This window comes from Juglans microcarpa x Juglans regia, chromosome 2D (assembly GCF_004785595.1).
Source record: "Juglans microcarpa x Juglans regia isolate MS1-56 chromosome 2D, Jm3101_v1.0, whole genome shotgun sequence".
NCBI classification, from domain to species: domain Eukaryota; kingdom Viridiplantae; phylum Streptophyta; class Magnoliopsida; order Fagales; family Juglandaceae; genus Juglans; species Juglans microcarpa x Juglans regia.
In genome coordinates, this window is record NC_054596.1 from 34,295,294 (window position 1) to 34,366,820 (window position 71,527).

Sequence of the window (71,527 nt, forward strand, 5' to 3'; positions counted from 1 at the left end):
ATTGTAGCCATGTGCACACTGCCTTGGAAGGATTCCACCTCCTGCTTTCTAACTCCACATGCTACAATCATTTTGATGCAAGCTTTTTTCATAGTCTTCATTTCTTACAAAATATAATAAAACTTGTGCATTATTTTGCATAATGCCTTTCGTCTCATTGTGTCGGTTGGCTTTTGTTTTTCTTGTTCTTTTTGTGAGTTTCTTAACTCTGTTTTAATGTACAGGGCCAACATGATGAATTAGAGGCGAAATTTTTCGAGGAGAGAGCAGCTCTTGAAGCCAAATATCAAAAGTTATATCAACCACTGTATACCAAGGTATCATACTGGTCTATATTCTCCAATAAGGATGAGAGTTAGTAGAGCTCTCTCTCTCTCTCTCTCTCTCTCTCAAACACTCTGTATGCTTCTTGATCTCCACGTCTTTTTAGTTTAATGTATTATGAAAACTGAAGAAGGTCTTCCTAGGCTATTTTAGTGTTGCACTACATAGTCACGATTTGTTGCTTTCCTGTTAATTACAGAGCCCACCAACTATTAACCGTGATACTTCACCGAAGAACTATACCTAGGGGTCTAAGATAAGCCTCCGTTGAATTAACTCCAGCCATTCCTGGTGCCTTTTGCTTGTTTTTCATAATGCTTCATGTGTTGGATACTGACTCCTTTTAAACTAACGTGACATACATTAGTTATTGTGTATCCCTTTACCCTGTTTCATAATTTCACTGAATGCTTGCAGCGATATGAAATTGTAAATGGTGTTGTTGAAGCTGAAGGAGTTACTGATGAGGCAGCTACGGAAGGAGAAGATAAAGCTGCTGAAGGTAACTGCTTAATATCGATCCAATACCTGGAACTTTTATTTTTCCTTGGGTGGGCTTCATTTGTCGCTTGATGTTGAATTATGTGTTTATGCAGAGAAAGGGGTGCCTGAATTCTGGCTTACTGCAATGAAAAATAATGAAGTGCTAGCTGAGGAGGTCAGCCTTGTCAATAATAATTTCCCGTGCTTGGTGCTTCTATATGATTTTATGTAAAATTGTGGTTTCCTGGTGTATGCAATTAGATATCCGAACGTGATGAAGGAGCACTGAAATATCTCAGAGATATTAAATGGTGTAGAATAGATAATCCAAAGGGGTTCAAGCTTGAGTTCTTCTTTGATACAAATCCTTATTTCAAGAACTCTGTCTTGACAAAGACATATCACATGATCGATGAAGATGAACCTATTTTAGAGAAAGCAATCGGGTACCTACATATCGTACCTTGCTATGGCACTGAAATCTTTTATTTTATAATTGATTATTTGATAAGCTTGTGCACAGCTCATTTTTTATCGATACTTTTGGTGCCTTTAGGACGGAAATTGAGTGGTATTCAGGAAAATGCTTGACGCAGAAGCTCCTTAAGAAGAAGCCTAAGAAGGGATCGAAGAGTGCGAAGCCAATTACCAAAACTGAAAATTGTGAAAGTTTCTTCAACTTTTTCAGTCCACCTCAAGTCCCCGAGGATGATGAGGATATTGACGAGGATGCTGTATGAACAATATCACGACATTAAAAAATGATTGATGAATATTGACTCTTTATTTTGTACTTGATTTTATTTTTATTCTATTTGAGCAGGCTGAGGAGCTCCAAAATCAAATGGAACAAGATTATGACATTGGGTGAGAATATAAATAATCTTTTATCCATAATCAGGTTTATTAGGTGGAAATTTTGTTCAAGGGTTGTGGCTGTAGTGTTGAACTGAAATCTTTTGGCAACACAGCATGAATTTCATTATAGTTTAATTATAATGCTTTATGTAGGTCAACTATTCGAGATAAGATCATTCCCCATGCTGTATCATGGTTTACTGGGGAGGCTATTCAGGAAGATGAGTTTGGAGACATAGAAGATGATGATGAAGATGAAGACATTGAAGAGGATGATGATGAGGAAGAGGAGGACGATGAAGACGAAGAAGACGATGATGAAGATGAAGAGGAAAGTAAGACCAAAAAGAAGGTGAGTTTTTTAACGATTTATATTTGCTGAGTTTTAGATTTATTATTGGTTAAGCTTAAGCACGGAAAAAGTTGTTGGAATTTGCATGATTAACTTTTTTGTCCTTGTGTTTCTAATTTGATCATCTCGTTCTGTGGACTCGCAAGTTTCTTCTATTAGAATATTTTATCAAATTCCCGTTAAATAATCAATTAGAAATTTTTTGTGGCACTTGTGACATGAACGGCTAAAAATAATAAATAAGAAGGTTTTAAAAAGTAAATAATCATCTTAAAAATCATGTAGAAAAATCTAAAAAATTTAAAATGCACAACGACAATAAACATACCAAAAATACTTTGAAAGTCAAATTTTTTTTAAAAGATGTAACAAAAAGTACTAAAATTGAGAAAAGAGAAGTAGAAATGAATGATAAATTTAATGAGAAGAGGGGAGAATGATAAATTTAAGTAGAAATGAACGATGGCAAAGGGGAGGCCTCTGCCACTCTCCCCACCAAGTCTGGTTGGCCACTCAAGTGTTGCTTGAGTTGGCGGACATGAATTGGCTTGCTAGGACACTCCTAGGCTGGCCTTCCAAGTCCCCCCAGGTTGGCCAACCCGGGTCACACCTTGGTGGCCGACCTAGGTTTGGCTTAGGTTTATCAACCTAGGTTATCTATGGCGGGCTTTTTAATGGTTTTTGCGAAGGATAATGATAGGCTTACTACTTTCTACCAATCCATTTACTATTATTTTTAGTTTTTTTTGTTTGTTTTTTACTTAATGGTTAAAGAAGTGACTATTAGTTACTTATCAGAAAAAAGGAAGTGACTATCAGTGAAGTTGTATATTTTTTTAATTTTTTCTTAATGATTAAGGATGTTAAAAAAAATACTTAAAAGAAAATAATAAAAAAATAAAAATTTCAAATACACTATAGAGTAGTAAAATGGTAGTAAGGCTATCACAAAAATCTCAATTTTCGTATTTAAGTTTTTGTAGGTTTTTATATAGTGTTTTTTCTGTTTGTGTTGGTTTTTTTATAATAACTTTTAGCTTTTTATTATTGACATCGTTTTTAATTTTTAGATTTTTTAAAAGAAAAATTATATTCATCATTCGTACACACCACACATCATACTTTTTTTTTTTTTTTTCAACTCTTATCAAATGTGTGGTATTTGGATGATGAGTAGAAGAATTCAATAAGTTTAAGAAGAATAAAACCAAAAATAAAAAAAAAATGTAGTATGTGATGTATGAGGATGATGAGTAGCAAAACTCTTTTTAAAATGATTTATCATCTTCAATCTCATTTTTTAGTTTAATTTTTTTGTTTATATTTACTATTTTTAGGCATACTTCGACACCTGGCATGTCACATCAGTTTTTGTACTTAAAACCCCTTTATATTTCATTTTTGTTTTAAAAGATGGTACTAATCATTATTTGTCAAATTGATTTGGAATGTTTTTGCAGTCATCGGCTGGACGCAAGGTGCAGTACTTGTATTCCTATTTCCCCTTTTCCGTTATCATCAATCTAAACACCTCGCCCCCCAAAAAAGATATATATAAGGCCCATTCTAATTGCTTTCTCTTCTTTTTCCGTTATTGTTATAAATTTAATTAGAATTTCCTAATCAATTGTGTTGTAATCTGTAGAAGAGTGGAAGAACACAAGCTGTGGATGGACAGCAGGGTGAGCGGCCTCCAGAATGCAAGCAACAGTAGGGTAGTAGAGTTTGCTGTAGCAGCAGATGTGATATGCGTGAGAGTTGCAAAATGTTAATCAAAATGGGGTGCCGATTTTGAATTTTTTTTTTATCACTTCATATTTTTTCTTCCTAATGTTATATGAGGAATGATTTTGGGTCTTTTTTTTCTCCCTTTCCTTATCTTGATGTTGGTTTAAAAAGACTGGTTATATAGAGAGATATGTCCTGTGATTTATTCATGCATGTAGTGGTTACCTTGAATGTTTCCAGAATTGCTCCTAGTAAATCAACGTTTTGGAGTCCATGTGTTCTGATTGCTCATTTTCTCTTGAATGCAGATAGTGAGTTAAAATAAAAGTTGAAAGTTGAATAAAATATTTTTAGAATATTATTTTTTAATATTATTGTTTTGAGATATTAAAAAGTTGAATTGTTTAGTATATTTTGTGTGAGAATTTAAAAAAGTTGTTAAGTCTGTCACTCAATCTTGGCATTATTTTGATCATTTTCTGATTGATTTTGTTCCTTATGGGCGTTTGGTGTGAATGCTATTATGGTGTCTTTTAGCAGTATTTTGTGCATGCCAAGCATGGTGTAGCCTTGGTCTTGCTATTTTTGTTGGCTTTGATTTTTCTGATAGTGTCCTGGCACTTCATCCATTTTGCCTCTGTTTTCGTGAACCAATCCTACTCATCAGTGAGACTCTGATTCCGCAGATAACTCTTCTTGTAACAAGGACTCTGCATCCCATTTCCGTGAAGGGAAATGAAATAGAATGGAATGGAATGAAAATAGGAATTTAATCTCTATAAAAATAAAGTAAAAGACTAAGAATTTTTTTATGAAATGCGTCATTTTCTTTCATGGACGTTCAACTGTAAGAAAGAGTAATGTTATTCATTATTTTAATTCTTATTATCATTTCATCATGGATCATCATTTCATGATGTGATATCACCTGATTGTAAACTATTTATTATATTTCACTTGTGAATTTATCAACTAATTTCATATCATGGAATGATGAGAAGATGATGAGAAAATAGATGATGAATAGATTTTTTCTTCCTTAAAACACTATAACAAATTCCATAAAGAAATAGTCTACATAGAAATTTTACATACTGATATAATTTAATGTGTTTCTTTAGATTGTAAAACACTTTTTATTATAAATAAATCTAAAGTATAACTTCTTTGTATCATGTTAGTGTGTAAACTTCTTTGTATAAAATTTGTGTAGAAGTATAACTTCTCAATTCCTTATATATCTCATATCTTGTTAAGACAGAATACCATCCTCTCTTCAGCCATAAAATCAAACACATCTTGAGCATCTCTCCACTTTCATCTCGCTCCCAAGTTGGAAGTTTGTTTCAATGAAGTATAATAGTAACACATCTCCTTCCTGTAGATTAGAGATGTCACGTATTTTCATAAATAATATCAAGAAAGAGATCTCATATTTTAAATAAAGTAAATATTTAATTCATAAAAATAATTATTAAATAACACATGTTTTGAGAAATATGATTAAAGTACGAAAAAATATCTATCAGAAATTAACTAAAAAGCCTGGAATCAAACTGCTCCATCTAATCTAGCTCGCCTGCTCGTACTCATCTTTCTCACTTGGGTGGTTAAAAACATAAAAAAATTTCAACTCAGTAAGAAACTCATCATAATTTAAATATACTTAACATGATTTTTTTTATAAAATATTTAATGCTGAGAATTAAAATTATGATTATTTATAAATATACTGATGACATGCATGACTTGAAAATATTTTTGGTATAATGATTGATTTGACTGATCTGAATTATTTGACTTATCTGGATTAACTAACTTGTCTAATTGGTCAACATACTTAACCCTATGTGTAAAATTGTGCACCAGTCCCATATATTGCCACAAGGGGAATCGTTAATCTAATAAAATACTATGGTGGACCATGCTTGAGTCCGTGGCTTACACATCCACCCTATCTGCAATAGTACAATACATTTGAATGGCCATTTGATTCATCTGGTTTTTATCTTATACTTAGTCTTATGAAAGCTTATGTGTCTTGTGCAATGTAAGATGCATAATACATATATAACTATAATATGGAGAATGAAACATGATCATAAATTATGATGAATGACATACTTGCAGATATCATAACATACATGGTACATAAACATTGGCTTTCAATGAACTGACTTTAATAATAATAATAATAATAATAATAATAATAATAATAATAATAATAATATAACAGCTAACATGTGCTAATCCTAATTTTATGATCAAGCTACTTACCTCGCAGCGCTAATTTTCAAAATCTTTCCTCGTAGTTCATCACCTATACAAAATATGAGAGAAAAGAGACATTGCAACTTGCTGGTGGTTGGTCTGAGATCAATGGCAACTAAGGGTGTAAAAAAAATTGGTGAACTGGTAAACTGGACCGAACCGATGGGTTTGGTCTGGTACCGAGTTTGGATAGGTCCAGTACCAGTTTTATTTTTCTTAAAACCGGTCAAAATCAATCTGGTTCCGGTTTTCTTTTTTCTAAAAATCAAATCGGACCGATTCATATATATATTATAATTTTTTTATATTGTATATAATTTTTATATATAATATATAATTATATATAAAATAATTTTTTATTATAAGATAAATTACTAATTAATATAATATTAAATTTTAAAATTTTATATCATTATAATCTATTGTATTAATAGTTATACTAATACTATATTGTGTGTATTAATAGTTATATTAATACCATATCATTATATATTATAATATACTACAATATATTATCACTATAGTATTATATACTATTATGTATATATTATATAATATATTAAAACTGAAAAACTGGACCGGAATTGGTAAAACCGAAAGTACCGGTTTAGAGGATAACCGGTGTGAAATCAGTTCTTGAAAATGCAAAACCAGTTCAATCTCAAATTTTTTTTAAAACCGGATGAAACTAGACCAGTTACACCCCTAACGACAACAACAACAAGATGATGGAAGACAACAGATCTCGGCTGGCCTGAGCTGCGGTAGGGACCAATCAGTAGTTTGGGTGTGACGGAAATTTTAGTTTGTACTGGGTGTGTGTTTGGTAGCTTGTTTACGTTGTGGCTAAGAATAAATATTTTGTGGAGAATTTGCAGATAACTGAGGGTATATAAAGACAGAAGAGAGTGTTGAATGTGTTTCACTTGAAATCAATCACTGACTGTGATTCGGGATTGTTGCGTACTTGGCATTTGCCGCAATGTAGGAATTTGAAGATGGGGAAGTGTTTGGCATATTCGATTTGGTGTGGGAGTTTGATGCTTAATCTGTATAAGGAAGGGACCGGTTTGACGTGGTTGTGATTTACGAGGACTGTGTGTGAATCGGTTGGCTGAGTTTTTTTTATAATACGGTTTGTCGTTGAAAATTTGGGAATGAAATAGACATGTAAAATTTATCGGATCAATGACTCAGATTTTAAGAAGCAGGAGAGTTTTAGATAAAAGCCGATGGCAGATTTCAAGATAAGCTCCATCATGGATATGGATTCAAACTTGATAAAATCTAAACTGGTAATTTAGAATGAAGAAAATTCTAACTAAAGATTTGACTGCGTTTATCCATAAATAATATGATTATTATTCAGAAAAATATGTCTAATAATAATTAAACTAAAGTTAAATTATTTTCATCCTAATTTTATTTATTTATTTCTTTCTTATTAATATTATTATTATCTTCTATGTTACAATAATATAATAATAGTACTTTAATAATAGTACTTTAATAATATTCATTTTCATTCTTAATTTATTTAAAAAAATCTGCAATTAGTTACCTTCATTAATTTAGACTATGATCAAGGGCATGGAGGTAGGTGGCTCCGGCTCGACCCACTCATCAAGTAGAATGATCTTGATAGTCAGCTACAACTAATTTGCCTATGGATGGTGGCTCACTAGATTGACGAGTTTTACTTACCCATGTGATGATATCCTAGTGGCGGGCTTCATGCCCACTATGTTGGGTCATGGAGCAGGTGAGTAGGTTTCTCCCCTGCGGCTCGTTCGGAAGCGAGCTATTCCTAATTAGCAAGCTCACTGTGAACAAGAGCTTGCACTTGGGGAAGTTTGCTAGAATGCCATGGGGCAGTGTGTAAAGAGGGAACACCATGATCCGAGCTGGCAAGCTTGCAGTAGTGGCAAGAGTGGTTGTGGTGGTAGCTATGACCTCCGGTCTGCTGGCTTCCTTTCTAGCGTTGATGTATGAAGTGGACAATCAAACTTGTTGACGTGCTTCATTCCTGCCATACGAGGCGTAGTAGTGGCGGGCTTAGTGTCTGCCATGTGGAGCATGATAAGCTTAATTTACCCCATTTGTTCATAAATGGCGAGCTTGGTGCTTGCTAGGTAAGTCATGGTTACTTGCCCACCGATTTCGTCCATGGCTGCAGGTTTGGTGCTTGCCATTATAAGGGCTACAGGAAAGCTTAAAGCTAACCCGTAGCCATGTAAGAACTGCCAGCTAGACTTGTGCTTGTCATGAGGTTGGCGATCTTTCATGGTGTAGAAGTCCACGACACTGTCGGGTTCTTGGCACGCCAATCAAGGACGTTTGTGCGTGCAAGATGATGAAGCTTGCTCGAATTGCTTGTCGGTGTAGGCTCATCGACAACCATGCAAAGCTGGCTGGGCAACCTCGCTTGTTGCTTCTATTGAAGAGGGCTTAGCCCCTGCAGTGAATGGCTACATGGGTGACCTTAAAGTCGCCTGCAAGCATTTATGTAGTTGCGTGGGATAATTGCTTGGCAGCCATTGCGTTAACCAGTGTGCTTTATTAGGCTCGTCAACAAAATTCGTGATGATAACTGAACTAGTATGCTTGCCATGGGCAGATTGCAAGCAACAACCGTGGTAAGCATGTGCATGGGGACATGCACAACAATGTGCGGAGTGTACGTGTTATCGCCCAAAATTTCGTACTTAGGACTCGTTTGGAAAGTGCGATGAGATAAGAATTATGTAAATAATACTGAAATTATTTATGAATAGTAATGAAATTATTTGAGTTATGATATTTTATTGGATTTTGAGAAATGAAAGGAAAAAAATTAAATAAAAATATTACAAAGTTGAAATATTGTTAGAATATAATTTTTCAATATAACTTTTGTTTTAAAATTTGAAAAAATAGAAGTATTTTTTGTATTTTGTTTGAAACTTTGAAAAAGTTGTAATGATGAGGTAATAATTAAATGAAAAAGTATTTATGTTTGAATGATATTTGAAAAGGAAATTATGAAAAGTTTTTCGATGAGATGTGGTCGTTGCACTACCCAAAGAAGCCTTTAAGGCAATTAAAGGCTAAAATTACACACACACACATATATTCTATATATATATATATATAAGCAGCTATCGAGCCGATGAACAATAGATTTTGTCCATCCGTGTAATTTTTTTCCGTGTGTTGTGCTGTGTCTTTTTTATCCTTGTATCATGTTCTTTTGTATCCGTGTCAATGAGGGCTTTTAGTCTTTTGGTGCAAGTATTCAGAGGGTCGGCAACTTTAGTCTTTTTTTTCCTCTCTCTTTCAGTCTTTTCTCTTTTTCTTAATCTTTTTTGCCTGCATCGTCTCTTTCCTTTTCTCTCTGAAAGTAAACTTTTTCTCTCTTCTTTTGGTCTTCGTATCTTCATTCTTTCTGTTCAGATTTATTTTTCTAGTGTTGAGTTTTTTTTTTTCCTTTCATTTCGTTGTTATCGTGTTTCCGTTTGTTAAGACCCTAAAGTTCTTTTCTTTATTTCTTCTTTCTCTTATTTTCTCTTCTTTTATCTTCTTCCTCCTTTCTCTTCCATTTGTTATCATGTTTTCGAGTCCTCTCTCGTTCTTTGCAACCGATGTTGCCGCACTCGATGTCGTCAAACGAAGGCCATCACCTCCCAATCTCCTCCACCGCGCCTTAGATGCTGCAGATTTGGACCTGCTGTAGCTCAACGCTCAGATCTGCCACCCACTGCAGCTTACACTCAGGTCCGCCATGGATCTCAACCAGCCCTTTAGATTCGCTGTCGCAGGACGTTCTCTCTCTTTCGGTAGTTTTTCGCCCACCATTTTTTTGGAATATGTTGATTTATTTATTTTACTTCATTTTTTGCTTGTTGGATTTTTTATCTTGGTTTTTTTTTTGTTGGATGTGAATCTGCTTGTTGGATTTTCGTTCATTGGTATGGACCATTTTTTATTGGGTTTGACATTTGCTTGGATGTGAAATTTGTTACTTTTTCCCATAATTTTTTTGGTGGAGTTTTTTTTTTTTTTTTTTCTCGTACATCCTTTTTTGTTTTTCTAAGTTACATTTAGGTTCTACGGCTGGAGGGAGTGCGTAGAAGGGAGGGGAATATCGTTTCATCTTCCACTTTAAGACTAGAGGGGCACTTATTTACAGAAGATACTGAATCATTGAATGATGTTTCCTTGCGTGGTGGATTGTCATGGGGAGCTCTGTTGAGTGTGGTGAAATATGAATTTCACAAGAAAACTGGATTGATTAAGGTAATGGAGTGTGCTGTCTTGTGCTATGAATACTTCGATGATGTAGCTTGAAACTAAAATGCTAGAAGAAACTTTATTAGCTTTATATCAAAGTAGCTGTGTTTTAAAATATTCCTACATGCATTTTTGCTTGCAGCTATGGTTCCACCAATTGATACCACAAACAAAACTTCCGATGCTCATCGTGCTCACATCCACCTTTTAACGAGAAGATACTTTTATCCATGACCAAGAGATATGTTGTTGCACACCCTTGGCATGATCTCGAGATAGGTATGCAATGTTGTAGTAAACCATGTGAAGTTAATGCTTGATTGTAATTTTCTATTCAATCATTATGGTAAACCTATTTGTAACCTTCTTTCCATTTCAAACAGGACCTGGAGCTCTAAATGTGTTCAACTGTGTAAGGATACTCCACCTTTCTTGTCATCTATTCCATCTTTCTGTGTTGAATGATTGTACAATTTCTTATAGTTTGCACTCGCTTGACAACTAATTCCTACAGAGTGTGCGTGTAAATGTTAAATTGTATATTTTGTTCAAGATGCTTCCATCTAAAAGTGTGTTTCCCAGCTTTAAATCTCTATAGCATAATTAGTGCAAAATCAAGATTAAAAGAAAAAGTATCTTCAGACTCATGTACTTTTAATGGTTGAGAAATATAAAGGTGAAAGTAAGTGAAAAAAGACAGCTTTTAAGAGTGAAAATGTAGCATTTTTAGTAATGGCTTTATTTTTATATCACATCCAGGAAATCATGCTTCATTAGATGGGTGAGTTTGGTAGACTCTATTAGGAGTTTATATTCTTTTTCTTTCAAAACCCAAAGTTCTTTTATCATGAACTACATGAAAAAGTTGGTGTTCTCTAATATGTTTATGTTCTTATTTTTGAAATTAACAGATAGTTATTACTTTTTGCAGGAGATTTGGACTGCTTGGTTTGGAGTTAATGCTGCTTTGAGGTTGTATGTCGCAATAGATCTTCTTCTAGGTATGAAGAAAAAAAGATGCTTTTTATTTTTTATTTTTGTTGGATTAAAAGAAGTTGCTATGTTATTTTTCTTTGATATATTTTGTTGGAATTGTATATTTAGTTAAAGATGCTTCCATCTAAAAGTGTGTTTTCCAGCTACAAATCTCTATAACATATTTGCTGCAAAATAAAGGTAAAAAAAGGTATATTCAAACTATATTTTTAATGGTAGAGAAATATAAAGGAGAAAGTAGGAGAAAAAAGACAACTTTTTAGGGTGAAAAGGTGGCATTTGGTGAAAATGTGACATTTTTAATAATGTTGCAATAGATGGCTCTTACTATTTTTTTTCTTCCATTAATAGAAGTTGTTCTGTTTTGTTTTTAAATTTGTGTTCTTTTGGTGTTTCTCTTTGATTTTCTTGGCAACTTTCTTTGGTTTGAATTTTAAATTTGTGGTCTTTTTTGTTTTTAAACTTCTTGGTTTGGTTTTTGTAGGAAATATGCTTTGTTAGGTTTGTATTTGTCTGATTTGCTCATTGTTTTGCATCAATCAATTGGGTTTAAACCTATTTGTCTGATTCTTCCCCATTGCATTTTTTATCTTGCTTATATTTTCTTTCGTAGTTTGCATCTTTCACCATTATGTTTTCCCATTTGAAGATCTGTAGGTTTGTATAGATTGAAACTGCTCTCTGTTTCTTTGCTATCTCTTGTATCCACATTGATAGAAGACAATTTAGTAAATTTAAGCTTGACTTCGAGTGAAACTTTCCTATCTCTTGCATGTAAATGTACAATCTAAATTGTTCTGCCTCCATGAGTGTATTGATTCTCCATTGAATTCTTTGTTTTTTGGGATTTTGGACAAACTTGGATTGGAGCAACATGTATTATATTTAGGCATGGAGACAAGGAACATGAAGGGTGGCTTGCAAAAAAATTACTTGCTAAATTAGTGGTCAGCCAAGTGATTTTATTTTAAAGGAATGAAGTTCTTGTTCTAGGTTTCTAAAGCAATTATTTTTTTTTATTAGATGCCTACAAATTATTTTAGTATTTTTTTTAGTGTATAGAGGAGAGATTCTTTAGCCATTAGTTGATTTATGTCTCATTTCTGAATGCTAAGAAAAATAAGACCCCATTTTGTTAACATACTCTATAAATTGGGATCATATGGTTGTTTTCGCTCATCATATCTGATCTTTCTAATAGATATATTTTACAATTTTTAGTTGCTTTGAATTTTCGTGGAATCTTGTTTGTCTTTTATTGAGATTTATTTCCTTTTTCAGTGTTGATTTTGTAGGACCCTTTTTCTCTGAAAACTTTTTCTTGTTAATGCATATGCTGTTTTGCAGTGGAGCTTCCAAGTTCTATCTATTCTCTTAGAGAGCAAAAAGATCTACACAGTTGAACCATCAGAAGTAGAGCTCTTGAAGTTTAAACCTTCTGTAAATACTGAATCTGATAATTTGGAGTGACTCACAGCTTTATGTTAACAAAAAAAAAAAAAAAAAAAAAATTGCACAGGAAAACATATGCATCATATATGCTCCTGTTAGGAAAAAAACTGTAATTTCAATTCCCCCAAACTTGTATCAACCTATGGCCTATTTTAACTTATTTGTCTTTGAACTAACGTTTTTATCTTCTAATTTATGCAAGCATGTAATTAACTATTATTATCCAAAAATATTTGTTAGAATTTACATTTTTTTTCCTATGCATTATATTATTGATTGAAATCAATTTTTTTTAATAAAAAATATATTATTTTTTAAAAATAATCATTTCATCCTACTAGGCTAATGTGCTTTGCACGTTGCTCCTATCCGTCCGTGTGTGTGTGTGTGTGTCTCTGTCTCTCTTTGTCTTTGTGTGTGTGTGTGTGTCTCTGTCTCTATCTCTGTCTCTTTGTCTCTCTCTGTCTCTGTCTTTGTGTCTTGTGTGTGTCTGTGTCTCTGTGCGTGTGTCTGTGTCTCTGTCTCTCTATCTCTGTCTCTATCTCTGTGTGTATGTGTCTTGTCTGTGTCTGTGTCTGTGTCTGTGTGTCTGTGTCTTTGTGTCTGTGTCTGTGTCTATGTTTGTGTCTGACTTATCTATTGGAGACCTTCTAGCGAGCCAAATGGCCTTTCATTTAAAGAGTGAAAAATCATTTATTTAGATGGCGCCAAACTGTTAATCCAATTTTCTAACGACGAGATATGCCAACAATATAGTTGAAAGGCGATGGGGCGTTTGGACGGTGGCGCGATGCTTGAAATTCTCTTTATAGTTCAAATAGTAAAGAAAGGGTAGAAAATGTAAATATAAATGAGAACAATTACGCGATTTGATACTAACACTAAGGTTTACGTCCGTGGATCTTGGAATGGGAAATCCACTATTTTTTATGTTTATACAAGCTGTCAAAGCCTCACTTTATTCTCAGTTACAACAGTTAAAATGGAAAAAAGAGAGGTTGAAGATGAAGTTTAGGTAGTGAAAATGAAAAAGTTCCTTACCTTGGTTGTGACTTCTCCTTTTTTACAGTTGTCTCTTTGATTAATATCACTTCTTTTATTAGTTTTAGTCAATCTAGGGCTAGGCTCTGACTCTGACCTCTGGAATTCCTTTGCCATTGCTTCTCTCTAAGAGTTAGGAAAAGACTTATATTTAAAACTGTGTTGTTTCATGTCAAAGGAAAATGCTACTCAATATCTGGAGAGAGAAAGAGAGAGAGAGAGAGAGAGAGAGATACCAGTGGTGAGGAGACATTGTTGGCGTTGTCTTTAAATATATATATATATATATATATAAGAGGAGAAAACAACATTGTTTTAAGCTAAACAAGCTAAAAAAGGTTTGCAAAATACTATCTTGTACGCGTGCGGGCGTGTGGGGGGAAGGGGAGTGGGCTCGATCGCGAGTTCTCAAATTTGCAAAATACTATCTATTTGCAAAATACTATCTTAACCATTATGCCACTCAAATGCCTATTACTTATATTACAAAATTAAATATATTAAGTATAAATATCGGAGTCGGAGTTTGGAGCTTGGAGTTCGAAGGTTGAACCCTATATTGGCTCTGACTCCAACTCTGACATTTTTTGCCAGAGCAACTCTGATTCTGACTCTGACTCTGACTCCGACTCCGACTCCAAACTCCAAATTTTTCGACTTCGTTATAGTCAGAGTCAGAGCCAGTGTTAGTCAGGTCGGAACTACCGGAAGTTTTGCCCACACACAAGTCAATCCTTGAGCCTTGTGTGTATTTGCCTGTAGCTTTACTTTATGTCCTCTCACAACTAATATGTTAAGCCACTTGTCATTTGTCTCTTATTGCTTCTATTAAGATGAGCTTCCAATATGCTGTGGGTCGTTATCTGGGCCTATGAACATGGTGGGTTTTATAACCAACATAACTTATTTTAGCTATCTAATTTTTTTTTTTTTTTTGTCAAATCCCTTATCTATTGGCTTGGCTTGAACCACTCCCATTGAGGTTGTCTAAAGAATTGAAGCTAGCAACTCCCTCGAGTTCACCAGCGACTAGAAGCCCTTTAAAGGCACTCGAGGATACCATTTTGATATGGCCCATCCATACTAGTGAGTTATTTCTGTATCAAAAGTGTACGAAAGAATTAGTTCAAAATCAAGATTGTATGGAATTTTAGCCTGCCTCACTTGCTTTCTTTACTGCATAAGGGCATAAACGAAGTCAAGGGATTTGCTTCTAACTAGTGGCTGAGAGTAAGCAAGATACCTTTATTCAACAGATTTATGGTTGAGTCAATAACATGCTTTGAGACGAGAATCTTTCCTATTCTCTTTTGCATTTTTTGTTGCATGTGCTCTTCTTTGTATCATTCCGTATCGTAAAGCTGGTCGACGCTAGCTATAATGGTTGAAAATAGGGAGCCAACCAAGACCTCCTAATAAAGCTTTGTTAGATAAAGTAAACGATTCGTTCAAGACCAGATTAACCCCTTTGAATTAGCCAATCTTACAAACTCGATTGGGCGGGCTGGTTGGTAAGGGGTTATTAGTGGAGAAAAGAATCGCTGAGAGATAGATGCTACTATTTGGTCAGGACGAATGAGTGGTTGTGCAGCATGCTCCGGAGGAGATTGACCCGTCCCCGAGTCATCCAGTCAGAAAATGGAGGGCCCGCTGTCTAGACTGCATTTTAGAAGTTTGAACAGCATCCCATTTCAACCAAAAATACAACCCTATCAAAGGTATATGCATTCCGGTTGGTTTTTATGCAAAGACGACAAAACAAGATTGGATTTCCACGATGTTGGAATTTCTTAGGTTTCCAAGTAGTTGGAGGGAGGTGTCATGTGTGAAGGAATTGTGGAGTGCCAAGCTGCTAAAGAGTCCAGCCTGATCGCTCAAGCTGTGATGTATCGCTTGTGATCGCTTAGAGCCCCTCTTCCATCAATAGGTACTCCGAAGGCATCGATGCCCTAGCATAGTCTTTCCCACATGAACCTCCACAATAGATCTAATGTGCTTGACAAGATCTCCTTCTTTAATAGCGGTATCACTACCAGTTTTGTTTATCCTAATCTTGAGATTGGCACATCAAGCGTCTCCCTTTCTAAAGAGGAAGAATCAGATTCGATCCTCGAGCTTATAACCAAACTATAAACAATGTACTGAAAGAGAGGGGACTACAAGCTGCCGTACGAGAATAGACGAATTGCACTTTGAATGAGTAGATGAATCGATCGAGGGTTCAAAGGAGATGCTTACACAAATTACCAGAATCTAACTCTACTTTTTTTCTTTCTCCTGGAGAAATTGAATTTCTATTGTGATTTTTTTAGTTAATTATATTGAAGAATCAAACAATCACTTCTACATGTTACCCTTCAAACTGGAGAATGGATATTGATCATTTCTTGTTTGCAAGTGGGAAGAAAAAGGATGGCTTTTCCCAATCCCTTCGGGAAGAGGTTGGCAACTGATCTCCACTTCTAATGGTTAGTGTTTTAAGATGATTCCAGCAATCACCTTTTCATCAAGAAAATGCCCTAAGTGAGTAAGGCGACTTCTACATGCTTTGTTCTCTCATAGAAGACCTACTAGGAGGCTATGTGGATAACATTATGATTCTCACAGAATATGTCCATGGGGTTTTGTGACTGAAATCCCTATTTCAGTCAGAAGAGACCCAACAACGTATGTAGTTAGCCTGCCATCTGTGTGTTGATGAGCATCTATCAGTATTTTAAGGATTTCTTTTTCTTAGGGGGCATGCAGCTTGTAGTCCCTTCCCTTTCGGTACATTGTGTATAGGTTGGTTATAAGCCCGGGTATCGAATTTGACTCTTCCCTTTTAAAAAAGGAGACGTCGATGTGCCAACCTCACAATTTGGAACAACTCTTTATCTTTCTCTTTCATGTTTAACTCCATGACATTCCAGACTACAACCTTCATGTAGTCTTAGTGATGAAATCTTTACTCGCCCTTTGGGCATTTCCCTTAGTAGCTTTGGTTGGACCACCTTCAGTAGGTTTTGAATTGCCTTTTCCTTTGTCCTTTTTTCATCACCCTTGATTCATGAATAGAGTATTGAATCCAAAGAATTCGTTACAGGGGATTCGCTCAAAGCAAAGAAGCTACGGATGACCTATAGCATAAGAAGAAGAGCTTAAAGTTAACACGGGTAGAATCCCCATTCCCTAATTGCATGTTTGGAACTTGTTTTCGGAGCTAGCTCCAAAGCCCTTACGTCATAGGGGTAATGACATATTGTACTAGATCCGTAACCTATAGCATCATTAATAAAGCTAACGGCAGATACTTTAGCACTTGTACCTTTATTATGGATTAACTAGCATGGGTAGTGACTTCAGTAGCTTATCCAGGATACCTCCAGTAGTGGACGAGGCAAAGAACCAGTGGTAGCATCAGTACTGGCATAGCCTTTTTTTTACAAATAAGAAAGGACTGATACCGAGAGTTTAAGAGAGGTCAATTAGGGACACCTTTTCAATTTTGCAGACTTCTCTACTAGAGGTGTTGAAATTATCTTGTTGAGTAAACCATAGTTTGGGAGTCCTAAAATTGGCAATTTTGGTGTAAATTTTACTGTGAAATCTTATTTTAATTCTTTGTGTTGAGTAAACCATAGTTTGGGAGTCATAAAATTGGCAATTTCGGTGCAAATTTTATTTTAATTCTTTGGCATTCCTTATGAGATATAAGTGAATTGGGCCAATTGGCATGCAATCGAGTAAAATAAGACATTGTTTAGATACTAAAATTGCCTCCAAAGTCCGATATGGTTTTTGAGGGAGAAAAAAAAAAAGTCTTGCATGCAAGCATATAAATATCTACAATATTAACTCTATAAACTTCCTCAAACATCCAAGACTCAAAAAATCATATTTAAAAAAATTTATCTAAAAAAGACTTAAAAAAAAAAAAGAAAAAGACGTTGCACAATGCACAGCCACCCCATGGCTGGCTGCCCCCACCATTTTCTAATTGCATTGTCTTTTATTTTCTCTTTCATTTTTTTTTTCTTGAATGAATTCTTGATTTTTCTTTCTTTTTTTTTTCTTTTTTTATTTTTGTAAATGAGACGAGATGAGATGAGTTAAAATAAAAATTAAAAATTGAATAAAATATTTTTATAAAATATATTTTTAATATTATTATTATTTTAAAATTTGAAAAAGTTAAATTATTTATTTTATTTTATGTGAAAATCTGAAAAAAATTATAATAATTAGATAATATGAGATGAGATGAGATAAGTTGTCAAAACAAACGAGGCAATTTTAGACTTGTGTTTATTCAATGAATGGAGTTAATTAATTCAAAATTTCAAAATAATTATGCTAAATTCACAGTTTAGACCTTGTGTTAAAGAGTTGCTATAAAACCATTTTTTATTTTTTACTCTTCTCGTCTCAGAATGGTTTAGATTTATAAAGAAAATTATTAAAATATTTAAAAATTTAAATAGGTTTTATCATAAAAATATTATAATTTATAAAATAATTATTTATAATATATTTGTGATGCAGGAGACAGGCTAGACCCTTTGATAATAATAAGGGATGCATTACAGAGAAGCATTAATAATAATAATAATAATAATAATAATAATGGTTGTGCCAGTGATAAAGAGAGCTGGTGTTTTAGGTTTTAAAAAGGGGGGCTAGGGTTTTAGCTTCTTGCCTTCCATAGCTCTAACATCTCTCCATAGCTTCCCCTTCCCCCACAAAACAACACACGAAATACAATGAGCAACGACAAGGATAACTTTAACATGTCCGATCTCAACGCCGGTATTCTCTAGTTCCGTATAAACCAAAATCTCTTCTCTGTTGTGAATCTTATGTGGTAATCTATTTTTGCATTTTTGTTTCATTTTTCTTGGCGAAGCTCTCAACCAGGAGGATCGAGCAGGCCTCGTTAATGCTCTCAAGGTTAGTAACTTTGTATCCGTGTCTCTCTTTGGCTGTGGATAATACAAGGAAAAATGAAACAAAGACTCTAGACAACTTGGCTCTACCAATAAGATTGGCACTGCGTTTTTTTATTTATTTAATTGTAACTTGGCCCGTGATTGGCTATCGTTTAACAGCTTGAATTTCTGTACCCGTGTTCCTGGATTCGTTGTCCTTGTTTTTTCCTCTCTCAATAAGAACACTCAGTTTGAGCTAGAAATTCGTTGACATCTTATCTTTGCTTTCGGGGTTTGATTGGCTGATGGTGCTAGGGTTTCTTGGTGTTGTCTGCAGAATAAGATACAGTCTCTTGCTGGGCAGCACTCCGATTTGCTCGAGAATCTACCTCCCAAAGTCAGGAGACGTGTTGAGGTTCTCAAGGAGATCCAGGCATGTCTATGCCCTTAATTTGGCAAAGAATGCTCTACTATTAATTTATGTTCTTCAGTGCTAGATTTCTTTTTTATTTGGTGATTGACTTGGTTGTCTATCGAGGTATATAAGTCTATTGTGTTGGAAGGACACATATTAGATGCATATATTGTGTATTCTTTGGTATACCCATACATATGCTTACTTTGAGTTTCGGTGGGGAATTGGATTAACTGATCCCGATAATGTTTTTATGGGAGGGTTACATCTACTTATTAAAAATAAATTATGGGAGGGTTACATCTAGAAATATATATTTATAATGTATCTATAGCATGCAATTCTGTTGGATTGCACACGAGGATGCCCTGGTGTGATTCACATACAATTGCGAACTTTTGCAGAAAAAGACCATTGAAATCATCCTAGGATTTACTTGATTACTCACACTGAAAATCTAAATCCAACTCGGTTTTAACTTGTTTTTAGATATGGCCTACTCAATTTGAAATGATTCCAGTTAAGCAAAATATATCAATGCTTCATACTTTTTGCTCTTTTCAGATCACAGCCATGTGCACTTTGTGCCTTTCAAGGATTCCACTCATGCTTTCTAGCTCTACATGCTGCATTTCCAAGTTTAATGCAATCTTTTCTCTTAAGGGCCCGTTTGGATAGTGAGATGAGATAAGTTGAGATGGTTTGTGAATAGTAGTGAGATTATTAGTTGTAATTAGATGAGATGAGATGAGATTTCATCTCACCTCTGAGATTATTTTGCATATGCCTTTTGTCTTATGGTGTTAATTGGATTTTTTCTCTTGATCTTTTTGTATTATAAATTATATTTCCTGACCTCTGTTTTAATTGACAGGGCCAACATGATGAATTAGAGGCGAAATTTTTAGAGGAGAGAGCGGCTCTTGAAGCAAAATATCAAAAGTTATATCAACCATTATATACCAAGGTATCGTACTGGTCTGTACTCTCCAATAGGGATGAGAGAGTTAGTATAACACTGTATACCCATTGATCTCCATGTCTTTTTAATTTAATGTATCATGAAAAAATGATAAAAGTCTTGCTAGATTATTTTAGTGATGCACTACATACTTATGATTTGTTGCTTTCCTGATAGCTACATAGCCCACCTACTACTTAGCATGGTACTTCACTTAAGATACATGGAACTGGTGCTTTGCTTGTTTTTCATCATGCTTCATGAGCTGGATTCTGACTTCTTTTAAACTAATGTGAAAGCCATTAGTTATTGTGTATCACTTTACCTTTTTTTGTAATTTCACTGAATTCTTGCAGAGATATGAACTTGTAAATGGTGTTGTTGAAGCTGAAGGAGTTACTGATGAGGCAGCTCTGGAAGGAGAAGATAAAGCTGCTGAAGGTACCTGCTTTAATCGATCCAGTACCTGAAACTTTTTTGCTTCCTTGGGTGGGCTTCATTTGTAGTTTCATGTTGAATTGTGTTTATGCAGAGAAAGGGGTACCCGAGTTCTGGCTCACTGCAATGAAAAATAATGAAGTGCTAGCTGAGGAGGTTAGCCTTGTCAATAATAATTTCCTGTGCTTTTTGCTTCTATATGATTTTTTATGTAAAATTGTGGTTTCCTTGTTTATGCAATTAGATATCCGAGCGTGATGAAGCAGCTCTGAAATATCTCAGAGATATTAAATGGTGTAGAATAGATAATCCAAAGGGGTTCAAACTTGAGTTCTTCTTTGACACAAATCCTTATTTCAAGAACTCTGTCTTGACAAAGACATATCACATGATTGATGAAGATGAACCTATTTTAGAGAAAGCAATCGGGTACCTATGGATCCTACCTTGCTATGGCCCTGAAATCCTTTATTTATTTATTTGAGTATTTGAGAAAAGCTTGTGCACAGCTATTTTTTGATCGATACTTTTGGTGCCTTCAGGACAGAAATTGAGTGGTATCCAGGAAAATGCTTGACGCAGAAGCTCCTTAAGAAGAAGCCTAAGAAGGGATCAAAGAATTCGAAGCCAATTACTAAAACTGAAAGTTGTGAAAGTTTCTTCAACTTTTTCAGTCCACCTCAAGTCCCCGAGGATGACGAGGATATTGACGAGGATGCTGTATGATCAATATCACGACATATAAACTGATTGATGATTATTGACTCTTTATTTTGTACTTGATTTGATTTTTATTCATTTTGAGCAGGCCGAGGAACTCCAAAATCAAATGGAGCAAGATTATGACATTGGGTGAGAATATAAAATATCTTTTATCCATGATTAGGTTTCTTAAGTGGAAATAGTGTTCAGGGGTTGTGGTTGTAGGATTGAACTGAAATCTAGGCAACATAGCATGAAGTTTCATGGTAGTTTCATAATAATGCTTTATGTAGGTCAACTATTCGAGATAAGATCATACCCCATGCTGTATCATGGTTTACTGGGGAGGCTATTCAGGAAGATGAGTTTGGAGACATAGAAGATGATGATGAAGATGAAGATGTTGAAGATGATGATGAGGAAGAGGAGGACGATGAAGACGAAGAAGATGATGATGAAGATGAGGAGGAAAGTAAGACCAAAAAGAAGGTGAGTGTTTTAAACAATTTGGATTTGCCAAGTTGCAGCTTTATTTTGGTTTAAAGAAACATTTTTTGGGTTTGACATGATTAACTTTTTTCTCGTTGTGTTTCTAAGTTTATCATTTTGCTCCTTTGGATTTATAATTTTTTTCAATTAGATTTAATTTGAAAATTTCCATTAAATAATCTGCCAGAAAATTTACAGGGCTTGTCATATGGCTAAGATTAATAAATATATAAAAAGGTTGTAGAAACCAAAAAATATTTTACTTATAAAAAAAAAACCATAAAATATTTTAAAAATCATATAGAAAATCTAAAATAAAAATGCATAACAATAAAACACCAAAAAACGATTTAAAAACCAAGATTAAAAAAAAAAAAGAAAAAAAAAAGAAAGAAACCAGAAAAGAGAAATAGAAACAAACTATAAAATAAAATAAAAAATGGAGAAGAGGATGGAAATGAAGGCCTCCGCTACTCTCCTCACCACGTCTGGGTGACCAGTTTTGATTTGCCACTTGGGTGTTGCCTGAGTAGGTGGACATGGGTGGCTCCTGCGGACATGCCTAGGCTGGCCAATGTAGGTCACGCCTGGGTGGCCAACCCAAGTTTGGCCTGAGTTCGCCAACCTAGGTCAGCTGGCACTCGCCAACCTAGGTCAGTTGGGAGGGTGCCCCTGCCCCCCTCATCTTCTTCCACTTTTTTTAATGGTTTTTCTGAATATCTCATTTTTGGTTTTAAAGTTTTTGAAGTTTTTGTTTTATGCCTTTTCTATTTATGTTGGCTTTTAATTTTGACACGCCTTTTCTAATTTTAGATTTTTAAAATGATATATAATTTTTTACATCTTTTTTTAGTTTTAAACCTTTTTATATTTATATATTATTTTTAGGCACATGTCGAGATGTGGCATGTCACATCTGATTTCTATTAGATTATTTAATGGAAATTTGACAGAGGTTTTTAGTTGAAAAAAATTTACAAGCCCTAGGAGCGAAATGAAATTAGAAATCCAAGGAGCAAACATTAATCGTGTAAAACCCATGAACTATTATTGTACTCATCCCTTTCATTTTTTATTTTAAAAATTGGTACTAATCATTATTTGTCAAATTGATTTTGAATGTTTCTGCAGTCATCGGCTGGACACAAGGTACATTACTTGTTTTCCGATTTCCCTTCTTCCGTTATAGATCTTAACACTACCCATCCCAAAAAAAAGGGAGAAATATAAGACCCTTCCTAATTGCTGTTACTCTTCTTTTCTAATTAATCAATAATGGTGTTGTAATCTGTAGAAGAGTGGAAGAACACAAGCTGTGGATGGTCAGCAGGGTGAGCGGCCTCCAGAATGCAAGCAACAGTAAGATTAGTAACGTTTGCTGTAGCAGCAGGTGCAATACGCCCGAGAGTTGTCATGGGGGTCACTGCAAAATGTTAATCAAAAAGAGGTGGCGATTTTGAATTGTTCTTTCTTTCATATTTTTCTTCCTAATGTTATATGAGGAATGATTTTGGGTCTCTTTTTCTCCCTTTCCTTATCTTGATGTTGGTTTGAAAAGACTGGTTTATATAGTGAGATATGTCCTGTGATTTGTTGATGCATGTAGGGGTCTTGAATGTTTCCAGTATTGTTTCTAGTAAATCAGCTTTTTGGTAGGCCTTCCTTGTGTTTAGGTTGCTCCCATTCTCTCTTGAATGCTTAAGTCCCTTACTCGATCTGGTCATTATTTTGATCATTTTCTGATTCACATTCGGGGCGTTTTGTCAAATTTTGTGGTGTGTTGCTTCCCCTTTTCATTAGTCGCTTGCTTCCAAGCTTATACTGGAACTTCCAGTCTGGAAGTTCATTTCAACAAAATACAACATATGAACATATAAATAAAAGATGATTCAAAAGAGAAGGGAACGAAATGGTAATGCTGTTGTAAAAAGTATTTGTTCCATGCCCTTTTATTACACGCTCAACAAGGTTATTTACTTTGGATTCTCTTATTTTTAAACATGCATATTTGAGATTTGTTTTTTATTTTCTTTTCAGAACTATTAATTTTCGAGGAAATTATACATTATTATCCAAACTTTTCGTTTTTTATTTCTTATATGATCACTACTCTGATTCTCCATTGACTCTTGGGGGTTACTTCCTTTCGTCGTAAAACATTTGTTTTACGGATTTTCTAAGCAAATTATTTATACAAGAAAATAACTTTTTGTTTGTTTGGTTATCACTTTGAGAATAATTTTTTCAAAAATGCATTTTGTTGTTTGGTACCAGGCTCCGTTTGAATAATGAAAGTATTTCATCTTATTGTATCTCATCATTATAAATTTTACAAATTTTCACACAATATAATAAATATTTTAATTTTTTTAAAAAATAATAATATTAAAAAAAATAATTTAATAATATTTTATTTAACTTTTAATTTTATCTCAATTTATCTCATCTCAATTTACTATTCAAATAATATATTTGTATGTCTCGTTTGGACAGTGAGATGAGATGAGATGAGTTAATATGACTTATGAATAGTAGTAAGATTGTTGAATTGAAATAAGATGAGATGATTTTTAAAAATTTGTATTTAGATTTAGAAGTGAGATGAGATGGTTTTAACTTTTTAGAAATTTGATAATTTTGTGTCCCACCAATTATTGCATAATATTTGTAATGAATGATTATTTTTTATAAATATATTTATATTAAGTAATAGTATATAAACTTTTTAAAAAGTAATATATAAACATTTTTGGGATAGTATATGAAGTAATAATATATAAATATATTTAAATATATATTAACTTTTTGGAGATTTGTAGTTTGTCCTTGTGTGGAAGCACTTGGAGAAACTATTTTTAAAATTTTACAGTGTTGAGATGTTTTGTTTTAAGATAAATGCTTTAATTATAAAGAGATTTTATAAAAAGTAAATCATATTATTTGATATGGTACGTTGGATTAAAAAAATTATTTTTATTATAAAATAAATTTTAATCTATTATATAAAGTTATGTGAGTTTGTACATTTGATTTTGTGAAATGTTTTTGTAACTGTAACAATTCTCTTATTTTAACTTTAATATATATATATATATATATATTCGTGCATTTTAATCGGATTTTTTTATCCTCTGTGCTTTTAAAATTGGTCTAATTAATCTTTCAATTAGAAAAGAGGCAATGAAGAGGGTGAAGATCAGGGAGAGGCAGGGAACGCGACATAAGGGGAGAGAGAGAGAGAGGAAAAAAAAAAAGGAGCATTGGATTTAAAATTGTTTTTCGTTTACCAACTATTTCAAGCACATTTAAAAACCACAAAAATCCCTTTTTGACTATTGACCGTAAATCCCTTTTTGTCTATCCTAACTGTGAGATCTTAACAAAAACAGAAAATTTATAACTTACAGAATTCAAATTAGGAAATAAATGAAAGTTTTGAAAGCTCAAAATCATAATGCAAAAGAGAAATAATATTTGTAATCGTGGAGTGAGCAAGTATTGATGTCTTAAATTAAATATTAAGTTTTTAATGTAAATGATTATAAATCCGATGTCTTATTTTATATATCTATTTTTCTTTTGTTTTATATCTTAAATTTTGAAAAACTTAAAAAGATGTAGATCCAATTTTACTAGTCCAAAACAACTCAAACATGATGTTCAAGTTAGTGGCAGAATCAGGAAAATATTTGGAGGAACAGGTTGACCAATGATTCAATATTATAATAAAGTCAGTTTTCTTTCAAATTGGGTTGGAGGAAGTTTCTTTCAGACCATCTGTTGGTTTTAGTTTCTATCTTTCTCTTCTTTTACATGCCTCAGGATGGCTATAAAAGCCGGTTAGTAACCACCTCCCCCTGTTCTCCTCATTACCAATGTATGCACTAATGTGATGCTGGAAAAAATTAACTATCTCAACATCCACATCTCTGCTCCATAACAATACCAAACCTCCATTTCTACCCAATGGATCTATAACAAAGCAATCCTCTCAGTCCATCCTTCTTTTAATAACTTCAAATTTAAATGCAAACCTTTTAGTTTTCAATAGGAAAACAATCTTGGATCTCTTGTCCTTCACCATGAGGTGAAGATCTTGAATTATCCGGGGGTTTCCAAGCCCCAAACAATTCCAATTTAAGATTTTCATAATGGTTGGCGGGGCTAGCCAGTAGTCTCCACCAATCTCAAAGTACTTGTCACTCCAGGTCTAACTCAATCTGTTTTTCCTTCTTTACAGGCCCCTTATTGTTAGCATCATTCTCATCGATAGCCAAGATACATTTACAACCAAAGGCAATCCTTACATTACTGCATTTACCTCCAGATCAAACTCTCCTCTTCCATCTTCCCCTTACCATTAACTTCTTCTCTTCAATTGTCACAAGTATCCTTTCATGGCCATTAGTCTGCCGCTCTAGACAAGTCATAGGGCCTGGCCCATTTGGGCCTCTCCATCTAGGATTTATTCACCCTGTGATCCTCAGGCCCATCACTCTGGTCACCTACCCTCAAGCTAAGGTAAGATTGTTGACCAATTTCGTGCTCATATCTTTCACATCTTTTCTCAAACACTTTGTAAACACAGTCATATACATCATCTTTACCCGTCATCTTCTCCTTCATCTAATGTAGCATATAATGTGGATTACCCACAACCACCATTTCATCCTCATTTTATTCACCATCCACCTTTACCAAACTATAGTTGATAGTTGAACCCCCTCCCTTCTCCATGTTCTCCATCTCAGGCTCCCAACCACTTTCTTCTGAATTTTCTCTGTTATAGTTACTCTGTTTTTTTGAATTTCTTTGTCGTGGAGTGTGAGTAGCACGAAGCCATAATCCATACTGTGGTATTCCACCATTTCCTTGTGCTGGGTTACCCTCCAAACTACTACATCCCCTACCTCCATAGATCATCTTCCCACATTTGAAACACAATTTCAGTAACTTCACATATTTCATTGGCACCCAAATTTTGTTCTCCATTATACTCGTTGTCCTTCCTCTAGCTACCATTTTCTGCAGATCTATCTCAATTTTAATCCTTAGGTATTTGCCCCATCCAATTCCATACTCACGAATGTCCACATCTTTTATTGCCCCCACTGGTGCATCTATTTGGAAACCAATATCTCGAGTCATACATGCCAGAGGGAGATTATTTATTTGTACCCAGAAATCATCTCTATCGAATTTCATCATCCGAGGAGATTTAAACCCATCAAAGGGTTTAAGAATGAGAAGGTGGTTATCAAATAACCATGGCTTCCCTTCCAGAACTCTACCCTTGTCCCTCTTGTTTTCAAAAGTTATCACAGATAGATTTGGGTTTATCCCATGAAAAGCAAAGGATCCTCCCACCCGCCAAATCTTTGCCATTGTTGACTGAATTACATCCTTACTAATCTTTCGTTCTAACTGTAACTTCCCTACTAAGCTCTTTTCTCCCTCTTCTAATACCCTCCCTATATATTCTGTTCCCAGCTCAATAATGTCATTATCCCCCTCTATGAGCCTTAGTTGGTCCCATTTTCCTTCAAATCTTCCATCACTTTCCACCCCAGTCCTACAAACAGACTCAGGAAATCTACCCTTTTCCGTACTCCTCGAGCTAGCTGAGACTACAGCTCCACCTGTGTTTTCTCCTCAGAGAAGCTTAAAGGAGAATAAATCATTCATGCATTTCTTTTCTAAAACTTATGTACTTGTCACATGCTTAAAAAAGGCATATTAATTGTTTAAATGAGTTCTGCAACTAAAGAACTTGACTGCTGCATTTTTTTTTTTTTTTTTAATAAACCTCAGAATAACCTATTTTGCCTCTTTTCAAGTCTCCCGCCCTAGACAAAGTACCCAATCCTTTTCTACTTTTTCTAGGAACATAAAAAATAATTTTCCTCAACTACTACAAACTATTTTCTCCCCTTTCCAGCTAACCCAGCCGTATTCTTTTCCACAAAAGGAGATATTCAACCCAAAATAATTTGGTAATGTAATTTGTTGTGTGTATCCTTTTCCAGCCTTTGCACGAATGTAATTTGTTTTGTGTGTATATAAACTTAGAAGGCAAAGCGAGAGAGAACTTAGAATGTTGTTTTTGTTCTGTGTGTATATTGTTTTGGTTCATTTATTTTTTTATTCTGTGTACATATTATTTTGGTTTTTTTCAAGATTGTAGACGATCAAGAATGGGATTCATTTTCAAGATTTATAGATGAAAGAACAAGGGGCGAGAGAGAGAGAGAGAGAGAGAGAGAGAGAGAGAGAGAGAGAGAGAGAGAGAGAGCCTTCTCAATAGGGGAGAGAACACGCAGACCCAGACCCTTTTGTCCCTATTCTCCTTTGTCCGATTTATGAATGAGTTCTTCTACACTTAAGCCGCTACAGTAACCAACACCACACACTACTGACGTGTAATTATTATTATTTTTAATTCTACAGTAATAAAAACCGAATCTGACTTTTTCCCCAAAATGCTCCATTTTGAATTTCTCTCCCTCAGTCTCGCCCCTGCTCCTCCCGCTCGGTTCCTGTGTCATGCCGCTCTTCTCTGCTTGCTGTCTGCCGTCGTCTGCGTGCAGCGTCCCATCAGCTGTCCGATGTCTGCCTTCCACCGTCTGCGTTGTGTTGTTCCTACGAGGTCACCCTTTTGCGCGATTTACTGCTTTCGAGTTTGATAATCCTGTTATATCTTAAAGTAGTTTGTGTTATTAATTCTTTGGGTGTTGTTTAGACGATGACCCTTGATCTGATTTCCAGTCTTACTGGTTTAAAAGCCTTTGACCTGATTCATTCCCATTTTACTGCTTTAAACCTGTGGAGTTAGAGGCTAGACCGTGTAAAACATAGCATTCCTGTAAAACTGGGAATGGCGAAGAAAAGATCCAAATGACAATAAATATCTTGGGAGTTATGTTGTGGTGTCAGTTTTGTTTTCGTATTTTTTTTGGGTCAGTACAAATCATAGTTGTGGCATTTGTTTCTTCCTGTGTAACTTCTTTTTAGAAACTTTGAGAAGTATTTAAGTAAAAGAATAAGGGGTCTACGCCTGCACAAAGATACCGTGCAGAAGGAAAGCGTAAACCCACATAGCATTAGTTGTGTTTAAACCTAGGTTTTCATCAAACTAAAGAAGGAAAGCTTAACTAGATACTTACTTGCCAGGAAGGGTGGGAATCAGGATTCACTTCTTATCATGGACCCACAAATGGATGATAGATTATAGAAACATGAAATAGTGAACTAAGATATTGGGAACATTTGAAGTTCTTTGCAATGCTTTATATCACAAAGACTGAAGTCAGGAAATGATATTATTTTCAAAGCTTTTCAAGTTCTTCATTTTTGCTTTCAATCTTGATCGATTCAATATTATGATAACTAGTGTTGGATTAATTTTTTTTTTCTTATAATGTTGATTTAAAAACTCAGTTGAAATAGCGTGATGGACAAAGAGGAAGATAAAAGGCCACCCAGGCCTTCTACACCAATTCCACCGACTCAGATATGATACATTGGTCATTCATAAAAGGAAGGTGTCTCAATTCCAACTAGTTAATGTATTTTTATTTGTGTATTGTAGGTTTCTCTCTGTCCAAGAAATGCTTACTATTCACCATTTATGATGCATCCAAATGCATATTCGAATTCATATACATACGCATGGGGTAGCCAGGTTGAGAAATGTGTGAACTTTAAATTTTTTTCCTGAATTGCATTGTTACCCGTTCTAACACCGTGCATGATTGCAGGCCCCACCAATGATACCGTATCCAACAACGTTCATGTACCCTCCGTCGACTAATGTAGGGAGTTTGGGCCATATTCAACAAACGAACCAGGTGCATTCCTTTCTTAATTTTGTATTTTTTGTATGTGTGCGTTGTTACCTGTTCTAACACCGTGCATGATTGAAGCCCCTACCAATATCACATTTTTCAACAACATTCATGTACCATCCGTCGACTAATGCGGAGAGTTCGGGCCATGTTCAACAAATGAACCAGGTATATTCATTTTTTTTTTTTTTTTTTGTATGTGTGTGTTGTTACCCGTTCTAACACCGTGCATGATTGAAGCCCCCACCAATGCCACATTTTCCAACAACGTCATGCCATCTGTCGACTAATGTGGAGAGTTCAGGCCATGCTCAACAAACGAACCAGGTATATTCATTTCTTTTTTTCTTTTTTTTTTGTATGTGTGCGTTGTTACCCGTTCTAACACAGTGCATGATTGTAGTCCCCACCAATGCCACATTTTTCAACAACGTCATGCCCTCCGTCAACTAATACGGAGGACTTGGGTCGTCCCAAACAAATGGATGGCCCTCCGTCGAGTACCGGAGAGGACATGGGAAGCTTTGAAAAGACCGCAAGTAATGCGGAGACTGCGCCATTTATATCTGAAAGTGAAAATAATGTGAGAGGTACATCACTTTTGACTATATACATTAGGGGTGAAAACCAACATCGTCGGCGCGGTTTTTGGGCAAAACCGACGCCGACTGACGTCTGAAAAAACAAAGGAGGCACCGATCGTAACCGATCGATGGGAGGAGGAAACCGATCGAGGCGGTTCTCGGTCGGCGTTGGTTCTCTGGCAGTTCTACTGAAAGAATAATGAGAGAGATTGAGAGAGAGAGAGTTGCATAGGAGAGAGAGAGAGAGAGAGAGAGAGAGAGAGAGAGAGAGAGAGTTGCAGAGATTGGATTCGGGAGAAGAAGGGGCTGGGGAAGAAGACGACTCATCTCGAAACAACGCCGTTCCACTTAAGTTTAAGTGGAACGGCGTCATTTCAGACTTATTTTTTTTCTTACGTCCTTAATAAAACGATGTTGTTTGGTTTAATGCCAAACGACGTCGTTTCCATTATCTGTTGTAATACTTATTAATATAAACGACGTCGTTCCACTTAAACTTAAGTTGAATGGCGTCGTTTCGATAAGGGTATATTTAAAAAAAAAAAGATTTTATTATATTGGTCGGTTCAGCGGTCCGGTCCAGCTTCAAACCGAGACCGAACCGCTGAACGTCGGTTTCTTCAAATTATCACCGCACGCCGACCGGTTCTCCATCTCCAGCCCGTTCCTGACGCGGCCGGTCGATTCTCATCGGTGGCGGTTGGTGGCATCGGTTTCTGTACAGCCCTAATATACATACAAATCTCGTGATTGTTGTAGGTAATATTTAAGTTATTGAACATTTTCTTTTTGTAAAACTTTATTAGACGTAGAGACAGAAGCCAATGACATAATTCAAGAAAATTCTGATAATGACCGAGTTGAGAAGGAGCCCAAACTTGGTATGAAGTTTGCCACTGATCATGAGCTTATGGCCTATTACATGAGATATGCCAAGCAACAAGGTTTTGGTGTTATAACACAAAGGACGAAGAGAGAGGCTAATGGGAGGGTGAAGTATTTGACGATTGGGTGCGCACGAGGCGGCAAGTACCATCCTAGCCATAGTAATATCTCGAGGCCACGCCCAACTATTAAAACGGATTGTAAGGCACAGATAAATGCTCACTTGATGGAGGGTAGTTGGGTGGTGACCACTGTTGAGATTGCCCATAATCATAGTACTGTCAGCCCACAAAAGTCTAGATTCTTTAGATCTCATAAGTGTTTAGACGAATACAGCCAGATGATGCTTGATTTGAACGACATGGCAGGTATTCGAATGAACAAGAATTTCGAGGCACTTGTTGTTGATGCAGGGGGTTTGAAAATCTGCAGTTTCAAGAAAAAGACTGTTGTAATTTTATTGACAAAGCCAGACAATTAAGGCTGGGTAAAGGTGGTGGCGAAGCACTTACTGAGTACTTCAAGAGGATAAGGTTGCATAATTATGGTTTTGTTTATGTGATTGATATGGATGAGGAGCTGAGATTGAGAAATGTGTTTTGGCCTGACGCACGTAGTAGAGCAGCGTACGAGTATTTCGGAGATGTGATCACCTTCGATATGACATACCTGACAAATAGATACGGTATGCCGTTTGCTCCATTTGTTGGGGTAAATCATCATGGGCAGTCTATATTGTTAGGGGCTGGCTTGATTTCAAGCAAAGACATAAGTACTTTTGTGTGGTTGTTTCGGGCATGGTTGGAGTGTATGGATGGTCACGCTCCAAAAGCGATCATAACAGACCAAGACCGAGCAATGAAGAGTGCTATTGCATTGGTCTTCCCACACACTCGCCATAAATATTGTCTATGGCATATAATGCGAAAACTGCATGAGAAATTGGGATCTCACGCTGCCTTCAATGTAGGGTTGAAAATTGCAATCCAAAATGCCCTATATGATTTACAGACATGTGGTGAATTTGAGGAGAAGTGGGGGCAATTTATTCAGAAGTATGACCTAGGTGAAAATGCATAGCTGCAAGGGTTGTACAATGAGAGGTCGTTTTGGGTACCAGTTTACCTTAAGGGAGTTTTTTGGGCTGGTATGAGCACAACACAGCGTTCTGAAAGCATGAATGCTTTTTTCGATGGTTTTGTGCATTCTGATACAACGTTGAAAGAATTCGTTGATCAATTTGACAATGCACTAAGGAAGAAGGTAGAGCTCGAGACGACAGCTAATTTCAATTCCTCCAACCAAACCATCCCATGTTCATTCGCATTCCGCATTGAAAAGCAGTTTCAAGCCTTGTATACGAATGCAAAATTTAAAGAAGTCCAAAGAGAGGTGTGGGGAATGATTTTATGTAACTGCATACTTATCAGGAAGGAAGGCTGCGTTTCCACCTACGATGTTTTAGATGAAATTACCACTGATGATGACCATGTCAAGAGCATCAAGTACACAATTTACTTTAACAATGAGGAGGTTGATGTGAAATGCACCTGTGCGTTGTTTGAGATGAGAGGAATTGTCTGTAGACATGCATTGAACGTTTGTCAGATGAATAAGATTCATGCGCTACCAGAGAAGTACTTGTTGGATCGATGGAGAAATGACTTAAAGAGGAGATACACAGTGGTAAAAAGTAGCTACGATGACTTGCGACAAAATGCGGATTCACGAAAGTATGAGTTTGTGGTGAAACGATGTGTGAAATTAGCTACCCGTGTATCGTTGAGTGATGCCCATGTTACTGCATTTATGCGCCACTTGGATGAGTTTGAGAATCAATTTAAAAGATTAACACTTGAGTCCAGTTCAACAAAGGTAACAGAGACTGTGGTCACAGACAATGGTAAGAAAATATTAAGCCTACACGTTGGGAATGTTGTGACCAAGCGAAAGAAGAAACAGGTAATTCCTTTTTTCCAAGTATTTATTACGTGCATTGCTTTCCATTACATGCATATTTCTTTCTAACGAATGTATATTTTTTGTACTTGAAACTTATTTAGACACGCAGGAAAATATTTGATGATACGAACCAAGATTGTGAGGTGTCGGAAGCTCCTGAAAATGTTGAGGTAAAAATTTTTGTTGTCTATTAATTCTATATTGCTTCCTACTGCATTCATAACCACTTTCTAATGGTATTTTTTTTTTTACTTTAATTTAGGAGAAAATATCCAGTGTAGCCAATGATGATTTTGTGGTTCTAACTCAGTACAGTACTGTCACACAACCAACGCCATCGAGCAATGAGTAGCTGCTGTGATGTATTTTTATGTAGTTTGAGTATTGTTTTGTATTTTTGTGGATTGGAAGACTTTGATGTATTTTTATGAATTTTTGGAAAAGTGTGATGTATTTTTATGAATTTTTAGAAGACTGTGATGTATTTATATGCATTTTGGAATAGTGTTATGTATTTTTATGGATCTTGGAAGACTGTGATGTATTTTTATGGATCTTGGAAGAGTGTTATGTATTTTTATGGATCTTGAAAGACTGTGATGTATTTTTATGGATCTTGGAAGAGTGTTATGTATTTTTATGAATTTTTTGAAGATTGTTATGTATTTTTATGGATTTTTGGAAGATTGTGATGTATTTTTTATGGATCTTGGAAGACTGTTATGCATTTTTATGGATTTTTGGAATAGTGTTATGTATTTTTATGGATCTTGGAAGATTGTTATGTATTTTTATAGATTTTTGGAAGACTGTGATGTATTTTTTATGGATCTTGGAATACTGTTATGTATTTTTATGAATTTTTGGAAGAATGTTATGTATTTTTATGGATCTTGGAAGACTGTTATGTATTTTTATGGATTTTTGGAAGAGTGTTATGCAATTTTATGGATCTTGGAAGACTGTTATGTATTTTTATGGATTTTTGGAAGACTGTGATGTATTTTTATGAATTTTTAGAAGACTTTGATGTAGTTTGGGTATGTTTTGTATTTTTGTGGATTTTGGAAGACTGTGATGTATTTTGATGTAGTTTGGGTATGTTTTGTGTTTTTATGGATTTTGGAAGCATGTGATATATCGCCACCTATATTAGGTGTTCTGATGCAGTTGGGTATTGTTTTTTATGCTCATGGTACTGAGTTTAGCCCTGATTAACAATATATGTGTCATCTCAAAGCAGTGTAGTAAAACAGTACAAGGAACAACAGGTTTCCAACACATGCATTAACATTAATACAATTAGTACAATTAATATACATTAATCCGTACCATCCATCTACAATTTACTTCTTCAAAATACATTTATAGTCCAAGGCAACCAAATATTATTATAATTGATAACACCCAATAAATACATAATAATATTCGTGCACATCTATTCTCTACCAGTTGCTTTCCAATTTTCTTCTCTTGCTTGTAAAGAACATTCTCTCTCTCAACTAGTTTATCTTTCGTTTTCTAAACTTCATACTCGCGCAACAGTAAATCGTCCTCCCTTTTTCGAGTTGCATTCTCTCTTGTGCGTATTTTCTCATCTACCAATTAAAGTATATCTGTTCATATAAAGAATTGACACATTTCTTCTCTCTGCATACAAATTGTTAATTCCAAGATTGTTAAATATGCCAAATTAAAAAGTACTACAAAATTATGATAAAAAAAAATATGCTTTACCATGTTATACTTCGGGCAGGCATAAATTTTCTTTCCAGGATTTTTGTTAGTATGAGAGATCTTCAATGAGGCTTTCAACCCACACCAAGTTGGTGCTTTGATTTGCAACTCATCAACAATACATAATGATTGACTCAAGGCCATAGGTGATCTAAATGAAACATTGAGTAAGAATTCTCGAAAACAGATTCCACACACATGATGCATTTGAACAACTACTAAATAATGGCAAAATCAGCACTTTAATAACCCAACACTTCAAGGAAGCTTTTTTATTGTTTCAGGAGATGAGAGAGTTAGGGGTGGAGCCTGACGAGTTGACTTGAGTCCAGTTTACTTTCTCTTTGTTCACAAGTTTGTGATTTGGATTTCGGAAGATTTTTGCATCTTTACATTGAGATTACAGGAATTGAGATTGATCTAATCGTGAGAAATGCTCTTCTGGATATGTACGCTAAGTGTGGGCATTTGCATGCCGCGAAAATGGTTTTCGACCGAATGCCTAATAAAAATGTGGTCTCTTGGACTTCCATTGTTATTGCATATGCTAAACATGGCCTCACTTTATCCGCTCACTGTATTCTTTGATAACATGCCAGTGAAAAATCTTTATCTCAACATGTGTGATTTGAGGGTGGTGCCGGATGAGGCTACCTTAGTTAGCATACTCTCAGAATAAATAAGCAAGTGCAAACACATAAATAATATAATTTGATCTGTCCAACAACAATAATCCTCAACATTTTCCTCCAACGAACACCGCCAACAAGCAAACATTTCTCTTGATCAATTAACACAACATTTGAAGTTTTCAGGATATTCATGCAATATTTCAAATGCATATTTGGAATAAGCTGGATGCTCAAATAGCAGCTCAAACAGCAATTGAAATAAGCTGAATGCTCAAACAGCAGCTCAAATAAGCTGGATGCTCAGTAATGGAAACAAATAGCAACTTGTTTCCATTACTGAGCATCCAGCTTATTTTTTCAATATTTACTGGCATTACTGGCATCTAAGGAAATGATAACAGATGCCAAACATTTATAGAGCAAAAAGTTTTACTTACCATCCCAGAACCCAATTTCCCTTTCACATTTAGACGCCAACTCCATTACCTCTGCCTCATAATAGTCCCCTCAAAAAAATCAATGGCACCCAAACGTATGAACGAAATCCTTTAATTAATGCCTCAGAACCTATTTTTTTGAATTAATCAATGGCACCCAGACAATGCCTTTCCTTTCGACTGTCTAGAACGTATGAACGAAATCAATGGCACCCAAACAACGAAAATCAATAACCTACGAAAATAACATTAATTGAACCCAAACAAAATCAACAAAATAAAAAAAAAAAAAACTAAAAATAACATCAAAGGCACCCACAGATCATAGATCCACTTTCAACAAGCATGCACTTAAAATGAACAAAATCAAATCCAAGGAAATTCAAAAATGGAGTATACGAAATCTGCTATTGAAACCCAAAAAAATTGAGCAAAATAAATGAGAAAAATCAAGGCTAGGGTTTCGGATCGTATCATGTTTTTGGTATATGATTTGGAGAAAAGCTTTGAGCAGCTGTCGGAAAGAGAGCTGTGGGCAATTTCAGAAGGGGTTCACAGGTGGAGGGGAGGGGGTTCGCAGATGGAGATGGGCAGATTGCGTAGGCGAGATTTCTACAAGGGGGAGATTTCGGGAGTTAGATTTCCGAGATGGGAAGGGAGCGATGGAGACCAGCCATGGAGACGAATCACGATGGGGGGGGGGGGAGATTTCGGGAGTTGGGGCACAGAGATGGGGAGGGAGTGATGGAGACGATGGGGGGTGAGATTTCGGGAGTTAGGATACAAAGATGGGGAGGGAGGGAGCGATGGAGACCAGCCATGGAGACGAATCACAATGGGGGGGAGATTTCGGGAGTTAGGGCACAGAGATGGGGAGGGAGTGATGGAGACAATGGGGGGGGGGGGGGGAGATTTCGAGAGTTAGGATACAAAGATGGGGAGTGAGTTACTTGACCATTTTACAACAGATCGGGTCTGCCACATCAGCAGGTGTGTGGAGTGGGAGTTAGACCGGCTTTAGAGTAGATTTTCTCTTTATGAATTTCTTTTTAGACCCAGTTTGCCACGTAATACAAGTGTGCGGTGTAGGAAACTAAGATCGGCTGCTGAATAGATTTTCTCATAGAAAAGAGAGGAAGTCATGAGAAATGTATTGTTTTTGGGTCAATAAAAAAAATATTACTAGAAAGAAAAAAAATTTGAATAATATGAGATCCACATGAAAAAATAATTTTTTTTAATGATGGATCATACTTTTTTTAAAAATAATAATCTAGACTTGCACATTATAAAACTATATTAGCATTACTCTTTTTTAAATTTTAAAACTCTTTTTATTGAGATGTACGTGTGATTGGAGAGTTTCGTTCCTACTGAAGTTTTATGCATGTCCAAGTAAGATTCATAATATTTTCTGTCAGAAATATTAAAATTATTAATTTTTTGTATTTGGTCATTGGAAAATGCTACTTTGCCTCCTAAGTTTGCCTCATAAATTTGACCGTTGGTGTATTTTATTTTTGTTTTAAATGTTTAAAAGAGTTACTATAATGCATTTGTGTATTTAAAAAAAAATGTTTAAAGAATGTTTAAGAAATGTTTAAAAACAAAACATGCAGAATACCAAGCGGTCACGTCTAGTGGTATGTGGTGGGCAGCAGAGTAGCATGTTCCTTTGGTTATTAATGTTTAATTTGGCTTGATTTCCTACTGAAAATGCCATTCTTGTGGCTTAGCTTGACTCTTGCTTGACCTTGGCTTAAGCAACCTTAACTTGATACTTCACTCGATAGTTCGTTTGAGCGAAGCTTCAGACAGCGAGTTCACTCGACACTCGCTTGACAGTCAGCTTGAGAGGGAGGCCAACCTGTGAGTTTGCTCGACATCCGCTCGACAGTTCGCTCGAGCGGGATGCCAACCCTATTGTTCGCCGTTTCAGTATAAATAGAAAACGATGTTCGTTTTTTTAGAACTCAGTTTTTGAGAGGCAGCAACTTAGCATACGAGAGAGAGAGAGAGAGAGAGAGAGAGAGAGAGAAATTCTTTTGTAAAGAATTTTTGTGATTAATCTTTTGTACTTCATCTTTTTTGATAATGAATTCATTGAGACCGACCCCGCCAGTAGACGTAAGCTCATATTGAGTCGAACCACTTAAATCTTGATGTTCTGTGTGTGATTGTTGTAATTTCTTTTGCTTACTTCCGCTACAATACTTCAAATTTAGTATTTGATAACCGGTTTATCCCAACAATTAACATAGAAATAATGTCACATCAAAGCTAGGTCAATTTTGTTGGGTGATCACTATTTTCATTGAACCAAGGGTGGATTAAAGTTTAAGGGTTCGTTTGATAATACAACTGTTCTAAATATTTTGAAATATTTTCATATATGTCATTCTCAAAGATCACTCAAATTTAAAATACCATTCAATTCTAAATCTTCAATCTTTTCATATAATCGTTACTTAATTATTACAACTTTTATAAACTCACAAACAAAATATAAAAAATAATGAGTAATGCTAAATACAGTCATGAATTATACAATTGCCGCACACTCATTTACCATTAAAAAATTAATTTTTTCACATGATTCCCATTTTTATTTATTTTTATTTTAAAAAAGGAGTGCTTGATGCTTGGGCACCCTATGACTAGAAATATCATTCTTAAAAAATAATGCTACTTTTTCAAATTTCAAAATAAAAATATTATTAAAAAATTATATTCACTTTATAGATTTTTATTAAACTTTTTTTCTCTCATTTTTTAAAATCTAATAAAATATTTTAACTAAAATAATTAACTCTAACTTAAGATATATCAAAATACTCCAAATATTCAAACCAGCCTCTAAGACTTCGTTTGAATCCTTAACTCCTCTCAACTTATCTCAACTTATCATTACAACTTTTTTAAATTCTAACATAAAATATAATAAACAATTCAACTTTTTCAAATTTCAAAATAATAATAATATTAAAAAATAATATTCTAACAATATTTTATTATTTTAACTCAACTCAATTCAACTCACTTCAATATTCAAACACAACCTAAACCTTCCCGGACCTATGAGGAGAATGACAAAGGAGCCTAAAGTTGACATTAGTCTAGTAGGTACTAAAAACTGGTTAAATCAAAGAGTCCAAAATTAAGCCTAACGTCGATTCAAATTAGTTTTTTGTATGTATTTTATTTATTTTGTTAAATGTTAAAAAAAAAAAAATACATAAATGCACCATTTGTAATATTTTTCACCATTTAAAAAAAATTCAAATATACTAACTATAATTTAGAGGGGACAAAATGAGGGAGCTAATTAGTATTTATTTGTTTATTATTCTTATTCTTATTATTATTTTTAAAAAGGGATGGGGTTGAAACTTGAAGCTGGTTTGGAATAAATTCAACAATGTAAAAATAGACAGTAAAAATAGACAATGGTTTCAGAACTTGTTTGGATATTAAATATATTTTGGATCATTTATTAATAATAGTAAAATAATTAATGAATAACAAAAAAAAATTTATAAATAATAATAAAATAATTTAAAAATAGTTTAGATTCCAAACATATTCCGTAGGCCTGAAAGAAAAAACGAAAGACAAAAAAATAATTTCAAAAAAAACTTTACGTACAAGGACGGCCCAATGAACAAACGCCCCGGTTCACTTCACTTCATTCAACTCTCTGCAACCTCAAAATGGAGGGAAATCATTCCCCAAAACCCTAAAAAACCAAACACAGTATCATACATATATGCACAGTTGCTCATTCATTGCAAATCATATGCGTCCCGATTAACTTATCCTTCATTTTAGAAAAAAGTTATTCTTTTGGCTGTGGAGGTTGGTCGGAACCGTCTATGGCGAGTCTTGTTCGGAACGCCTCCTTTCTGAAACGCTCTATTCTTCTACCTGAGGTCACTTTCTGTTCAAACTTTTAAGCGACCGACTTTTTAGCCCCTTTTTTCATTCGTGCTTATTTTGGGACTCACTGATCAAGAAATCAGAAATGATAGCTTTTAGAGATTGTAATCTTAGTTTTAGGACCAAAAAGGAAAACCTCACTCAAAGGAGCCTGTTGCAACTGTTTGAGTCAAAAGAGCTCGGTAGCTTGTTTCTAAGAAACGAAAACAAACATACATATAATGCGTTCAATATAACTTTTCTTTTGGGATTTCGTTTTCTGAGAAATCAAATGGGAATGTATAAATATGAGCATTTCTTTTCTCCGAGCTTATTATTTCTGAAGAAGCTTTGTTTTCGCTGTACTATTTCTCAGGGTTTTAGTTGAACTGTTTCTCTGTATATTTTTTTCTTCTATAGTTCCCAGGTTTGGCGCATTTGCAACTTATTTTAGTTGTTTATTTATTTGTCCAATCTCTTTCTTACAGGGCGTAAGAAGAGGTATATTGGGGACGTCTTCTCAGTTTTGCGACTTCTCTACTAGAGGTGCTGAAGCCTGAAATTATCTAAATGTTGACCAAACTATAGTTTGGGAGTGATAAAATTGGCGTTATTGTTGTCAATGTGTTTGTGGAATTTTATTATAATAGTTTTGCATGCCTTATGGGAACATAAGTAAATTGACGTGTACTGAGGATACTGGAATTGATTGATTTACCATGCTTTATGCTCTTGAAAGTGTGGGATGTCATTTATCTTGGTAGAATGATTACATATGATGTGAAACATAAATTCAATACAGTTTGTTCTTGCAAAATCCGAGTGGAGTTAGCACCCTAGAAATCACCCATTCCCCATTTTGTTTTGTATGTTAATTCGTGGATCATTAACATTCTCAATTATGATCTCCCTTAAGGTGGAAGGAAGTCCAAGACAGGTGGCATTGATCCTAGTTTAGAGAATATGTCTAAGAAAGACTTGGCCCTACAACAAGCCCTAGATCAGATCACGTCCTCATTTGGAAAGGAATCTATAATGTGGCTTGGTTCCTCTGGCCCTTTGCAGCACTTACCAGTGGTATCCACGGGTTGTTTTGCTCTGGATTTAGCGCTGGGAACTGGTGGACTTCCAAAGGTATCAGCTCTGTTCCATGAAATTTATGGACCTTGACATTCTTCGGTTTAGTAAATATTTTCTTTTTCAGAATGTACATTATTTATTGTTGGTGATTTTAAAAAAGGGGTTGTGCGCAGTTTTGCTGGTTTGCTTTCCTATGCTGTTTTTGGGCACTTTCCCTTATATCTACCATGTGCTCTTGATCCTTCTTATACTTTTACCTAATATATTACCTTTTGGTCACTAACTTAGGGACATCTTATCTTCAGCTAGAACACACGCACACACACGCACAATAGTATGTGCTTCAGCTAGCACACAACATTTTCCTTCCAGTTATCTACCATAGAGACCTTTATCTTCAGCTAAACACACACGTACACACTCCCACAAACATTCACCATTTATATGCATATAATACAAATGTGCACATGTGATGTGTTTTGGTCGCTCATAACATTCCTCCATCGGACTTCTGCAGGGTCGGGTTGTGGAGATATATGGTCCAGAGGCATCTGGGAAAACTACTCTTGCTCTACATGTAATTGCTGAAGCACATAAGCAAGGAGGTTATTCCTATATGCTTCTGTAGTTACTTTTTCTAATTGCATCACTAATAATAACAGGGAAAAGAATGGCTATGAAATCTGTTAAAAAAATATCCTCATTCTGTGCTGATGGAAACATAACTTGCAGAACATGATAAATCCTGGGGACATTTTTGTAAGTCTCCTTATTCTCTGCAGATGGTTTCTCGTGTATTTGATTTTGTTATAACTCTGGTTGATCACAAGTGAAACAGCTATTTCGGTGGTGCAATTCATTGTCCATTTGATAAACCATCTATCCTGGCCTTCACCCCCTGCCTCTTATTTTAGCTTTTTGCTAATTGTATAATCAAATAAACGGGCCATTTTTTACCAATTATACTGTTATATTATGGGAGTCATAGCTTGCCCTATTGAGTCATTAATTAGATGTATAAAGGGGATACTAAAAAAAAAAAGACTCGTTGTCTCTTCGAGGAATCTTGATTGTGGCCAGAACAAGAAAGATACTTTTTTTGGTAATCTTATGCGTCTCATGTCACAGAAGATATTCTCGGTATTTGTTCTCATGATTAGATAGTTTTGACCACATGTAGATATAATAGTACCATTGGTGAACTTTTAATGATCGTTACCGTTCCAAAGTAGACCATAATTATTTGAGGAAATTAAGTTTGTTTCATGTCATTTCTATATAGGTTACTGTGTGTTCGTTGATGCTGAGCATGCTCTCGACCCAGCACTGGCGCAGGCTATTGGAGTAAAAGCTGACAAGTTACTTATCTCTCAACCAGATTGTGGTGAAGAAGCTTTGAGTCTTGTGGACACCCTTATTCGAAGTGGTTCAGTTGATGTTGTTGTTGTTGACAGTGTAAGTAAGGTGCTCAGTTCGTGCTAATTTTGCCATGCATTCAAGAATTATTTTTTTTTCGGAAGTGTTACCCACAACATTTTGCAATACAGTTTCTTCCCCAACATTACAGAAATCTTTTTGTGAAAGTTATCTAATATTTTAATTCTGCTGTCATAATAATAGTTGTGTTTCTAATGGCAGGTAGCAGCCCTCGTGCCTAAAAGTGAACTTGATGGTGAGATGGGTGATGCTCACATGGCAATGCAGGCTAGATTGATGAGCCAGGCACTTCGCAAGTTGAGCCACTCTTTGTCACTATCGCAGACTATATTGATATTTATAAACCAGGTATCAATTTTGATTCTACTTTTGCAGCCAGTTGTATAATTCTGATAAGCTAAGCTTGAGAGGAAAAGTATTGGCTAGTTGACTTTGGCTGATGATAATCTGAGGTGTCGGCAAATGGGCCAAAGCTTGGGTTGGCCTTGGAACTGACAGCCAGGGCCAATAATTTTATTCTTTTTGTTAAATTTGATATGTGATATGACATCTATTTCTTAGCATTTTTCTTCCAAAAGAACTTGTCAAAAAATTTTTCTTCTTACAATCAATCATGCATATAGTCCCCTCCACCCCCCCCCCCCCCCTTCTTTTGTTTAATATAAGGTTTGGACTCCGTCAAGATGCTTCACTTGTCTAAAGAAAGTTACTATACCCAAGGGTGGTTGAGTTAATTTCTTTGGAAATGTTTTTATTTGACTAAGATGCTTTTGTTCAGCTGGGAATTCCGACTTACATATAATTGTATTCTGCTGGATCTTGGACATTTTATTTATTTAAAGAGTACCAGCAGCTGAAAAATTTATTTTCTAAAGCCTACCGATAAAAAAATAAATAAAATTAAGTGGCAGGTTTGGAATATATGTGCGATTCCTTGGAAAACTATATCATGCTTTTTTTGACAAGTAAGAAAGACAATTTTATTAATACGAAAGAAATAGGCAAAACTCATGTACATAGTGAGTATACAAAAGAAACACCTAAATATATTTTAAGAACCAGAAAGTGACAACAGAAAATCATGAGCCTTAGCTCCGTTAATCACTAAAGCAAAAAACCAAAGCAGTAAGGTGTGCGCAAAAAAATTTTGTAATTCCTCCAAAGTGCACTCCTTATCATTAAAACACCAATCATTCCTTTCCATCCAGATACACCACATAAGACACAAGGGACCATTCTCCAAACCACAGCCACTTGAGAACAACTGTGAAGACCATTCCAATTAGCTAGAAGGTCTACCACTCTCAAAGGCATCACCCGAGCCATACCGACTCTACAAAAAATTTCATACCATAGTGGTCTTACCACCTCGCAATGCAAAAGTAAATGATCCACTGATTCATGCTTTTTACACATATAAGACCAGTCCATAACAATGAAATCGCGCTTCCTCAAAATGTCTGTCATCACAATTTTTCCAAGAGAAGCAGTCCATATGAAAAAAGCAACTTTGGAAGGCACATTAGACCTCCAAATACACTTCCAAGGAAAAGAAAAACAATTTTGAGATGTCAAAAGCTTAAAATATGATCAAACTGCAAACTTATTGCTCCCCTTGGGCCTCCACAACATCTATCCCCATCATCGCTACCAAGCCTCAAAGAGTATAAAAAACTGGAAAAAGCTAGAACTTCATCAATTTCCCAATCATGTACAGCTCTGGTAAAACAAACATCCCACTGGAAAGAACCATTAGAATGGACTAATCGAGCTGAAACAGAGGCATGCCGATCAGAAACTTGACAATAGATGACCGGAAACAGCTATTGAGAGCGCGTTCACCACACAAAATATCAAGCCAAAATCGGATCCTAGAACCCTCTCCAACTGCATAACTAACATGGCTTGCAAAACTCTCCCAACCCTTTCTAATGAATTTCCAAAGACCCACACGATACGGACCCCTTACCTCATTAGAACACCAACCCCCCCAAGCACTTCCATATTTACTATCAATAACCTCCCTCGAAAGTGATTCCCTTTCCAATTGATATCTTCATAACCATTTCCCCAGCAAGGTTTTGTTAAAAACCTCAAATTATGAACCCCCAAACCTCCATTAGAGATGGGAGAACAATCTTTTTCCAACTAACCAGATGGAACTTAACTTCCTCTCTGATTCCACCCCACAAGAAAGCACAAAATAATTTCTCAATCCGGTTAGCCAGCCCTGCAGGCAAAGGAAATAAAGATAGAGAAAGTAAGTGGAAAGATTGGATAGGGTGCTCTTAGTTAAGGTAATTCTACCCCTTTTTGATAAATACAATCGTTTCTATCTAGCCAACCTTTTCTCAATTTTCTCAACAACCCCATCCCAAATAGCTTTAGCCTTAAAAGGTGCCCCCAACGGGCCCAAATATTTCATTTGCAAGGAAGCAACTTAACAGCCCCCAAAACTCACTAAGCTATTAATGTTGCGCACCACCCCCACCAGTACCATCTCAGACTTTCCAAGATTCATTTTGAGACCTAATTATTATTATTTTTTTTTGATAGGTAATCAAAGATATTGTATTCATAGAAATAGGCAAGGCCTAGGTACACATGAAGTATACATGAAAAATGCCTAGCTAGAGGTTACAATAGAAAGAAGATCATGGACAATAAGTTCGTTACAAACTATAGCCCCCGCCCATAGGAACAATGACTTAAAAAAGAAGACTTTACACTCATCCATAGTTCTCTCTTGATCATCAAAACATCTAGCATTTCTCTCACTCCAAATACACCAACACATGTATATTGGTACCGATATCCAAATTGCTGCTACCTGAGAATCTCTGTGTAGTCCTCTCTAGCTTGCAAGGAAATCCACCAATCTACAAGGCATACCCAAGACAATCCGACTCTTGAGAAAAAAACGATCCCATATAGCCTTGGCCACCTCGCAGTATAAAAGCAGATGATCAACTGACTCTCCATGCTTCTTACACATACAATACCAATTTAGGACAATAACCCGTTTTCTCAAATTATCTGTGGTAAGAATCTTGTCCAAAGATGCTGTCTAGACAAAGAAAGTTGCTTTTGAAGGAGCTTCCGTCTTCCATATGCTCTTCCACAGGAACATAGACATTCCGAGTTCGTGAGCTTTTGGTAAAAAGAATTGACAGAGAAGATACCTTTCTTAGAATGATTCCAATGCATCTTATCTCCGGAGCCCCCCGGAATACTTGCGGAATATAATGCCGCAAAAAACTCTGTAATAGACTCCAACTCCCAATCATGAGCTACCCTAATAAAGTTAATATTTCATTGAGGGGTGCCATTTGAAAAGACCAAAAGGTCGGCAATCGATGCCTCCTTTACTCTAGCAAGCGCAAAGATGGCAGAGAAGGTATCTCATAGATAATGGTTACCACACTATATATCAAATCAAAAACGGACATGCAAACCATCGCCCACAACAAAATGTTCATGACCCCGGAAGGTTCCCCAAAGGCTCCTAATGTTTTTCCACAAACCCACTCCATGAGAGCCTCGTACCTCATTCGAGCACCATCCTCCCCAAGCTTCCCCAAATTGAGAATCTATAATAGACTTCCATAAGGCCTCCCTTTCATTTTGGTACCTTCACAACCACTTACTCAAAAAAGCTTGATTGAATTTCATCAAGTGGCGAAACCCCAACCCTTCCCCAGAAATTGGGGTACAAATTGTTGACCAATTAAAATAGCTTCAAAACATAATGGCATTGCCCTTAAAAGCTTGCATCTGGCCATGATTTGCATTGCAGAAAAGAAGAGTATTATGTGTAAAAAGAAGATGAAAAAGTATGATAGAACATTATTAGCATTTCCGACGAAAAACAGGAAAGAAATCCCCCCGATGACGACCTCCACCATCTGACCAAATGTCTCCATGATAATAACAAAGAGTGGGGACCAAGGATCCCTGTCTCAATCCACGAGAGCTATGGAAAAAATCAGTAGGGTTCCCATTAACCAACATCGAAAATCGAACAGTAGAGACAAAATGCCTAATTTGCAATCGCCACATGTCCCAAGCATATAAAAGAGGAATTTGGGGCTTTGAGATAATTTGCTCCATAACCTTACTTATATGGTTAGCAAGAACCTTCGAAGTTATCTTGTATCACGAGACTAATAGGATGAAAATCCTTTACCTTTGAAGCTCCAAGTTTCTTTGGGATGAGAGCAATGAAAGTCACATTGAGGCATTTTTCAAACTTCTTGAAAGGATAGAACTCTTGAAAGACCTGCATCACGTCTTATTTCACCATATCTCAACAAGCTTGGAAAAATGGCATTGAAAAACCATCGGGACCAGGAGCTTTATCTTTTGCCATCCCACTAATCACATGATGAACCTCATGTAACACCCCATTCCTGTAGGATAGAGATATTACCAACATTTAAAACATAATGCCCGGTAAAGAGATTCATATCCTGAATTACCTCATTTATTGAAATTCATCAAAACGTTAAAATTGAATTGAACATGATTGTTTTGGAAATTGAACGAAATATAAAGAAACATAAACTAATCCTATGCATGACATAAAAGAAATCTAATTCTGGTGATAAAATCACTTATTCATTCCTAAGTCTTGGTACTAGATCTATTCCTGGCCATCCAGCTCTTCATCATCATAGACATCATCTGCGAGAATCAGACATGGAAGAAAACAAGAAACACACAAAAATAATGAGTTGAATACTCAGTAAGTAGTACATCGTATCGTAAAATATAGTCCTTGCCTAACATACAATTCATTTCTAGGATACCCTTCAGAACGTACATACAACTTCATGAATTTCAATCAAATACGTAACATGATCTTCTGGAAGACTTTACATACATATATCATCACAGATTTACATGGCACACATTTTCATTATTAACATAAGCGGAAGCATATATAATCAAAACATGTCATTGTGAATGCATAACGTCCTAGTTATCTTGTATTAACATGAAGTGAAACACGCTTGTGTCCGTGTTTCCACTTATCTGGCATAATATGGAGTGAAACATGCTTGAGTCCGTGTTTCACTTAACTTGCATAACATGGAGTGAAACACGCTTGAGTCCGTGTTTCACTTAACTTGCATAACATGGAGTGAAACACGCTTGAGTCCATGTTTCACTAAACTTGCATATCATGAAATGAAACACGCTTGAGTCCGCGTTTCATTTAACTTGAATATCATGGAGTGAAATACGCTTGAGTCCGTGTTTCACTAAACTTGTGGTTAACCATGCTTGAGTCCGTGGTACCGTTACATTTCTTATCTTTCTTAATGCATGAGATTTGCTTCATGAACATCTCTAACATGGCATAATCTTGTACATGGTATAGCGTAACATGACATGGCATGGCATATTCTTGTACATGACATATTCTTGTATGATTTAGCATGGCATATTCTTGTATGATTTAGCATGGCATAGTATAACGTGATATTACATAACATGCTATGAATGTTTTATGACGTTCCAAGGCATACATGATCCAGGTACTACTTGAACATGGCATACATGGTTTAAGTATTACACAAACATGGCATATATATAACCTAAGCATTTCATGAACATGGCTTGCATAATCTGACTATTACATGGCATACTTGACTTTGAACTACTACTTCAACATTTCATGGCTTTCATGTGAATTTAGTAACATTAAATCAATCAACAATAAATTCATTCACTCACGTATATTCTCATATTTCATCAAGATCGAAAAGTAAATTAACCTTGACTTGCCTCTTAGTGTAGCGTAGTTAACAATCATAAGCACATCACATTTTTTTATACATAATAATAATATTCACAATACGCATTTATTAATATGATCATACTATTTACCTCTTAGAGCTGCTTTCTGATTTTCAACTTGTAGCGCGTTACCTAAACGAGATCTAGACGTTAATAACTTCCTAGCAAAACGTATCGCAATACTCTACGTAATTAAATACGTATAAGGAATTTAATTACTAATAGACTCCAACAAATGCTTTGAAATCCTTTAAAAATCTTTTATAAAAATTGTGTCTAAATGCTGATAATTGTTCAATTAGATACAGCCCATGTAAAGGTAATGTATTTCTGAAAATATACTAGCCTTCTTTAAAATTGTAAACCAGTTTCTGTCGACCCAGAGATTAACCACTTAAAGAAAATACTATCTGACTGACTTAAGGCCCCAAGAAGTAGAGGCTCAGGAAATTACACCCTCACGGGTCAAAAGGGCATGCATGGAATTACAGAATCAATGGGGGGCTTTTTGGGAAACTGAATCACACGGAATAAAACAAGAAGAAAGAAAGAAAAAGAAAGAAGAAAGAAAAGAAAAGAGAAAAAAAGAAAAGAAAATAAAAGAAGAAGAAGTAAAACAAAGGCTTACGGGAGAGAGAGCTGTGCGATGCTCACCGAGGGAGAGCAGAGTGCGTCGGCGGCTCTAGGTGGCTAGAAGTGACTGGCGACGTGACTGGGGGGTCCCTATGGTGGTGTGACACCGAGAGAGGGAGAGAGAGAGAAACAGTGAGAGTTTAGAGAGAGATGGGTTTGAAACTCAAACAACCGAAAGGGAGGAAGGTGGCGCGCGGCGGCAGGGGCTTACCTGAGGGGGTGGGTTCAACGGGGTTGAGTTGGCCGGCGTTTTCTGGCGCCGTGGGTAGGGCTCCGACGTCCTGGGGTGGTCGATGATGGTTGGGCAGAGGTATGGTTTATGCGGGAATGTTGTTTCTCTTGATATATCAACGTGTGAATCACAGAGGCTTGAGAGTCTTTTATAGGCAATGGGAGGAAGCAACGTGAAGAGATTGGCTGAAATTTGAAATTGCCTAGACTTTAGGAACCTATTCTCACGTGGATACCGTTTCTGAGAGAGTTTGAAAAGTTTGACTTGGAGTTGCTCATACTCTGGAAACCGAAACTAGCACGGGGACTAAGTGGATAGAATATTCGAAGTTTTAAAAGGAAAGGAATCACTAAATCAATCTATCTGTTATCACAAAATCTAAAATAAATAAATAAATATAAAGAAAATAAAATACCAATAAATAAATAAATAAAATACTAGTTTTAAACCCTAAATTTAGACCCGTATGTTACACCTCATCTTTGTCAAAAGGTATTTCCAACCATCTCGCACTTTCATGAAAGCCAAACCATCAAGATTTGGCCTCCAAGTAGCTGGTTCAGCAAGAAGACTTTCATAATAATGTACAATATGATTTTGAATCTCAAGTGGAGAGAAAATCACACAATTATCTGAATATCGCATCACAATAGCATTACTATGTCGATGCGAATTAGCCATTCTATGAAAAAACTTAGTGCATTTATCCCCCTCTTTCAACCTAAGAGCCCTTTTTTTTTTGCCACCAAGAAATCTCCTCCATCAACAACACCCTCTCAAGTTCAACTACCACTAATTTTTGCCTCAACAAAATCTCCTTAGGAGAAACCCCATTCTCCTCCCAAACCTCCAAGTCATTCAACTCCTCCATAAGGGAATTCTTCTAGTTGTCAATATTCCTAAAATCTTCTGCATTCCACTTTTTTAAATCAAACTTCAAGGCCTTGAGCTTGCCAGCAAGAATAAAACTAGGAATGCCCATGAACTGATAAGAAGACCACCAGAAGCCCTGTGGAAACTGGTGATTGAGAGCAAATATGGGTATTTAAGGGGGGGGGGGGGGGGGATGGTGCACTAACGAAGTAAGGGGGGGCGTATGGTGGAAACACATTAGAAGAGGTTGGGAGGCCTTGAGTAGACATACTAGACTTCTTCTGGGAGAGGGCTCTAGGATCAAATTCTGGAGAGATATATGGTGTGGTAATAGTACTCTACAAGAGATATTTCCCTCATTGTTCAATATCGCTAGTGCTAAAAATGTATCAGTGGTGGAAGTTATGGAGATATCCAAGGAGCAGATCCGTTGAAACATCACCTTTAGTAGAGCGGCACAAGACTGGGAAATGAGTAGCTTTGCAGATTTTTACAGCCTTTTGTATTCTATATTACCAAGCAGTGAACAAGAAGATTTAGTGTGGTGGATACCAGATGGTAAAGGGGTATTTTCGGTTCACTCTTTTTACAAGGCTCTCACACAAGAACCCCAAACTCAGTTTCCATGGAGAAGACTTTGGAGACATAAGGCGCCTCCCAAAGCAACGTTTTTTGTATGGACAGCTTTGTTGGGGAAGATTCTCACAATCGACAACTTGGGGAAACGAAGGGTAATCATTGTAAATTGGTGTTGCATGTTTAGAGAAGGGGGAGAGTCTGTAAACCATCTCCTACTACATTGTAAGACCGCTCGGGTATTATGGAATGAGGTGTTCAGTAGATTAGACTTGTCTTGAGTTATACCGGAGACAGTGGTGGCATTGCTGGCCAGCTGGACCAATTTAAGAGGCATGCAACAGATTAAAGCCGTATGGAAGATGATCCTTATATGCATTATGTGGTGTATATGGCAGGAACGGAATGACAAGACATTTGAAGACAAGGAGAGATCGCAGGAGGAGTTGAAAGTTTTTTTCTTTAGAACACTTTGTACCTGGGCCATCGTTGTTGATTTCAATGGCATGGACCTACATGATTTTCTTGTCTGTAATGTGTCTACGTAGCTTAAGGCATTTTTTCTGTTTTAGACCTATGTATATGGCTTTGCCGATTCTTTGATCAATAAAATTTGTTTACTTATCAAAAAAAAAAAAAAAAAAAAAAAAAAAAAGAAGAAGACCACCAGCATCTCAACTTATCAACTCCTAATCACATATTTTCAAACTTAAAGTTCCGGCGACCCCCATGAATATCTCCACAATCCAACAAGATAGGGAAGTGATCCGAACATACTCGGTACAATCTCTTCTGACACAACTCTAGGTAATGAACCTCCCAAGAAGGAGAAACAATAAATCTATTTAGTCTCAGTCAACCCCGACTATTGGACCATGTGGACACTCTCCCACACAAGGGGGAGATCCAAAATATAAGTAAAAAATAAACTCTGAAAAATCCTCCATTGCCAAAAAAATACTAGATTCCCCTGATCTCTCACTTGGGAAGTGAGTAATGTTGAAATCCCCACTCATCCACCACATCACATCCCAAAGATGATACAATCCCGCCAATTCCTCCCACAAAAGTCTCCTTTCCCTATCTGAATTTGGCCCATAAATGCCCACATAGGCCCACTCCCACCCATCCTCAACATTTTTGAAAGAACATGCTACAAAAAAATTCCCAATACACTCCACTGATTCCACTCTTTTATCCCACATTAGGACACCTCCTAAAGCTCCCATAGATGCCAGATAAGCCCATCCCACAAAAGAACTCCCCAAACTATGGATGATACTTCCATCAATAAAACGTACGTTCATTTCTTGCAAACACACAATATCAACCTTTCAAATACGCAATAGAAACTTGATACGAAGATGCTTATTGGAATCATTAAGCCCCCTAACGTTCCAAGAGAGGATCTTAGGCTTCATAGGAAAAATGAGACCGCCTCCCTTTCAATCTGTCCCTCCCTCCACTCCCCTCCTTAATGTCATTATTAATGGAACATTATAGTCTTCTTAATTCCCTTTCTTTCTTTGATGCAGATTCCAAGGCCGAGGAGTGTCCAGATTCGATAGCAATTAGAAAAACCTTGAATTGCCCTTCAAAACCATCACAAGAGATCCCAACACATGCTTGAATCTTCTCACCCTTTTTAAAAACCCATTCCGAAACGACACTGGATGAAATTGGACTAGGTGGAAGTGTGCTTAAAAGGGTTGGATCAGCCTTTCCCCCCATTAGAACAATCTCCATCACACGGGACCGTTTGCAAATTTGAGACATCCGATACCCCCATAGGGAGATAGACTGAGGCTCCACACCAATATTAGACAACTCTTGGGAAATGACCCCATTTTCCATTCTCAATTGCTAAAGGATTTATACAGGGATCAAAGACGGAAATACCATTGAGAATGACTCCACAAACCTCATACCCTTGATGAACAGAACCAGAGACAAGCCAGAGTTTCTATCCATATCTACCGCCGCCATCTGTGGTCCATCTCGTAACATAAAACCCCCTTCCTCACTTTCCGGTGACATTTTTGGCTCAAACATGCCATCCGAAAGGTTGCCGGTCGCTGGCGATGGAGTCTATGCCTACCCAATCAACAATGAAGCAAGTATCGACACCACAATAGAGGAGCCAATTCCGAATCACCCTAAACAGACCCGGTACGAGCTGGGAGCTCTTAATCGAGCCCAGCTCATTTACTTTCTTTTTATGTTTAACCACTTTGCATGTCTGAGATCCCATAAGACTGCTTGGCCCATCAACAGGACCAGCCTTAAGCTTGCCCAATAAACCAGCCTCTAAACCCACAAAGCCCGTTGATGAGCCAATGCCCAATTGCACCCAATATAAAATTGAATTAACCTTCTCCTTCGTGACCAATAAGTCTCTCTGCATGGCCAATAATGAGAACCCTTCTTTATCTCCTGTCATACTGCCCTCGAAATACCAACCGTCTTCCTTTGGGAAGATGATTTGATTCCACAGCAGAGATATCGACAGTGATGAACGTGGTGACCATACGACTTCTCTCAGTAATCTGCCTCCACTGACCACTCTCACGTTGAAATCGTTGAATCGATTAACAAATTTCGACTCATACCCATCACAAAAGGAAGTAAGAGAACCAAAACCCAAAAGAAAGATAGGGTAAATAAGGAAATAGCAGAAAGACAGATAATGATTATAGATTATTTCCAGCGAGAATTGCCGGAAATAGGAAACCAGGGGTCAAGAGAGAGAGCTTTTATGCACATTAGAGTGACCCAAGAACATTCAACCTTTCATAACAAAGCTTCAAGCCCTTATGAGTTAATATAACCAGAGATTCAAATAGGATAATAGTTTTTTAAGAAGGTTTTGACCATCGAAATAACTTCTAGCTGTATCATGTTTAGTGTTTGACTAAGGTAGTGTCTTCTTAAAAAAGGGAAAAAAAAGTTCGACTTAACATGAGATTTCTTAATGGCTGTGTATAAAATGAGCTAGAGAAAATAGTGTTTCTTCTTTTTTTTTTTTTTTTTTAAATAAGTAGCTAGAGAATATAGGAAGTGGTACTTGTTTTCTTACTGATGTGCTGTTGCCATCCCGAGAGGTGAACTACAGAATAAGTGTCCTCATAGAAGTGGTTTGTTTTTCTTGATATCTCTTATTGAAAGACGATGATGCCTATTTCATGATCTGACCTCCTTAATTTTATCACCTTTTTTTTTTTTTTTTAACTTAAAAAAAAAAAAATTTTATCACATGTTTATCCAGACAAGATCAAAGCTTTCAACTTTTGGAGGATTTGGTGGGCCCACTGAAGTTACCTGTGGTGGTAATGCCTTGAAATTCTATGCTTCAGTGCGCATTAATATTCGGAGAACAGGGTTTGTCAAGAAGGGTGAAGAGGTATGATATTTAATCTATTTCTTTTCAATCACAAGATTATAGTTGAACTTCACGTGTTTGCCCCTAGAAGACTTGCTTGGCTTTAAATAGACTGCACAAATTACTGGTCTTTCGGCCTCTGGCTCGAATCATGTATACTTGTGCTCAGTAACCAGTAATTGGTCTTGTTTTGTACCATAGGCCTATTACAACCACCACAAGATGTAGAGTTAGGGGATGCTTGGGAAATGAGATGATATGAAAATTTTGTGAATAGTAGTAAGATTATTTGTGAATAGTAGTGAGATAGTTTGAGTTAAATATTTATTGGGTTTTGGAAAATGAGAGAGAAAAAGTTGAATAAAAAATATTGTGAAGTTAAAATATTGTTAGAATATATTTTTTTAATATTATTTTTGTTTTGGGATTTGAAAAGTTGAATTGTTTTTTATGTTTTGTTTGGAAGTTTGGTAAAGTTGTAATGATTAGTTTGGAAAAGTTGTAATGATTAGTTTGAAAATGTTTGTGTTTGAGTGATATTTGGAAAGGAAATGAGATGTAATGAGATGGGATGGGATGGGATGAAAATTGTTTCCAAAAAACCCCTTAAGCAATCACAGGAATTTATAAATGGTCTTAAAATGATGAAGCAGTGAAAGGACGAATTGTTGATTGCTTGAAGTTGCTAATCACAGGATCAAGCTATGGGTAGCTAAGTGCCTAAAATATTCTTGGCTTTGGAAATTTTCTGTTTTCTCCATTCTAGCAGTCCCAGCCACTCTATAAATTTGCGTTTTTTGGGGATTGGAAATTGCAAATACTTTTTATTATTGCTGAAAAGATCTGATGCCGTTCTGTATAACTTGTATGCAGTACGATATCTTGTGTGGTAATGTTCTTACTCTATTGTAAAGGCCCCTCTTTAAGCAGGCCTTGATCCTTTTCCTCTGCGAGCCTCATTTACAAAATATGGGGAAAGCCTGAAGCAATTCACAAGTCCTTGTCTAAAATGGCTTTTATCTTGGTACATTTTCTTGCAATCAAGCCATCCATATCATATTTTTTTGCAGGCTTTGGGAAGCCAAGTTCTTGCAAAGATTGTGAAGAACAAGCTTGCCCCTCCGTTTAAAACTGCCCAATTTGAGATCGAGTTTGGCAAGGGTATATCTCGGGAAGCAGAGATCATAGATTTTGGAGTAAAACACAAATTTATCTCAAAGGCTGGTGGATTTTACAATCTTAATGGTCAGAATTTTCATGGGAAGGATGCATTTAAGAAGTTTTTGGCTGAGAATGGAAGTGTAAGAGAAGAACTTACAGTAAAGCTCAGGGAGAAGCTACTTTATGCCGAGACAGAAAAGGAACCGGCAATAGAGGTTACGGATGGAGATCTTTTAGAAGAAATTGTTTCACCTGATTCTACCGATGAGGAAGCAGTTGAAGCGTAGGTGTACATTGGACTTGAAGCACAGTTGGAGGTTTTTGCTTCCTCTTACCCTCAAGTAGGGTTCATCGTTCCCTGTGAAATGCCGTTGTCTTCTCCTGAGCAATTGGCAGCACGTTCATTTTATTGGGCACAGCTTGGCTTCAGTATTGGAATTTGGTTCAGAATCACTTGCTACTGTTCCTTATAATGACGTGTTAAAGGTTTCCTAATGATGGTCTTGTAAATTAATTTATTTTCTTAAGCCAATGTGTCATGCACCATGTATCGAATGAGAGTTTTGTTGTTTCAGAAGTATCAACTTGGAAGGAGGGCCATTGGCCATTTGATATAGTTTTAGCTACATTTTGTAACGAGGTTTGTGTTACATACATTTTAGCGGTGGTGGTTGGCACTTGGAAGTGGAAATTGAAAAGGTCATAATACCATCACTTTCCCTATCATTCTAACTCTTTATAGAGAGAGCATGGCCTAATTTTATATTCGTATTATTAATGGTTTTTTCCTTGTACAATTAGATCTTTTTTTGTTTTTCCTTAGGGTGTTCTGGACATCACAACAACAGAGGTTGCCGATTATATGGTTGGAGGTGAGCACCATAATCTCTCTCTCCCTCTCTCCGTTGACTTTTCATTTTCCATTTCCAGTGCTTCTTGCCGGGAATGATCCTTAATCATTCTGTTCGTAATCTCTCGTCTTATCATTGGATTTGTTGAGTTTTCCTTTTTATTAGTCAGTTAGTTTGGAGATGGATGGGAGTTTTCGTATAGAAGCTAGGCTGTTGGTATTCAAGAGAAGAGGAGGCGATGCTGTCTGTATTACTGAAAAGAGTAGGAAAGACTACAATTTCTCTACATTTATTTGGAGGTATGGTTGTTCGGCTTGCCAAGGTGATGGAGGAGTCTGATGAAATTTGGCAATATGGAATCATACCAGACTAGAAGGGAGGGAGACAGTTTTTTATGGTGCAAAGGGGTCAAAATTCGTCTGGAAGGTGCGTGAAGCTGATTTAAGTATGGAACAGGTTTGGGTAAAGGTATGTTAGTCATTTCTGAAGGGTGGAGAGGATGCGGATGGGCTGGTTTTGGTGAGGAACTTGAGAGATATGGTTGGGTCCTCTTCTTCTGTGTTTGCTCCCGTTAACAGAGTTGTTCCAAAAATGGGTCTGCTTCTAGAGATCCTAATGGTAAAGAGGTGGCTAATACAATTTCGCACGGAGTGTCAAATTGGATTGAATGACCTCTTTGTGAGGATTCTTCTCATTATATAGAACAATATCAATAATTACAAGGCTGGAAATCAGCGATTACAACAATCAAATCTAGTTAAATAAGGAAGCTATAGAAGTCTTATTAAGTTACACGATTAAGGCTATGATCAAGCTATTTACAGCTACAAAATATTGTCTAAATAAGGAATATAAAATATTGTCTAAATAAGGAGAGTATGACTAAAAACTGTAGAGTGATAAATTCCCATTGACACCCCCCCTCAAATTGATGCTGGTAGGTCAAGAAGTATCAATTTGCCTACAAGAAACTGATGATGTTGTTGTGTCATGACCTTGGTAAACACAAAAGCTATCTGGAAGTCAGTGGAAATATGAGAAAGAGAAATAATACGAGATTCCAAGACTTCCCGAATGGAATGACAGTCCATCTCAATGTGTTTTGTATGCTCATGAAAGACGAGATTGACAGCAATCTGAATGATACTAGTATTGTTAGCATGGAGAGCAGTAGGATCCAACTGAGCACAACCAAGCTCAGCTAGGAGCCCACGAAGCCAGAGAATCTCCGAACAAGCAGCCGACATCGCACGATATTCGGATTCAGTGGAAGATTTAGAGACACGGTCCTGTTTGTTACTCTTCCAAGAGATCAAAGAGTCACTAAGAAACATGCACCAACTCGTGACAGATTGTCGTGTATCAGGACATCTGACCCAATTAGCATTACTATAAGCAATAAGGCGAAGAGGAGTCCCAGCGGGAAAGAACAAACCACGGCTAGGGGACTCTCGAAGATATCTAATAATTCGACGAACAGTAGCTAAATGTAGATGACGTGGAACCTGCATGAATTGACTAACTTGCTTGACAACAAAAGAAATATCAGGTCAAGTAATAGTCAAATAGTTCAAGCTACCCACTAACTGTCGAAACACAGTCGGGTCTTAAAGGAGATGTCCCTTCTCATGAAGATACTTCATGTTTACTTCCAGAGGAGTGTCCACAGAAGAAGTATCTTGAAGGCCTACCAAAGTAATCAAATCCTGAGTGTATTTATGTTGATTAAGAAAAATGCCGGATGAATCAATATAAACTTCCAACCCCAAGAAGTACATAAGAGATCGTTCATATGAAACGAGGCTTGAAGATGCTATTGCAGTCGAATAATCAAAGCGAAATCCGTCCCTATAATAACAATATCATCAACATAAACCAGAAGAAGAACAATACTAGTGGATGTCTTGCAGAGAAACAGAGAGGAGTCATATTGACTCTGCTTAAAGGAAAGCTGAAGCAAGGTGGATCTGAATTTATCAAGCCATGCTCGGAGAGCTTGTTTCAACCCATATAACGAGTGTTTCAACTTACAGACATCCAAGGAAGAAGAAGATGGCAATCCAGGTGGAATGGTCATGTAGATATCTTTTTTGAGATCATCGCGAAGAAAGACATTTTTGACATCCATTTGATGAAAGGGCCAATCTTGGGAGGCAGTAATAGATAGAACAATTCGCACTGTAGTCATCTTGGCAACCAGAGTAAAAGTCTCCTTATAGTCCAACCCATTCTCTTGTCTATTTCCAAGGGCAACCAACTGTGCCTTATACCGATCCAGAGTCCCATCAGAACGTAGCTTAATCGAGTGAACTCACTTGCAATCGATGGCCTTAATAGTAGTAGGACAAGGAACAACATCCCATGTGTGATTGTCCTGGAGAGCCCCAAGTTCTTCAGCCATCGTCTCATGCCAATATTCATGTTTAACTGCCTCGGAATAACCTAACGGATTGGGAATGGAAGACAAAGTAGCATGAAGAGAGGTATGTGAAAAACTATACCTATCAGGGGGACGAGATACCCCTGTTAAACATCGAGGAACTATGTCAAAGTCCGGATCACTCGTAGAAGAGCCAATCTGAGCAGGGTCAGATGGCAGATCAGGCTCAGGAAGGGGCAAAGTTGGTCGTCGTCGCTCATACACAAGTCCAAGTTTGAATCGGTCAGGAGAATAAGTCAAGTCATCAAAATGTGGCAAAACATGCATGTCAGGTAAAGACTCAATATAAGTAGAAAAGAACGATTGATTTTAAAAGAAAACAACATGACTGAAAATACGAAATCTGTTAGAGTATGGGTCATAACAAACATAGCTTTTGTGTGAAATACTATAACCCATAAAAGTGCACCTAATAGATTGAGCATATAATTTATGACATTCATGGGATGACAAATGAACAAAACAAACACAACCAAAAGTATGCATATCCAGATAACGAGGATGTTGATGATAAAGATGAAAGTAATGAGTGTCAAAATTCAAGACATTGGAAGACAATCTATTAATTAAATAAACCATTGTAGATAAGACTTCGACCCAGTATTTATGCAGAACAGAGGATTGAAGCAATAATGTACGAACAACATCCAACAAATGTCTATTTTTCTATTCAGCAACACCATTTTCCTGAGGTGTATATGGACAAGAGCTCTGAGAAACAATACCTTTTTGTTGGAGAAACTCATGAAACTGACGAGACATATATGCACCACCTGAATCAGACCTTAAAGTTTTGATCCCTGATGAGAATTGAGTCTCAACATAGGTGATGAATTGTTAAAAGATAGAGAAAACCTCTGATTTAGAACGTAGAAAATAAATCCAAGTATACTTAGAATAATCATCAATGAAAGTAACAAAGTATTTATAATTCGCATGTGAAATAACAGGAGAAATTCTCCACACATCACTATGAATCACATCAAAACATCGTTTAGCATGACTACCATGAGAGGGAAATGAGAGGGACTTACTTTTACCTAATTTGCATGGGGAGCAATCAAAGGAAAGATGATGAAAATTGATCTCGCTTGCTTTGTTCATGAACTTCCTGCACAACAGAGAGATTCTTTCACTACCTTGCCATAAATCATGTCAGTAAATTCTCACCAGAGATTATTAAACCCAGAAAAATAATCTTGAATGGAGAGAGATTGCCCTAAGTGTAACTAGTGATCTCGTACTCCAACTGAAAATGCCGAGTAGAATTGTCCCAATTATACACTTTCCTCAAGTATTTGCACATAGTTTTAGTAGTCTTATATGGCCTCAGATTGAGAACAATAAGAGGATCAACAGAGCCTAAAATCCATGTCATCACCCTAGCATCTTTGACCTTCCACTGAGCCAACTTAAAAAGCTCAGTAGGAGTGGGATCACTACCATCTATATGACCCCATAATTCTTTCCCCAAAAGAAATAAGCAAAATTGAAATTCCCAGGCAGAATAATTCTTATTTGTAAATTTCACAGCAAAGGATTCTGAAGACATGATACTCGTAAAGGAAAAAAACGACAGCCAAGAAGAATACCTGCCCACATACCTACTGAGTACCATGGTTTTGATGGGTTTGCTCAGAATATTAGGAAGTGAAAATGCCGATAACCAAAAAAGAACATAACTGCTGTGAACCAACAAACAACACAGGCTGCCGTGAACCAAAAAACTTCACAGAAACTACCAAGAACCCCAAAGACTTCCACAAAAACTCATGAGAACCCTAAAGGCTTCCACAAAAACTGCCGAGAACTACAAGCATGATCACTGAGATCCCATACCCTTTCGATAGTGCCGAGAGCCAAAGAAACTCCAAGGTGTCGCAGCCCAGCAATGACGAAGAGAAAAAAAAATCTTCACAAACAGTGCTAACAATAACACTATCGTCCCCCAAAAAAACTTTCCACGAAAGAGAATCAGAAATATTTGATAAGTTATGGCTCTGAAACCATATCAAATTGGATTGAATGACCTCTTTGTGAGGATTCTTCTCATTATATAGAACATTATCACCAATTACAAGGTTGGGAATTAGCCATTATAACAATCAAATCTAGCTAAATAAGGAAGCTATAAAGTCCTACTAATTTACACGATCGAGGTTATGATCAAGCTATTTACAGCTACAAAATATTGTCTAAATAAGGAAGGTATGACTAAAATCTGTATAGTGTTAAATTTCCACTGACATAGAGGAGATAACTCGTCTGGTGGAGCTTCTTATGTGGTGGTACTATTGAGACTTGCTCCATTGTCTGAGAGTTTTGGTGGTGAACAGAATAGGAAGGTGGAATTACTGCCGGAAGGATGATTGAGGAAGGAAGGTGGGACTGAGCTTCGACATAATTATTCTGGTGGTGCAACTGGATGGCATTCCGAGGTGATGCAAAGACTTGGAAAAGTGGAAGGGTCCTTGTGGCATTTAGGCTTTGAATTTATTGGTTGGAAGGAGAGGCTCAACTTTATGCTGAAGAAGGTAGATGGAGGGTTGGGCCTAATGATGGGCTTGGGCAATAAGTTGGCCCTCCCGTTATTAATGAAAAATAATTTGGGGAGTTGACTGGGTCGAAAGAAAAGGGAAATAAAGGTGGACTTGTTAGAGGCCTAGTTGCCAGATCTGTTTTCTGGAGGCATAAGGATCAGTAGGGGAAATCGATTGGACCCCTTGGAGGGGTGCCCAACCAGAGAAGCCCCTCTTGCCTGATAGGAGAGAAGGTGGCTTAGCCCATTTGCTCGATGGTTCCGATGGGTCCATCGTCTTCATAGAATGGATTGATGATTGTTGGCGATCCTCTAGGGTGCTTCATGGCGACGAGGTGCACATAGGCGATCTCAACTCAGAAGAGATCTAAGAGTCTGACTGGTGACAGAGTATATGACAGCCTACATTCAAGTCATTTCAAGGGTTTTGTTTCATAGAAAGGGTTGATGGGGGAGGGGGAAAGTCATGTAGGGTTTCCGACGATGGGAAGCTTCCCAGTGATAGGGAGAATGTCGAATTCTTCAGATTCAGGAAGTGAACAAGCTGTTTTAGTCAAGGAGAAGGGTAGTAATGAGGATTTGAAATATGTTCCGTATTCTTAGATGAGTGGGAGGGGGGGGGGGGGGGGGGAGTGGAGGGGTAGAAAAAGCGGTAGGGGAAGTGATGGTGGAAGAGGCTAATAGGGATGAGGGGGCGAGGGAACATGCTTAGTGTGTTGCTGAAATTATGAAGTCTGGGGTCCCTAGTTCTCAGAATAATAATTTAGAGTTGTAGCTAGCTCTTTATAGAAGAGAAGAATATGAGGCTGGTGAATTTGGGGAATTGATTGAATTTGATAAGGAGTATACTTCTAACCCATTATGTTCTGTACTCCTTGGTATAGAATGAAATCATAAATCTTTTGATTGAGTTTAGAAATGTGGATTAAATAAAAAATTGTGTGAGTATTTCTTGTGATGGATTTGAGGACCAATTTAGAGCTCTCTTGATTGCTATTGAGGCTGGTCAACCTTTTTTGACCAGATTCGTTTTAAAAAAGGAAAGGGAATTGAAGAGATTGTTGTCATGCATGATCAATTATAATGGAAAGGTAGGTAGTGTTCTTAGAAATAAAGGTAAGAAAAGGGCTATCATAGAACATCAATGAATCCTAAAATTATTTCATGGAATGTGAGGGGGCTTAAACGATTTTCGTAAGCATCTCTGGGTGAAAAACTGGTTTTGAAAATGGAGGGTTGATGTTATTTGTCTTCAAGAAACAAAGCTGAAGTTTGTGAATCAATCTATTGTACATAGCTTGTGGAATTGTAATAGTGTGGGATGGGTTGAGTTAGTTTCAAAAGGGGCATCAACATGCATCATCATTATGTGGAATATAAGGGTGGTGGAGTTGATGGATCATTATGTAGGGGAATTCTTGGTGGCGTGTCATTTCAAGAGTATCGAGGATGGGTTTTAATGGGCATTTGCTGAAGTTTATGGTCCAAATGCAAACAATACCAGAAGCATTTTATGGGATGAAATGTCGGCTCTATGTGGTTGGTGGAATATCCCTTGGTATTTTGGAGGAGACTTTAATCTTACTCATGCTATGACTGCTTTTTCAGATTTGATTTTTGAGTTAAATCTGATAGATTTACCAATGGCGAGAGGAGATTTTACGTGGTCAAATGGAAGGATTTGGTCAAGGTTGGATAGATTCCTAGTTTTGGCCTCTTGGGATGCTCGTTCTCCTAGTTTGAGTAAAAAAAGATTTCTGAGAATTGGTTCTGATCATTATCCTATTATGTTGGATTGTGGGGGTATTGAGGGAGGGCGTATGTATTTTAAATTTGAAAATATGTGATTAAAGGATGAGGGATTTGGTAAGAAGATGGTGGTCTTCGTATAATTTTTCTGGTACCCCGAGTTTTGTATTGGCTAGAAAATTGAAAGCATTTAAAAAAATATCTAAAGATTTGAAATAAAGATGTGTTTGAGAATTTGGACAGTAAGAGGAAGCTTCTCTTGGAACAGTTGAGGAGATTGGAGGATAAGGAGGCGCGAGGGATTTTTTCTTAGGAGGATGGGGAGAGCAAGAAAGGGATGGTTACTGAATTAGAGACTGTATGGTTAATGGAGGAAATTTCTTGAAGGCAAAAATTTAGGGTATTGTGGTTGAAGGAAGGCGATAGATGTAGTAAATATTTTCACCAAATGGCGAACTCTCATTGAAGAAACAATACTATTGAGGTCCTTCGAGATGATGATCAACTTATCTCGGATCAAGAAGAAATAAAGGAACATATAGTGAATTTGTATGAGAAGTTGTTTACGGAAGATTTCTCTTGGAGACCTAAATTGGATGGGCTATTTTTTTATTCTATTGATTAGATTGAAGTAGAATGGTTGGAGAGAGTTTTTGAAGAAGAAGAAGTTCTTGATGTTGTTAGAGGTATGGAAAGGGATAAGGCTCAGGGTCTGGACGAGTTCTCAATGACTTTTTTTTTTCAAGAATTTTGGGACATTGTGTGAGAAGAAATTATGATGTTATTTCTTGAATTTCATTCATATTGAAATTTGAGTAAAGTTTTAATGCTACTTTCATTGTACTCATTTCAAAAAAGGTAGGAGTTGCCTATTCGTTTGATAAATGGAGTGTATAAAATTATTTCAAAGGTGCTGGCCAATTGTATGAGCTGGGTGATGGAGAGGATCATTGTGAAGTCTCAAAATACTTGTGGGGGAGGCAAATCCTTGATTCAATTTAATTTCTAATGAATGTTTGGAGAATATAATCAAATTGGGCGAATATGAAATCTTAATTAAATTGTGCATGAAAAAGGCTTATGACCATTTTAGTTGGAAATTCTTTTTTATATTTGCTTAGGAGATATGGTCTTGGAGAGAAATAGTGTTTGTGGATCAAACACTTTGTTTCATTGTAGAAATTTTCTATATTGGTGAATGGTTCTCCAGTTGGATTATTCAACAATTTACGTGGTTTAAGATAAGGTGATTCCATCTCTCCCTTCATTTTTGTTATAATTATGGATGCTTTGAGTAGAATAATTGAAGCGGCGATGGATGGTAATTTTTTGTCGGGTTTTGTGGGGTGGGTGATGAGCCTCAAAATTGTTTAAATGTCTCTCATTTATTATTTGCTGATGATACTTTGATCTTTAGTGAGCCTGATATAGATCATCTTCCTGCTTTAAGAGCATTATTGCTGTGTTTTGAAACTGTTTTGGGGTTAAGAGTCAATTTATCCAAATCTGAAATTGTTCCTGTGGGCTCCATTCAGAGTATCTCATATTTGGCCAATATATTAGGATGCAAGATTTCTTCACTTACTATGAGATATCTCGATCTTCCCTTCGGGGCTTCACATAAATAAGTTACAATTTGGGATATAGGAGAAAATTGAAAAGAGATTAGCTAGTTGGAAAATGCTTTACTTGTCTAAAGGGGAATGAGTAACCTTAATAAAAAGCACATTATCAAACATTTCTATTTATTTTCTCTCTTTTTCCTTTGCCGACATGGGTAGCAAGAAGAGTAGAGAGATTGTATCGGGATTTTTTGTGGGGAGGTAAATGAGAAGAAAAAAAAGTTTCATTTGGTTAGTTGGAGCAAAGTTTGTCAACTAATTTCTTGTGGTGGTTTGAGGTTAAAAAATTTGAGACTGTTCAATAAAACACTTCTAGGAAAATGACTTTGAAGATATTAGGAGTGTACAAAAAAATTGAAAAACCGGTTGAACCAAATCGGTGAGTTTGGTCTGATTTTTAAATGGTCTGGTGTGGTACCAAATCTTAAAAACTGAAATCGGTCCTAAATCCGTGTGGTACCCATTTTCATATTTTGAAAACCGGTTCAAACCGAACCAGACCGATATATATGTTTATAATTTTTTATATTATATTACATATATTATATGCTAAATTACTAATTAATATAACATGAAATTCTAATTTTATTATTCAGTTCTATTAATCTTATAACATAAAATTAATATAATATATGATATAACATAAAAATAATCTTATAATTTTTAATATAACATGTTAGAAGAGTGTCATCCACTTTCAATAAAGCACATGACAACTCATGTGGAAAGGAAAGGACTCGAGTATTATATTACTAAGTTGAAACAAAAGTTATTCTGTTAAGTCTAATTTCTTTTAAGTCATACTTTGTAATATATAAATAGAGGCCTTCGTTTGTATTCTAAGTAGCATGATACTAGACAAAATATAGAAAAGTGTAGAGAGAATAATTCTTGAGTCAGAAAGCTCCAAGAATTGAGAGGTGTGTTCAAGAGAGATTGTTCTTGTAAACTCATCACTGTATTTGATCATAAAAAAAAGGAGAAAGTCTCTTGACTATTGCTGCCGTGGATGTAGATCACTAGGATCGAACCACGTAATTCCCTTGTGTTCTTGTATTCTTGTGCATTCTGGTTTCTGTGTCAAAATTGTTAATTGTAGATTTCTTGTGGAAATCTTGGCAAAACTTGGAGAATGCAATTCTATTATGGTATAAGGTAGAGAAGACAGAATTCCAACAATTGGCATCAAGAGCTAGGTTTGATGGGTACATCCAAGTTTGATGGTGAGAAATTCACTGGAAAGAATGATTTTGGTCTGTGGAGGATTAAGATGAAAGCACTACTGGCTCAACAAGGCCTTTTAGATGCACTTCTTGGTGAAAAGAATCTGAGTTCTTTATCAGAAAAGGAGAAAACTTAAGTCTTGTAGAAGGCTCATAGTATTATCATTCTTTCCCTTGGTGACAAAGTATTGAGGGAAGTTGCCAAAGAAGGCACTGCAACAGAAGTTTGGCTAAAATTGGAAAGCCTGTATATGACCAAGTCTTTGGCAAATCGAGTCCATAAAAAGACTAAGCTCTACACCTTCAAAATGACTCCAGGTATGTCTATGGAAGAACACCTTGATGAATTTAACAAGATCATCTTGGATATTGCAAACATAGATATAAAAGTTGATAATGAGGATCGAGCTATCCTGTTGTTGAGCTCTTTAGATTCCTCTTATGCAAATATTAAAGAGACCATAATGTATGGTACAGAAAGCCTGACATTAGATGAAGTGTAGTCTGTTTTGCACTCTAGAGAATTGCAAAACAAGGCAGAAATTAAAATTGAGACTGGAGAAGGTTTGGTAATAAGGGGTAGACCAGAAAAGAACAATCACAAAGGGAAGAATTGTAAAGGAAGATTAAAGTCAAAAGTAAAGCAACCGAAATGTTTCATTTGTCGGGACTGCCCTGAGAGAAAACAAAATGGAGGAAATAAGCTTAAAGAAGATGGGAATGCAGTAGTGATAATGGATGGATATGACAATGCTGAGGTCTTGAATGTCTCAGATGTGGATTCAAAAAGGGAATAGATTCTAGATTCAGGATGCTCATTCCACATGTGCCCCTCTAGATCATGGTTTGAAACCCTCACAGATCTGGATGGAGGACATGTAATTCTTGGTAACAATAAAACATGCAAGATTCTGAGAAATGGAATAGTTAGGCTAAAAATGTTTGATGGTATGGAAAGAGTACTTCAAGAAGTAAGGTACAAACCTGAACTGAAGAGAAATTTGATTTCTCTGGGAATGCTTAACAAAACATGTTACAATTTTAAATTAGAATCTAGAACACTGAAAGTTGCCAAGGGTTCTCTGACTGTAATGAAAGGATTCATAAAAAATGGGTTGTCACTTTGGTGGGCAAAATTGTCATTGGTGAAGCATCACCTGTGCTAAACAGAAAAGAAGACAAGGTTAAATTGTGGCACTTGAGACTGGGACATATCAGTCAAAAGGGTCTTCAAGAACTGGAAAAACAAGGTTTGCTAGAAAAGGAAAGATTGGGAGAACTACCATTCTATGAAAATTGCATTTTTGGAAAGGCTACACGAGTCAAGTTCAAAACAACAACTCATCAAATAAAGCAAACCTTGGATTACATTTATTCAGATTTGTGGAGGCCTGCTAGAGTCACTTCACATGGTGGAGCAAGATATTTCTTATCCATCATTGATGACTACTAAAGGAAGGTATGGCTCTAATCTTTAAAATATAAGAGTGATATATTTGCTAAGTTCAAAGAATGGAAAACATTAGTGGAAAATCAGGTTGGTAGAAAGGTTAAAAGGCTAAGAACAAATAATGGGTTGGGATATTTGTCAAATGCTTTTAATTCTTTCTGTCAAAGGGAGGGAATAGCTAGGCACAAGATAGTGAGGAAAACCCTTCAACAAAATGGCATAGTTGAAAGGATGGATAGAACTATCTTAGAAAGGGTAAGATGCATGCTATCAACCTTAGGATTATCAAAATCTTTTTGGGTTGAGGCTGCTGTCACAGTAGTATACCTGTCCCTTCTCAGCTATAAACTTTAAAAACCACAAGAAATGTGGTCTGAAAAACCATCTAGGTATGATCATTTAAGGGTTTTTGGATGTGTAGCGTATGCACATACAAAAACTAACAAGCTAGCACTTCGAGCACTTAAGTGCATCTTTGTGGGCTATCCAGATGCTATTAAAGGATATAAGCTGTGGATTGATGAACCTGGGAAATAGAAATGCAAAGTTAGCAGAGATGTGACATTCAATGAATTGCAAATGGCAAGAACACAAAGATAAAACAAGAATATCAAGCACATGAGCTTACCGCAAATAACATACAAATTAAGGTGGAGCAGTCAACAAGCACACCTTCTCAACAAGATGAACAAGGTGGAAAATTTAAGGAAATAAGCTCAAATGACATAAATCAAGGTGGAGTAAACTCTTATAACCTGGTAAGAGATAGGCAAAAGAGAGTCATCAAGCCACCTCAGAGATATGGACAAGAAGAATTAACAGCATTTGCTTTGACAGTTGCTGAAGAAGAAATTGATTTGGAGCCAAGATCATATCAGGAAGCCATGAGAAGTAAGGAGGCTGACAAATGGATGCTTGCAATGCAAGAGGAAATGTAGTTCCTAAACAAGAATAAAACATGGGTATTGGTCTCTAAACCAGAGAAAACAAAGCTGATAGGCTCCAAATAGGTCTATAAAAGGAAAGAAGGAATACCAGGGGTGGAGGGTACTCGGCATAAGGCAAGACTAGTAGCAAATGGTTTTACACAAAGATAGGGAATAGATTACAATGAGATTTTCTCTCCAGTGGTCAAACATAGTTCAATAAGATTGCTACTGTCATTTGCTGCCTATCATGACATGCATTTAGAACAACTTAATGTAAAAACAACCTTCTTGCATGGAGAACTTGAGGAAGTTATATACATGCAACCACCAGAAGGTTTTACAGTTGAAGCCAATAGAAATCAAGTATGTCTTTTAAAGAAATCATTATATGGACATAAACAGTCCCCAAGACAATGGTATAAAAGATTCGGCTCTTACATGATTGATAATGGCTTCAACAAAAGTTGTTATGATAGTTGTGTCTATTACAAGCAAACTAAAGGAAACTCGATTTATCTACTATTATATGTAGATGATATGCTCATTGCTTGTAAAGATGCAAATCAGATTAAAAAAATCAAATGCATACTCAAATCAGAATTTTAGATGAAGGAACTAAGTCCTGCTAAGAGAATATTGGGAATGGAAATAGTAAGAGACAGAGAGAAAATGCTACTTTATCTATCTCAAAAGTATTATATTTCCAAGGTTCTAACTAGATTTGGTATGGATCAGTTAAAAGCAGTTAGTACCCCGATAGGGCAGCACTCAAAACTTTCAGTCACTCAAACACCAGAAACTGAAGAAGATAAGGAATTTATGCAGAAAATACCATATGCTAGCATGGTGGGAAGCATCATGTATGCCATGGTCTGCTCTAGACCAGATCTGACCTATGCTGTTAGCTTAGTCAGTAGGTTTATGAGCAATCTAGGAAAACCGCACTGACATGCTATCAAATGGGTATTTCAATACCTTTCTGGTTCAAGGAGTTTGGGATTGGAGTTTGGTGGAAATGTGCAAAGAGGAAGTGAGCTAGAAGGCTTTGTTGATTCAGATTATGCAAGTAATATAGACATAAGAAAGTCTTTGACTAGTTTTGTGTTCACTGCTTTTGGAGGTGCCATTAGCTGGAAGGCAAACCTTCAGCCTGTAGTTGCCTTGTCAACAACTGAGGCAGAGTATATTGCAATGACTGAAGCAATAAAGGAGGCTATATGGTTGAAGGGTATATCACACGAATTAGGCATGTATGAGGGGAATATCACAGTCCACTGTGATAACCAGAGCACAATTCACCTTGCCAAAAATCAGGTATACCATGAAAGATCAAAACATATAGATATTAGGCTACACTTTGTGAGGGACATCATTTCAGTTGGAGAGATTGGGGTAGAAAAGATCCCAATAGAAGAAAATCCATCTGATATGATGACTAAGACATTGCCAACAGTCAAGTTTAGACATTGTCTAGACTTGATCAATATGGAAAATTGCTAAGCTCTCATAGGGGAAACCTGTAGCAACAGTCAAAGAGGAAGGAGACAGCTTGGAAGGTCAAAATGCTTGCCAAGGTGGAGAATTGTTAGAAGAGTGTCAACCACTTTGAATAAAGCACATGACAGCTCATGTGGAAAGGAAAGGACTCGGGTATTAGACTACTAAAGTGAAACAAAATTTATTCTGTTAAGTCATACTTTGTAATCTATAAATAGAGGCATTCATTTGTATTATAAGTAGCATGATACTAGAGAAAATACAGAAGAGTGTAGAGAGAATAATTCTTGAGTTAGAAAGCTCCAAGAATTGAGAGGTGTGTTCAAGAGAGATTGTTCTTCTAAACTCATCATTATATTTGATAATAAATAAAAGGAGAAAGTCTCTTGACTGTTTCTGTTGTGGATGTAGATCACTAGAATTGAATCACGTAATTCCTTTGTGTTCTTGTATTCTTGTGCATTCTAGTTTCTGTGTCAAAATTGTTAATTGTAGATTTCTTGTGGAAATCTTGGCAAAACTTGGAGAAGGCAATTCTGTTTTGGTATAAGGCAGAGAAGACAAAATTCCAACATAACATTTGATATAACATATAAATTTTAATTTTAATTTTAAACATAAACATTAATATTAAGTTATTAATATAAACTTATTTTTGATATATATATATCAAGGTATATTTTTGGCATAATAAATTATAATATATATATATATTCTTTTTGTAAATACATTTTTACACATTTGATTATATATACTCATATAAAAAGTATAGAACCTATATAGACTATAGTTAAATTCAATACTATGCTAGTATGTGTTAATTACTCTAAAATAATGTATTTATATTATAATATAAATAAACTAATAGTTTAGTATATGTAAACATCATATTATTACTAATGCAAATAATTTGTAAAATCGCAAAGATCGGATCAGACCGGACCGAAACCGAAAAAACATGAAGTTCCAATTTCGGTAGTGAATCGGTTCAATATTGGTTATTAAAATTTCAAAACTGGTATATACCAGTTCACTTTTAAAAAATGTACAAAACCAGACCGAACTGGACGGTTACACGCGTAGGAGATATTATATGGAGAGACATGCCTTGTAGAAAAATGTTGTTGATGTTAAATATGGAAGTTGTAGAAGTTCATTCGAAAAGATTGGAGAGCATTTTCCAATCATATTAAATTTAAGGTTAGAGATGGGAAGATGATTCTTTTTTGGCATGACATTGGGTGTGGGGATTCTACGCTTAAGTTGGATTTTTCCTCTCTTTATAGGTTGTTTTCTAGCGACCAAAACACAACAGTGGTAGATTCTTTCTCTTGTATTGATAATAATATTTAGTGGAATGTTGACTTTGTTAGAGATGGTAATGATTGGGAAGTGAATAATGTTAATGTTTTTTTGGGAAGACTTTATAGGTCAAAAGTGGTGCTGGGAAGGGAGGATAGTATGTTGTGGGATCAAGCAGGAAATTCTAGGTTTTCTTTTACTTCTTTCAAAAAAATATTAACTAGTCACCAGAGCTATGAGTTTCCTTGAAAAAATATTTAGAGAGTGAAGGTACCTACAAAGGTGGATTTTTTTTTTCCCTCCAGTTGGGTGGTATCCCTTCGAAAAGTTTTGACCATTGACAATCTTAGAAGAATAGGTGTGTTTATGGCTGATTAGTGTGTCATGTGCAAGAAGGATGGTAAATCTGTAAATCATCTTTTTCTTCATTGTGAAGTGGCCATGTCTTTGTGGAATGAGGTTTATACTTGGATGGTTAAAGTTTGGGCGATGCTTAAGGATGTGGTGGAGCTACTTGCAGGTTGGTATGGTTTTGAGGGAAGAAAATGTGGAGCTTCCATATAGAAGATGATTCCTTCATGCTCGATGTGGTGTTTTTGGCTAGAAAGGAATGAGAGATGTTTTGAAGACAAAAAATGTTCAATGGGAGAACTTAGAGATTTCTTTTTTAGTACTTTGTGTTTGTGGGCTAAAACTTCTATACTGAATGATGTTAATTTTCTGGACTTGTATTAGCTTTTCTTCTACTTTCTAGAGAGAAGTAGGTATTTCTTTTGTGTAAGTCTTGTGTACTTGGGTTTTGCCTATTCTTGATAATAAAGTCTCTTATTAATTATATAAAAAAATATTTGTATTATTAAGCAGCTCGAGAGTACTAGTGTATGGGCCTGTAGCATCTTGTCATAGGATGTCATGTCAATTAAATTGATACTTAATTTTTACCTATCTAATTTTTAAAGCATCTTTATAACTTGTATTAGCTTTAGAAAAGACTACTTACAAAATTGAAAGCCTTTCCTCCTCTCCAACCCAAGAGTCCCCACTTCCACTTCGCACAAAGCTCTAGACCA

At 36.2% G+C, this 71,527-nt stretch overlaps 5 protein-coding genes across 5 annotated transcripts in view; all 5 read left to right on the forward strand.

Moving 5' to 3' along the window:
• LOC121249832 (nucleosome assembly protein 1;2-like) overlaps positions 1-3,958 on the forward strand; it is a 5,545-nt gene extending 1,587 nt beyond the window's left edge. The window contains exons 4-12 of the mRNA XM_041148640.1: positions 225-317; positions 742-826; positions 921-982; positions 1,069-1,253; positions 1,364-1,541; positions 1,631-1,674; positions 1,819-2,017; positions 3,478-3,495; positions 3,663-3,958. Coding sequence (XP_041004574.1) covers positions 225-317; positions 742-826; positions 921-982; positions 1,069-1,253; positions 1,364-1,541; positions 1,631-1,674; positions 1,819-2,017; positions 3,478-3,495; positions 3,663-3,731 — 933 coding nt within the window. The 3' untranslated portion in view covers positions 3,732-3,958. The remainder of the gene's footprint in view (positions 1-224; positions 318-741; positions 827-920; positions 983-1,068; positions 1,254-1,363; positions 1,542-1,630; positions 1,675-1,818; positions 2,018-3,477; positions 3,496-3,662) is intronic.
• Positions 3,959-18,403: 14,445 nt separating this feature from the next.
• LOC121249833 (nucleosome assembly protein 1;2-like) lies at positions 18,404-23,341 on the forward strand. Its single transcript, XM_041148641.1, has 12 exons — positions 18,404-18,562; positions 18,660-18,703; positions 19,019-19,114; positions 19,971-20,063; positions 20,414-20,498; positions 20,590-20,651; positions 20,740-20,924; positions 21,038-21,215; positions 21,304-21,347; positions 21,491-21,686; positions 22,818-22,835; positions 22,981-23,341. The coding sequence occupies exons 1-12, from the start codon at positions 18,517-18,519 to the stop codon at positions 23,047-23,049; spliced, it is 1,116 nt and encodes a 371-aa protein (XP_041004575.1). The 5' UTR covers positions 18,404-18,516; the 3' UTR covers positions 23,050-23,341.
• A 6,670-nt stretch (positions 23,342-30,011) lies between these two features.
• LOC121249458 (protein FAR1-RELATED SEQUENCE 3-like) lies at positions 30,012-32,079 on the forward strand. The gene is made up of 3 exons (XM_041148169.1): positions 30,012-30,120; positions 30,921-31,367; positions 31,469-32,079. The coding sequence occupies exons 1-3, from the start codon at positions 30,012-30,014 to the stop codon at positions 32,077-32,079; spliced, it is 1,167 nt and encodes a 388-aa protein (XP_041004103.1).
• A 96-nt stretch (positions 32,080-32,175) lies between these two features.
• On the forward strand, positions 32,176-33,313 carry LOC121249460 (protein FAR-RED ELONGATED HYPOCOTYL 3-like). Its single transcript, XM_041148170.1, has 3 exons — positions 32,176-32,961; positions 33,063-33,131; positions 33,224-33,313. The coding sequence occupies exons 1-3, from the start codon at positions 32,176-32,178 to the stop codon at positions 33,311-33,313; spliced, it is 945 nt and encodes a 314-aa protein (XP_041004104.1).
• Positions 33,314-39,425: 6,112 nt separating this feature from the next.
• On the forward strand, positions 39,426-55,581 carry LOC121250369 (DNA repair protein recA homolog 3, mitochondrial-like). The gene is made up of 8 exons (XM_041149485.1): positions 39,426-39,696; positions 40,171-40,228; positions 40,599-40,816; positions 41,280-41,367; positions 42,045-42,217; positions 42,401-42,547; positions 53,581-53,715; positions 54,765-55,581. Exons 1-8 carry the CDS (start codon positions 39,640-39,642, stop codon positions 55,140-55,142), a joined length of 1,254 nt encoding a protein of 417 aa, XP_041005419.1. The 5' UTR covers positions 39,426-39,639; the 3' UTR covers positions 55,143-55,581.
• Positions 55,582-71,527: the final 15,946 nt, after the last annotated feature.

Excerpts from the sequence above, each read along its gene's own strand:
- LOC121250369 (XM_041149485.1), top strand. The coding sequence starts at position 39,640 with ATGGCGAGTCTTGTTCGGAACGCCTCCTTTCTGAAACGCTCTATTCTT. Across the intron at positions 40,817-41,279 it reads GAACTGGTGGACTTCCAAAG|GGTCGGGTTGTGGAGATATA; the intron begins GTATCAGCTCTG and ends GGACTTCTGCAG. Across the intron at positions 41,368-42,044 it reads TGAAGCACATAAGCAAGGAG|GTTACTGTGTGTTCGTTGAT; the intron begins GTTATTCCTATA and ends ATTTCTATATAG.
- LOC121249458 (XM_041148169.1), top strand. The coding sequence starts at position 30,012 with ATGGATGGCCCTCCGTCGAGTACCGGAGAGGACATGGGAAGCTTTGAA. Across the intron at positions 30,121-30,920 it reads AAGTGAAAATAATGTGAGAG|ACGTAGAGACAGAAGCCAAT; the intron begins GTACATCACTTT and ends AAACTTTATTAG. Across the intron at positions 31,368-31,468 it reads TGATTTGAACGACATGGCAG|CCAGACAATTAAGGCTGGGT; the intron begins GTATTCGAATGA and ends TTATTGACAAAG.
- LOC121249460 (XM_041148170.1), top strand. The coding sequence starts at position 32,176 with ATGAATGCTTTTTTCGATGGTTTTGTGCATTCTGATACAACGTTGAAA. Across the intron at positions 32,962-33,062 it reads CCAAGCGAAAGAAGAAACAG|ACACGCAGGAAAATATTTGA; the intron begins GTAATTCCTTTT and ends AAACTTATTTAG. Across the intron at positions 33,132-33,223 it reads AAGCTCCTGAAAATGTTGAG|GAGAAAATATCCAGTGTAGC; the intron begins GTAAAAATTTTT and ends ACTTTAATTTAG.
- LOC121249833 (XM_041148641.1), top strand. The coding sequence starts at position 18,517 with ATGAGCAACGACAAGGATAACTTTAACATGTCCGATCTCAACGCCG. Across the intron at positions 19,115-19,970 it reads AGGTTCTCAAGGAGATCCAG|GGCCAACATGATGAATTAGA; the intron begins GCATGTCTATGC and ends TTTAATTGACAG. Across the intron at positions 21,348-21,490 it reads GAGCAAGATTATGACATTGG|GTCAACTATTCGAGATAAGA; the intron begins GTGAGAATATAA and ends TGCTTTATGTAG.